This window comes from Daphnia magna, linkage group LG4 (assembly GCF_020631705.1).
Source record: "Daphnia magna isolate NIES linkage group LG4, ASM2063170v1.1, whole genome shotgun sequence".
Taxonomy (NCBI): domain Eukaryota; kingdom Metazoa; phylum Arthropoda; class Branchiopoda; order Diplostraca; family Daphniidae; genus Daphnia; species Daphnia magna.
The window spans coordinates 7,422,897-7,483,628 of NC_059185.1; the positions used below are offsets into that span (position 1 = coordinate 7,422,897).

At 42.2% G+C, this 60,732-nt stretch overlaps 2 protein-coding genes, 24 non-coding genes and 1 pseudogene across 28 annotated transcripts; 20 read left to right on the plus strand and 7 right to left on the minus strand.

The window, feature by feature from the left end:
- Nucleotides 1-2,805: 2,805 nt before the first annotated feature.
- On the minus strand, nucleotides 2,806-4,512 carry LOC116922121. Its single transcript, XM_032928549.2, has 3 exons — nucleotides 4,201-4,512; nucleotides 3,644-4,133; nucleotides 2,806-2,807 (listed from the first exon to the last, which is right to left on the minus strand). Coding segments are annotated over exons 1-3 (804 nt in total).
- A 176-nt stretch (nucleotides 4,513-4,688) lies between these two features.
- Nucleotides 4,689-5,958, plus strand: LOC116920638 (annotated as a pseudogene).
- An 18,439-nt stretch (nucleotides 5,959-24,397) lies between these two features.
- Nucleotides 24,398-24,503, plus strand: Trnay-gua. The gene is made up of 2 exons: nucleotides 24,398-24,434; nucleotides 24,468-24,503. It is a non-coding gene; the product is annotated as a tRNA-Tyr (tRNA).
- A 544-nt stretch (nucleotides 24,504-25,047) lies between these two features.
- On the plus strand, nucleotides 25,048-25,129 carry Trnal-aag. Its single transcript has one exon. It is a non-coding gene; the product is annotated as a tRNA-Leu (tRNA).
- Nucleotides 25,130-25,853: 724 nt separating this feature from the next.
- Trnaq-uug lies at nucleotides 25,854-25,925 on the minus strand. The gene has a single exon. It is a non-coding gene; the product is annotated as a tRNA-Gln (tRNA).
- Nucleotides 25,926-26,693: 768 nt separating this feature from the next.
- Trnay-gua lies at nucleotides 26,694-26,799 on the plus strand. Its single transcript has 2 exons — nucleotides 26,694-26,730; nucleotides 26,764-26,799. It is a non-coding gene; the product is annotated as a tRNA-Tyr (tRNA).
- Nucleotides 26,800-26,936: 137 nt separating this feature from the next.
- Trnap-ugg lies at nucleotides 26,937-27,008 on the plus strand. Its single transcript has one exon. It is a non-coding gene; the product is annotated as a tRNA-Pro (tRNA).
- Nucleotides 27,009-27,342: 334 nt separating this feature from the next.
- On the plus strand, nucleotides 27,343-27,424 carry Trnal-aag. The gene has a single exon. It is a non-coding gene; the product is annotated as a tRNA-Leu (tRNA).
- Nucleotides 27,425-27,746: 322 nt separating this feature from the next.
- On the minus strand, nucleotides 27,747-27,818 carry Trnaq-uug. Its single transcript has one exon. It is a non-coding gene; the product is annotated as a tRNA-Gln (tRNA).
- Nucleotides 27,819-28,584: 766 nt separating this feature from the next.
- Trnay-gua lies at nucleotides 28,585-28,690 on the plus strand. The gene is made up of 2 exons: nucleotides 28,585-28,621; nucleotides 28,655-28,690. It is a non-coding gene; the product is annotated as a tRNA-Tyr (tRNA).
- Nucleotides 28,691-28,827: 137 nt separating this feature from the next.
- On the plus strand, nucleotides 28,828-28,899 carry Trnap-ugg. The gene has a single exon. It is a non-coding gene; the product is annotated as a tRNA-Pro (tRNA).
- A 334-nt stretch (nucleotides 28,900-29,233) lies between these two features.
- On the plus strand, nucleotides 29,234-29,315 carry Trnal-aag. Its single transcript has one exon. It is a non-coding gene; the product is annotated as a tRNA-Leu (tRNA).
- Nucleotides 29,316-30,039: 724 nt separating this feature from the next.
- On the minus strand, nucleotides 30,040-30,111 carry Trnaq-uug. Its single transcript has one exon. It is a non-coding gene; the product is annotated as a tRNA-Gln (tRNA).
- A 768-nt stretch (nucleotides 30,112-30,879) lies between these two features.
- On the plus strand, nucleotides 30,880-30,985 carry Trnay-gua. Its single transcript has 2 exons — nucleotides 30,880-30,916; nucleotides 30,950-30,985. It is a non-coding gene; the product is annotated as a tRNA-Tyr (tRNA).
- A 137-nt stretch (nucleotides 30,986-31,122) lies between these two features.
- Trnap-ugg lies at nucleotides 31,123-31,194 on the plus strand. The gene has a single exon. It is a non-coding gene; the product is annotated as a tRNA-Pro (tRNA).
- Nucleotides 31,195-31,528: 334 nt separating this feature from the next.
- Trnal-aag lies at nucleotides 31,529-31,610 on the plus strand. Its single transcript has one exon. It is a non-coding gene; the product is annotated as a tRNA-Leu (tRNA).
- A 724-nt stretch (nucleotides 31,611-32,334) lies between these two features.
- Nucleotides 32,335-32,406, minus strand: Trnaq-uug. Its single transcript has one exon. It is a non-coding gene; the product is annotated as a tRNA-Gln (tRNA).
- Nucleotides 32,407-33,173: 767 nt separating this feature from the next.
- Nucleotides 33,174-33,279, plus strand: Trnay-gua. Its single transcript has 2 exons — nucleotides 33,174-33,210; nucleotides 33,244-33,279. It is a non-coding gene; the product is annotated as a tRNA-Tyr (tRNA).
- Nucleotides 33,280-33,416: 137 nt separating this feature from the next.
- On the plus strand, nucleotides 33,417-33,488 carry Trnap-ugg. Its single transcript has one exon. It is a non-coding gene; the product is annotated as a tRNA-Pro (tRNA).
- A 334-nt stretch (nucleotides 33,489-33,822) lies between these two features.
- Trnal-aag lies at nucleotides 33,823-33,904 on the plus strand. The gene has a single exon. It is a non-coding gene; the product is annotated as a tRNA-Leu (tRNA).
- A 101-nt stretch (nucleotides 33,905-34,005) lies between these two features.
- Nucleotides 34,006-34,078, plus strand: Trnar-ucg. Its single transcript has one exon. It is a non-coding gene; the product is annotated as a tRNA-Arg (tRNA).
- Nucleotides 34,079-34,627: 549 nt separating this feature from the next.
- Nucleotides 34,628-34,699, minus strand: Trnaq-uug. Its single transcript has one exon. It is a non-coding gene; the product is annotated as a tRNA-Gln (tRNA).
- A 769-nt stretch (nucleotides 34,700-35,468) lies between these two features.
- Trnay-gua lies at nucleotides 35,469-35,574 on the plus strand. Its single transcript has 2 exons — nucleotides 35,469-35,505; nucleotides 35,539-35,574. It is a non-coding gene; the product is annotated as a tRNA-Tyr (tRNA).
- A 544-nt stretch (nucleotides 35,575-36,118) lies between these two features.
- Nucleotides 36,119-36,200, plus strand: Trnal-aag. Its single transcript has one exon. It is a non-coding gene; the product is annotated as a tRNA-Leu (tRNA).
- A 724-nt stretch (nucleotides 36,201-36,924) lies between these two features.
- On the minus strand, nucleotides 36,925-36,996 carry Trnaq-uug. Its single transcript has one exon. It is a non-coding gene; the product is annotated as a tRNA-Gln (tRNA).
- Nucleotides 36,997-37,763: 767 nt separating this feature from the next.
- On the plus strand, nucleotides 37,764-37,869 carry Trnay-gua. Its single transcript has 2 exons — nucleotides 37,764-37,800; nucleotides 37,834-37,869. It is a non-coding gene; the product is annotated as a tRNA-Tyr (tRNA).
- A 10,874-nt stretch (nucleotides 37,870-48,743) lies between these two features.
- Nucleotides 48,744-50,982, plus strand: LOC123471235 (E3 ubiquitin-protein ligase MIB2-like). Of its 3 annotated transcripts, none has more exons than XM_045172283.1 (8): nucleotides 48,744-48,924; nucleotides 48,997-49,265; nucleotides 49,345-49,501; nucleotides 49,589-49,743; nucleotides 49,815-49,917; nucleotides 49,987-50,220; nucleotides 50,301-50,449; nucleotides 50,510-50,982. In XM_045172283.1, exons 2-6 carry the CDS (start codon nucleotides 49,213-49,215, stop codon nucleotides 50,008-50,010), a joined length of 492 nt encoding a protein of 163 aa, XP_045028218.1. In that variant the 5' UTR covers nucleotides 48,744-48,924; nucleotides 48,997-49,212; the 3' UTR covers nucleotides 50,011-50,220; nucleotides 50,301-50,449; nucleotides 50,510-50,982. The 3 variants fall into 3 exon arrangements, with proteins under 3 accessions (XP_045028218.1, XP_045028217.1, XP_045028219.1); XM_045172282.1 differs by having other exon boundaries at nucleotides 48,744-48,916; XM_045172284.1 differs by having other exon boundaries at nucleotides 48,744-48,916; nucleotides 50,319-50,449.
- The last annotated feature ends 9,750 nt before the right edge of the window (nucleotides 50,983-60,732 follow it).

Here is a 60,732-nt window from a genome sequence, read left to right on the forward strand (position 1 = left end):
TGTTTCCAAAACTATAAAAAAATACTTCAAAACATTCTTAAATTAATTTTTTTATGCCGAACGACGTGTTTTTCTTTACTCTATTAGAATATAGTGCATGTTTTTGAATTATTTGAACTAAAAAATGCTTCTCTATACCCCAAGTGCTGCAGAAATTTATCCCAGCGCCCCTGGTGGCACAAGCACAAATCATAATTTTCTCTGTAAAACATTTCAGTCTAACAACTTTGGGGTATAGGGAAGCATTTTTTTAGTTCGTTCTTAACGCGTCGTTAAGCATAAAAAAATTAATTTAACGATGTTTTGAAGTATTTTATTTATATTTTTGGAATCGCCGGTATTAACATGGCGTTTATGGGGAGAAAAGTGGTGTACCTAATCATGCGAACGATACTTTAGCGCCCTGGGTGTAACTTCTACAATTTTTTCATGTAAAGATAACTTTTAGAGCACTTTCTCTTCTGATAGAGGAAAAAAGGAAAAAAATTTTTGGCTTTATCAGAAAAAAGATATTCAAGTTTTCCTAACACCCGTAGCGCCATAAGAATGCATTTAAAAAACGGAGGTGTACCTTATCGTTTGGTGGGTACTGTAAACTATATTGATATATATCTATGTTTTTACTATTGCAGTCACTAGTAAAGTTGAACATGTAGCTCTGCAGCGCAGAATTTATAATGTAAACTAACAAGACTTGTGTGATCCCTTATTCCTGTTAGTATTAGATGATGGATAAGGTTAATATTAGGGAAAAAGTAAGTGTTTTTCAATCTCTTCTCTGCCACAGGATTCATCTATGCTCAGCTCGAGCATGTTTAAAGCTACTAAATGGGCCAGAGGAAAAAATCCGCAGCCTGTGCTCGAAATTTCATCCATTACCACCGTGACAGACTGACTGCCTTGCCACAGTAAGTTTATTGCCAATGAAATTTGAAAAAATTCCGCCCTAAAAACGAAGTCATATTTTTTTATTTATGTATTTTGTTACTCAAGAACACAAATTGTTAAAGAGAGGTACTGTGCGACCGATTGTTTGAGCAGTTGGCTGCCCTTGATCACTATTTTATGTCTCTTGTCTCTGAGGAACCTACAGCCTCGAATTGCTCTATCTTTAACGTCCTTCAGGATCCACTTACAAAGTCGTACTTGAAATTCCTCTCCTTTACTCTTGGAGTACTCAACGAGTTCAATCCCAAGTAAAAACCCCCAAAAAATTTTTTTTTTCAGCTATCAGGCATAGATGCCTGTTTTACAAGAAGCGCAGAGAAAAGTAAATTCCATCATCCTTACGTTTTCCAGATAAATTGTGAATGCAAATTACATCTGTCAGAACGCAGCGGATCCACGGGAAATTGATCTTAACCTAGAAGCATCATTCAAACCATTTTGGGAAGTTACATTGGTATTTATTGATAAGCTTTAAATTACTTAATTATGTTTATATAATATATGCTTGGTTTTGTTGGAAAGGCAAACAATAATTGGTTGCCCAAACCCATTAGGTTTCTGTTTAGTACCATCTTCTCTCACTTCCTATCTAAGTTACAAGTCTTCTTGGGAGTGAATCTCTGTGACGTCTTTCTCTGTGTGTGTATGAATCCCAAGCTGACAGGTTACATAAAGTGTAAGTAATAAAGACTAATGTTAAAAGGAAAACACTCTGCGGTTTATTCATGCTAACACGTTAAGAGCCCAGAATTCCTAAAAATAATATATTCTTTTGTGTATGTACACCTTTCAGACAAATCATGGTATAAGAGCTTAAGGGTGGGAACACTCCTCTTGGATTCCTCTATACCTGAAGTGTTGTCGTTTTCAGGAATGTAGTTGGCGCTGCTAAACAACGTAGTCGAGATTGTTAGGGAGGTATAGGAAAAAAACATGTTTTTCGATTTATTTTTAGTTGTAAGGTTTTCATAGCTAGCAAAATTTTTATTCCTATAGAAAATAGCTTTATATGTATTGTTCATTTTTGAGAAATGAATTAAAATTTATATGTAAAAGGTTATGAATTTTTAAAAATTGCTCTTTTACCAACGGGGTTTTGAACATTTTTGGCGCGTATATCAGGGAAGCTGGGTTGGGCAATTTTCCCCATAAACCCACCAAATGGTTGCTTATTAGCATTTCTCATAGTTTATTTTCATTTTCATTTGGGGTTTTCTTTATTCCGTAGTTTATTTGTTAAATAATAAGACAAGAAATGTAGCAATAGAGATTGTTTTATTGACTGAAAGATCAAAAACTTTGAAACGAGAATGCTCCTTTCTTCAAAAACCACTTAGTATACGGTATCAAATATTCTTTTCCTCCTACGACAATTTTTTTACCCTTGTCAATGTCTTTATCAGCAAAATGTTTCACACATACATAAGAGTATCTAGTGACTTGGTAGTTCTTTCTTGGAATAAGTTTTGTCCACTTTTGTTGCATTTTTACATCGTTGGTGGAAAACATTTTCACTTTTTCTTCACATCCTGGCTTGTATGTGTATCCCAAATTACAATTGGGTACACAACACCTATGCGGCATTTTCAAAACCTAAACCAATTTATTACAAATATTAATGGAAGAAATGAAACAATGTTATTATTTAAATATATCTTACGTTAATAGCTATGAAAGGAACAACGAAAAATTATAAAACACATCACTTGTCACTTGGAGCTGCGGTAAAACCTCGAAATATGATAAAAGTTAAGTTCTTAAAAAATATTCGAGAAAATTCACGAAATGATACACACTAACACAGCGAGAATTGTATTCAAACAATTAAACGTCGACACAATACAAAGGTTCCCCATTCTCTATCATGAGCTCAATTAAATTGGTTACAGCGTGAAAAAAACGAGGGTGTCAATTTAATGAATGGCGAAACCTTTGACTCATGCAACAAAACCGTTTTATTGACAGTTTCGTACAGCGCTAGGATCTGTAAGCTCTAATGGTCAGCAGCCCGAGCTAATAAGTCAAAGGATCAAGGTTCGATTCTCGGCTAAGTCAAAATAGAATTTTCCAAAAAAATTTAAAATTTAAATTTTAAAAGACAATAGCACCAGTCACTGCAATATCATGCGGTTACATTTTGCATTACAAAAGTCAATGTCCTGGCTAATGGATAGCAAGCAACCCATTGGACCCATTGTTTCACTCGATATCGCTATGGTGTAGTGGACATCAACCTGGGCTGACACTCATGGGAATTTAAATTCGATTCAAATTCGAATCTCGATAAAGTCGACAAGGGAACTGAGATTAATTTTGAAGAAATAAATCGTTAAAAAGCTTCCGGAGTTGATGGAAGACGAAGATTGGTGGTAAGTCTTCACGACCGCGACAAGATCGTGAGGACTTTGGAGAGGACAAGGGAAGAAGATAGAGATCATCCAGAGCTTCAAAATGAGTATAATGTCACATTTTTAAATGTTCCTCGACTTCTTCGTTAATGACTAACTGTTAAAAAAGTAGGTAAGGAAATGTTTCATGGTCAAAACATTGATTAAAAACAAGACAAAAAACACTAAACAAAAAGAAGTAATAATGAAACAAAACTTAATCCGTATTAGGGATCTGCGTTAAAACTTCTAAATATGATAAGAATAAGGTACTTAAAAAAAGATGAGAAATTCACGAAATGATACACACTCTATCATGAGCTCAGTTAAATTGGTTACAGCGTGAAAAAAACGAGGGTGTAAATTTAATGAATGGCGAAACCTTTGACTCATGCAACAAAACTGTTTTATCCGGCGATTGACAGTTTGGTGCCGCGCTAAAATTTTTCTTTTTTGTTCATCATCTTCGCTTCCATTGGGCATGTCGAAAAAAGTTTGGTCTCGGTAACCTCTATCAGCAATAATTCTTTCGCCTGGGTCAAGTACATGTATAATTGCATCTCGGGCGAGACGAAGATCAGGCCATGCTCCGCAAGGTAATCCCCCGTGAGCCCAGACAATTTCCCCAGTGCGGATACACAACCCTAATTCGTATCGCAAACCAGGTCCATGGAATTTGTGCGAATACCATTTTGGAGAAAATTCGCTTGGTTCCATAATTCGAAAGTCTGTCCCATCAAGTGAAATATAAGTTATTGTTCCTCTTCGTGCACGACCATAACGATTGTCCCAGTTAAGCTTGATTTTAAAAATCAAATGATTAATATACGAATCTGACTTTTAGAAAATTAATTATTTTTTTTACCACTGGCATGTCTGCTAGTAAGTCAACAAAAAGGAGAGACCATTTACGAAAGGTTTTCTCTGTAACTTTTACGAGGGCTGCATTGAACGATTCAATGCAATATCGTTTTAAGAGCATCAAGGCCCACAGCAGATGATTTGGTTTCGAGTTATTTGGACGAACATCAGCCAACAGGTCCCAAGCCACAACACACACAGCCGGCGATGTTCCGAAAAACGCTCTGAATTTGCGATGACCAACACTTAAGCTCCCTTCAACGTCATGTCCAGTAATATTATGTCCAATTCTCCAAAAACTTTCCACTGACGCCATAGTATAAAAACACACAAAATCTTGAAAATAAATTTAGCTTTCGTCGTCTGCTCTATTTTACCGCTACAGAAATGTCAGCTTTTAAATTTAGTTTAAATTTTTAATTGTTATGGAAAAAATCAGAAAAAAAAAATTTATAAAAAGAGGAAATTTTAATGGTGTTAAAGAGGCAGTGAATGCTAAAAATTCATATTTTCGAAGACGAAACTTTTGAAAACGAAACTTTCGAAGACGAAACTTTGGAAACTATCAAAAGTTTCGAAACTTTCGAAAGTTTCGTCTACATCGAAATATAGCGAAAATTTCGAAAAAACCAAAACAAAACAAGCGAAAAATTTTTTATTAATGTTTTTATTGTTTTTGTTCATGCGAAACTTTAATTTGTAGATATATTTTCACCAAGTTTTGCATTCTAACTCTAAAAAAAAAGTAAAATCGCATCAAAACCGATCAGCGAAAATCCGAAACTTGCGCAATTTTGGAAAAAATTCGAATTTTCGCTGATCGGTTTCGATGCGATTTTACCATCGAGAATTCTGGAAAACTGATCCCGAATGGGTGAGGTTTAGTCTCACCACCTTCAGGGGATACTTTAATAAGCAAAAAAAAGCTCATGGTCTGACATGTAAGTTTTTCTTAGTAAGATAAAAAAATTGTGCACATCTTGATCAATTGAACATTTATTTTAGTGTCAAATGAAGTTGAAGATGATTCTCTTTGTGCAAGTGGTCCCTCTGGATCGTCAAAGCGACTAAGATCGTCAATTCTTACTGATGACACTCAAGAGAAGGATTTAGAGGGCCGAGACTTGCAAATTGTTCATCACAATCAGCCTGCACTTGTCACCGTGTACAAAGATCCTGAAACACAGCAAGAGAAGGTCTTCATTCTTATATCTCTACCAGGAGGCTCAACCGAGGTAGAATTCTCTTTGGTTGGCAACGGCCCTGGTTCTTCTACCGCCCATATTAAACATAGTTGGCCCCCTGTGATGTTCGACATTGATTCGTTGTTTGCCAAAGTTAGCATAAGAAACGAAAAAATCTCCCAGTTTCACCCCAAAATAGTTGCATTGAAAAATTAATTGGAAAACAACCGTGATTCGGTGGATGCTATTCCTCAAGCAGTGATTGAGATTCCCCTTCCCATCCCAGTCCAGACGGCTAAAGCTTCGTATCAATTTATTGGGGTTAAAACCCCTGACGGGAGTGCGTTTGGGATTGCAGATCTCACTGCGTACCAAAATTCTTACAGTGTTACAAAATCTGACATGAAAGTCACTTTTGTTGAGATTAAAATTTTTTTTTGTTTAATTCAAATTGTAATTATTTACATATTAAATTACAAGAGTTGTACAAGAATTTTTTTTATTCTCTTTTTTTTATTGAGTTGTGTTCTGACAGCTTTATACCGCAGTTTTTCGTCGAGAAGATCATAAACTGCTAATACGGATTAAGTTTTGTTTAATTATTACTTCTTTTTGTTTAGTGTTTTTTGTCTTGTTTTTAATAAATGTTTTGACCATGAAACATTTCCTTACCTCCTTTTTTAACAGTTAGTCATTGTATGTAAAATTGTTCGACACTGACTGTGTGTGACCTTGTATTTTAGCGTATACCCAAGCAAACAAAGAAAAGAGGGGAAAGGTGGGATACGGTCCGAAGTGGGCGTATTTCACACCTGAACTCGTCAGATCTTTTTTCGCTCTCGTCAAGCAAACAACATGTCGGGCGATAGCTCTTCGTCCGACTCTAGTTCTTCAAGTTCAAATTCGGACTCTGATTCCTCGAGCGATGGAGAAGTTAGGAAATTCGAACTTTCTAAAGCTAAATCTACGTGTTTAGCTGGCTGGGTTGTGTCAGGTTTAGGCGAATCGAAAGCTAAGGCGGATCGGGAAGTTTATAGGCCTAAGCTAAAAAAGTGTCCAGGTTTGCTAGTCAACCCCTCGCTGGACGAAGCCTTTTACATTCGTCATAGGTCAATCAAATCCTCGTCGGCGTCAAAAGCCAATATTGACCCGGTCGAGAAGATTTATCGTAACCAGACATACAAGATTTTTGACCTCGTCAAAACTTTGATGTTCCTAGCAAGCCGGGTCCAAAAGAAGAAGAAGACGAAGGCAGACAGCAAGGCAATCCGCACAGCTGTTAAGCTATGGGCTGTTCTGTACCACGACGTTACCAGTGCACGCCGTCGGAACATACTCTCTCAGATATACCCTCAGATCGTCGGGCTCCTGGACGACAAATCTATTCTTCCTACCGGCGGAGATCATCTATTTGGGCCCAAATTCACACAGGCATTGGTAGAACAGGTGAAAACGCTCAACGCACTCGAGAACGCCGGCGGCGGCCAACGCACGTCGGGAGAAGGAAGCTCAAGTCATTTTGGCTGGAACTTCGATCATCCTCCACGTTCAGCGTCTTCAGGAGGCAGCCACCGGAACAACAGCTTTAATCGGTATGTGAAAACCTCTCTCACCTTTTTTGGTTCCTTTGGTGGCCGTATCTCGTTTTTTGCCCATGTGTGGTCTCGCTTGACGCTCGATCCATGGGTTCTTTCTACCGTGTCTGAGGGGTTTCGATTGGAATTTGTTGCCGATCCCATTCAATCTTTCATTCAACCGAACGCACCTATGGACGCGACGCAGCACGAGTGTTGCCAGAAAGAAGTACTCTCTCTTTTAGAGAAGGGAGCGGTAGTAAGGACCGGCCAGGACGATGGCTTTATTAGTGGAATCTTCCTGATTCCCAAGAGATCAGGAGGTTACCGCCCGATCATTAATCTAAAAGGCCTCAACACTTTTTTGGCCACTCATAAGTTTAAGATGGAGGGAATTTCAACTGTCAGACACACTATTCGGGAGGGGGACTGGCTCGCAAAACTGGATTTGAAAGACGCCTACCTTACAGTTCCCATTTTTGCCCATCATCGTAAGTTTCTCCGTTTCAAATGGGGGAGTGATATTTTTGAATTTGTGTCTCTTCATTTCGGACTGAGCTCTGCTCCTTGGGCCTTTACCAAATTGTTGAGGGTTGTAATAGCCCACCTACGCAAGTTGGGCCTTCGCCTAGTTATTTATCTAGACGACATTTTTATCGTGGCCAGCTCCCAGTTAGCAACTAGACTGGCAGTCAATCAAGTTCGTTCGTTGCTTGAATCGTTGGGGTTCGTGATCAGCGTCGAAAAATCGGTGGAGGATCCTGTCCAAGCCCTGGAGTATATTGGCCTTTTTATCGACACATTATCCATGAAATTGCTCTTACCAGAAAGAAAGAGGCTAGACATCTATAGACTTTGCAAGGCCACGCTGAAAGCGTCCTCTCTTTCTCGGAAAGAGCTCGAGAAGATCATTGGTAATTTGAATTGGGCGGCCGTGGCAGTTGATTTCGCCCAGGCGCATTACCGAGGTCTCCAACTTCTTTTAAATTCTCACCAAGACGCTCCTCGTTGTCAGCTGGAAGATGTTTTCCCACTCTCCAAAGAGGCCCGAGCTGACCTCTACTGGTGGATGTCAGAGGCCAATTTTTCAGCCGGCCGTTCGCTGACTTTTCCAGTCCCGGACATGTAAATATCATCGGACGCGTCGCTCTCTGGTTGGGGAGCAGTTTGCATGGATGTTAGAACAGGTGGCCCATGGACTTTGAGTGAAAGTGGGGCTCACATCAACTATCTGGAGCTGCTTGCGGCCCTGAAAGCTCTTCAGTGCTTCACAGAGACTTTGAAGGACTCTGCGGTAGAACTAAGATTGGACAACACCACCGCAGTCAGCTATGTTAATCGTCTGGGGGGGTGCAAGTCCAAAAAACTATGCGAGATCGCCCTGCGCATCTCTGATTGGTGCGAGCAAAGACGCTTGTTACTAAGCGCCATTTTTATTCCGGGAGTAACGAATGTTATGGCCGACGCAGAGTCGAGGCGGCCACTCTCGACGGGCGATTGAAAATTAGCTCCCCAGACCTTCAGGAGCCTTCAGTTGATTTGGAAAACGGAGCTGGACCTTTTCGCCAGCTCCTGGAACGCTCAATTGCCAGCCTTTGTCAGCCGCTTCCCCCAGCCGGGGGTCTGGAAGACGGACGCCTTCTCGTTCAACTGGAAGGGCCTGTTGGGGTTCTGCTTCCCCCCATTCAACCTGATCCCATTTTGTCTCACCAAGATCCGACAAGAGCAAGCAGAAATAGTCCTCGTGGCTCCGTACTGGCCCAGCCAATTCTGGTTCCCATCCCTAATGGAACTGGCGACGGACATTCCGGTTCTGCTGTTTCCGTCCAAGTCACTGCTGACATTCCCGTTGGGGGAGTGTTATCCGTTGACCGTGAGCGAAGTGATTCGGCTGATCGCCTGGCGGCTCTCCGGAGATGTCTTGGAGAGCGCGGCCTTTCGCCAAAAGTTATCGAGCTCGTTCTCGGAGCCGCTCGGAACAATACACACGCTACATACCAGTCCGCTTGGGTGTCTTGGAGTAGCTGGTGTCTTGAACGGGCTATCGATCCCCTGTCGGCTGGTGTCAACGACGTCTTGATTTTTCTCTCCGATGATTTTGATTCCGGAAGGAGCTACAGCACCGTAAACATAGCCCGCTCCATGCTATCCACTACTCTTTCTATGACAGGAGAGGGGACAGAAGTTGGAAAAGACCCGCTGGTCACTAAACTTATGAAGGAAATTTACAATAAAAAAACCTCCTTTGCCTAAATACGGATCCACTTGGGACCCTTCAATTGCCCTGTCTCATTTTAACTCTAAAGCAAATGGCCCAGGTGAGCTGTCTATTTTAGAACTAGCTCGTAAGTCGACTACTCTCCTAGCGATGACATCTTTATCGAGATGTGCCGATCTCGCCTCAATTCGTCTGCAGTCCATCAGCTTTTCGGGACGGGGGCAGCCTTTTCTCTAGACCGTCCGAGAAAGGCCCAGCATGCAGGCCCTTTGCATTCCCTATCTATCGGAGCCTGGAGCCAAAACCCCGCAATCTGCCCAGTGTTCACGTCAATATATCGACAGGACGGCATCACTTCGTAACGAGTCAAATAACAATTCGTTGTTTATTGGCTCGACGAAACCACACAAGCCGGTATCCAGTTCTACAATCGGACGCTGGATCAAGGATCAGCTCAAAGAAGCCGGAATAGACACAACTGTTTACTCGGCCCATTCAGTTAGAGGAGCAGCGGCCTCCAAGGCGGTCAGTAATGGGGTCCCTATTCAGTCTATACTGAACCAGGGCCACTGGGCAAGCCAATCCACATTCGCACGATTCTATAAGAGAGTCATTCCATCTAGCGATAAAACAGTTGGCAGCTCTATCCTGCGGACTATTAGCGACTCCGAAGAAGCCTAAGTTGTCCCTTATGTCTGCTGTTGTTATGTTGATTCCCCCCTGATTGTCATTTGCTTCGAAGACACAGTCAGTGTCGAACAATTTTACATACAATTGTAGAATTGTTCGAGCGAGCGAAGCTCGTGAAGAACAATTTAGATGGTTTGGAAAATGAAGGTGAAGACACTGACTGTCTTTAATCCCGCCATCCCGCCCCGCTTCATTTTCGTCTGTTTTGTTTTTGTATGTTCGTTTGTTGTAAAACCTTAATATGTTTCTTTATTTTGGCTACAGTGGCAACAGGAGCAATTTTAGCCGCAGACCCAATTATTTCAACAACAACAACAACAACGGAGGCAATAGCAAGAAGGGCCGGGATCACGCTAACAACAACAATCCCGAAAAATAATGTTAAATCTCGTTAAGATGACCGAAATTCTTTTGTGCTACCAACTTCTGACGAGTTCAGGTGTGAAATACGCTTACCTCGGACCGTATCCCACCTTTTCCCTCTTTTCTTCGCTCGCTCGAACAATTCTACAATTAACGAAGAAGTCGAGAAACATTTAAAAATGTGACATTATACTCATTTTGAAGCTCTGGATGATCTCTATCTTCTTCCCTTGTCCTCTCCACAGTCCTCACGATCTTGTCGTGGTCGTGAAGACCTACCACCGATCTTCGTCTTCCATCAACTCCGGAAGCTTTTTAACGATTTATTTCTTCAAAATTAATCTCAGTTCCCTTGTCGACTTTATCGAGATTCGAATTTGAATCGAATTTAAATTCCCATGAGTGTCATCCCAGGTTGATGTCCACTACACCATAGCGATATCGAGTGAAACAATGGGTCCAATGGGTTGCTTGCTATCCATTAGCCAGGACATTGACTTTTGTAATGCAACATGTAACCGCATGTTATTGCAGTGACTGGTGCTATTGTCTTTTAAAATTTCAATTTTCAATTTTTTTGGAAAATTCTATTTTGACTTAGCCGAGAATCGAACCTCGATCCTTTGACTTATCAGCCCGGGCTGCTGACCATTAAAGCTTACAGATCATAGCGCTGTACGAAACTGTCAATAAAACAGTTTTGTTGCATGAGTCAAAGGTTTCGCCATTCATTAAATTGACACCCTTGTTTTTTTTTCACGCTGTAACCAATTTAATTGAGCTCATGATAGAGAATGGGGAACCTTTGTATTGTGTCGACGTTTAATTGTTTGAATACAATTCTCGCTGTGTTAGTGTGTATCATTTCGTGAATTTCTTATCTTTTTTTAAGAACTTAACTTTTATCATATTTCGAGGTTTTACCGCAGCTCCCTTGAAAAAATTGATAAACACACTTAGAAATGCTAATCAGCAACCATTTGTTGGGCTTATGGGGAAAATTGCCCAACCCAGCTTCCCCTAAAACGCGCCAAAAATGTTCAAAATCCCGTTGGTAATAGTAGCGATTTTTCAAAATTCATAACTTTTTACATATTAATTTTAATTCATTTCTGAAAAATAAACAATACATATAAAGCTATTTTCTATAGGAATAAAAATTTTGGTAGCTATGAAAACATTACAAAAAAAAAATCGAAAAACATGTTTTTTTCCTATACCTCCCTAACAATCTCGACTATGTTGTTTAGCAGCGCCAACTACATTCCTGAAAACGACGTCACTTTTCAGGGATAGGAGTGTCCCTACCATTAAGCTCTTATACCATGGACTAATTGCCCTGTGTCTCGTCAGAATGGCCAGCTCAACACTCAAAGACATTAGTCACTTGGTGAAATTTGATGGAAATAATTTTCATGAATTGAAATTTGGATGCAGACTACTTCTTGAGACAAATGGCTTACTTGACGTCATTGATGGTGTTGAAAAGATCCCTAGTGAAGTAAGTCACATGTCTGGAAGTTTACGAGTAAAATATTTTCTTACTCATGTCCTTTTTTCTTGACTATACAGGTTATAGTCGAGAGAGCTGTTACCAATCAGAAAGTGATTGATGAGTGGAAGTCGAAAGATTTAAATGCCATAAATTATTTATTTTCCTTCATCGAGAGGAAGCAACAGAGTACACTGTTTGGATGCAAAACCTCTCATGACATCCCACACAGCACACTGACGTCTTTTAAAGGATATTTATTCATCCTAACGGCACTACTATGATATTTTTATTCTGTCTTGAAATCCTACAATGACGACTTAAAGACAATTTTAGTAGGTGTTGATGACAGGCAAAAACTGCTCTAATACACGTATTTTTATGGTCACCAAAGCTCTCATTTTGGCGTTCACTGGGACGACTTTTTGCTCTATTAAAAAAATGGAAAAAGTAGTTTTCTACCATTTTTTTTAAATATTAAAATTATCTTTTATCGGCTTATGGTATCAGCTATTTAGGGCATTAAAACAAAATAAAGCAAAATAATTAGGATGTCGGATGCAGACGTTGGCAAGGGGAAATAATCGAAATCTTGCAATGGTGGGGATCATAATATTAACAAACAAAACAAAAACAAACAAATGCAATTTACGGTGGTGGGATAATTCAAGAAAAATTAACAAAAGAAAAACAAAGCAGAAGACAATGGTGGTGTGAAATATAAACAACAACAATAAAACATAAACAAAGGCCATTAAAACTGGGAATGGGAAATTCAAAATAAACAAAAAAAACAAAATGTACTAAAATTTATGATTAAAATTAAACAGGGAATTGGGATCTAGATTTACGAAGGACTTTCCAGAGGCTCTCTACTTTTTCTTGACATGGTGTGCGTAGGTTATTCCTTGCCCTCCAGTTGATGTAGAGATAAGCAGCCAGAAGAGTGAATGAAAGCTGGAGATTTCCTACTGGACCAAAAGAGCCACGTATCAAATCTTCGTTTGACGAACTGCAGCACGAATGCTGCAGAACGATGCTTGAACATCTGACGCATAGTTCCTTCCAACCAGCTCCAAACGGTGAGTCATTCAGGACACTGGTACATCAGATGCTAATCGGTTTCCGGGTCTTGATTGCAGATTAGACATGTTGCGTCCTTGGTGGGGTCCAACCGATGGCATCTGGTCCTGGTAGGGAGAAGTCGCTGGTTGAACAGGAACATGGTCTCTCTGATGTTAGTTGGAAGGACTGCAGTCTCCTTCAAGATTCGTGGTCAATCGAGATTAGGCCTCAGGATCTCCAGCTTTCCCATTGTCGTTACCTCCAGGATCCAATGTTTATATGTTTTCCGATGTACAGTATCCTGCCCAAAAATCCGAACACCGATTTAATTTTTTAAAGCCACCTATTGGCGGGGTAAAGGGTTTTTTGTTTGTTTTTCTTTAAGAGGGAGGGTAGACGGGGTGATGGACACATAGGGCAGGGTTGGGTAAGTCTAGACATTTTAAAAAAGTGCCTTAAGGTATTATGCTTTAAGGCAAGTTACAGGTCGGGACATTTTTGCAACCCCCAGGGTGGTTTTTTTTTAACGACAGTTGGAAATGTTGGACTTAAGCTGTGTAATATTCCTTACCCAAATAAAATAGATAGCTGCATATGCACAGTTATGTCGATACCGATGGCACATGTGATCTAAATGCATCATTCCAAACCCTACTAGCTGTCTCTACTATGGAATGGGAAAATTTAATTCCTAACAGGGACAATGTTGGCGCTGACACAAGCCACTCAAGAGGCCAAATTGATCTAGAGCTCCAAGTCCCGAGTCCCAGGGTTTTTTTTTCTCCTTATTCACCCTTGCCTTTGTCCACTGACAGAACATATCAAGGATTTGTCCTGCCCTGGTAAAATCTTCGTCACAAGAAACGAAAATGGTGACGTCATCAACAAAGGCTCTGACAGTGAGTTTTTCATTAAACAATGATATACCCTTGAGAACTAGAGATAAACGAGGCTCAGGCAACTTAAGCAAAGGCTCAATGTATAGAACGAATAGATGGACAGATAGGGGGCATCCCTGGCGAATCGACTGAATATCACTAATCAACCCAGCCACCTCCGATCCGTTGAGGATTGACATTCCTGTTACAGAATACATAGTCTGTAACAAACGGACGAAAGTGGTGAGGTAACCCATGACATCTAGAATCCTCCAGAGGACTTCCCTGTTAACCAGGTCGTAGGCCTTTTCAAAGTCAACTCCAACAATGGCAGCGCCCATACCCCGAATCAAAGAGTTGGAAGAGTCATGGCATCCCCGGTCATCAACAAATTAAATGACATCTCTGTAAAGACTTAAATTATAAAAAATCAATCTACCAGGTACCCCACCTTTTTTATTAGGCCCTATGGTAGAGGATAGGGTCTGCCTCAATCGTCTCGCTAAGACAGATGCCATGACTTTGTAGTCACAATTCAAAAGAGAAATTGGCCGAAAATTAGAAATTCCACAAAGTCCCGAAGACTTATGAATTAACCTGATCGCCGCTTGACCCTGCGAAGACGTCAGAGTTTCCCTTTCCATGATATGATTAAACCTATCCAAGAAGTGGGGTGCGATCACGTCCCAAAATTCTACGTAAAACTCGTAAGGAATGCCATCGGTGACAGGGGACTTGTTTTACTTCATTGCTATTAGAACAGCTCTAATCTCAAGAAGGGAAATTGGTGCTGTTAGGTTTGGGGTTGGCTTAAAGCAATCTCTTACTCCTCCAAGGAACTCAGACCCTGCCAGTATGTCAAGAGAAGGTTGAGTCTAAAAAATTGTTGTAAAATGAGCAACAATTTCTGCTTAAATTTCCTCTTTGGTCGATAAGCAAGTGCCATTGGGGGCAATGATCTTATCAATGCAACATTTTCGATAAGTGGTAACAGCTTTCAATAATTGGGCAAGAGTAAAAGGCTACCTCTTGAAGTCCTACGATATCTAGATTACCGTACCTGCAGAAATTTAAAAGAATTTGACGTCGCTCGACTGATCGAATACCTCCAATGTTGATAGAAGCGATTTTTAATTGTGAAGTCATGTGTTAGGTTTTTTTAGTACGGGAATACCTGAAGTTGGTTTCGAATTTTGGGGCGTCAGGGTAGGTTTAAATCGTTTGCTTCGTGGTACCGTGGGAATTTTCAGGGGGTCCTTAGTTTTGTCTGGATCAGTGGTATCAATTTCCCCCGTGTCGGGTTCCATTGATTCCATGATAATTGTCACTGTTTCCTGGCCTTCTGTCTCTGTGTCAGGTGCTGCTATTTTGGATTTCGTAATTGATTTCAAAGGGTTCTCTTTGGGAGGTACAGATGCGGAAGTGATAGCGGTGTCACATTCCATGGTTTCAGTTTCCAAATTATTAGTACTTCCTGAGAGTGAATCTTGCCATTTACTCCCCAGAGGTACCTGGGAAAGCATGGAATTTGCCACCACGGGAATTACTATGGGTGTCTGTTTAATAGTCTCTGTCTTTTTAGTCTTTTTGGCAACAGGTTTTTGGACAATGGTGGGTTCCTGGTTTCGTTTTAAAGTTAGGCAGTCGTAGCTAAAGTGTGTCTCTTCTTCGCAAAGTCTGCAAGTGGGCTTTTGTCCCTCATACTTTACCATGGCACGATAACTGCCAATGGTAATGTATGAGGGAATGTTTTTCGTCGCCGTCATTCGTACAATCATCCAAGTGCCTAGGACAGGGTATAAAACTTCATCCTCTGCCACCCGATAGCGCTCCCACCGAGCTTTAATTACATTTCCAAATTCCTTAAGACGTGTCTGAACTACTCCCAAGTCTAGGTTCTGTGGAATCCCTGCAATTCAAACTAATTTCTCTTGGATATTGCTATCCCTTATGACTACGCTAACTTCTTTCCCCTCCAATTCGGTCCCGACGATACCACTGTGTTGGGACAAAAAACTTGAGGTATATGTGATGACTTGCGATATTGCAACATTGTATTGCCCGTCGGCTACTTGACAGCCTCCCATCCTCCCCTTGAGAGTACCCTTTGTCTAATCGACACAGTAGTTACACGACTGAGGCCTAGTGCATGCCCGCTACTTAGGCCCCTCCATTACTTGACACATCTCAAATACAGTCAGTTAAATCAATCACCGACGTCTAGCTTATTTCGCTGAGTGACGTCATTACAGTATATGCCTCTGACGTAAACGTAATTCTAGCGACCTGGTTTCTCGTATCTAGCACAGCAACTGGGCCTAAGAGATTCTACGCATCAACCTTCAAACTACGCACAAAACCATGAACCGTACGCATACTCAATCTCGGGAATTGAACCCCAAAATCAATATCTACACTATTGAGCCACTTGGCAGCTATTGTCCCCTAGACAATGTAAACAAACTGCCGAAAAAAGGGGGGGGGGAGGTCCCCACACGTAAACGAACACGATAAATAAAACAATTGGCAACAAAACCCTAAAAAAACAGCTAAACTATACAAAATAAATACTCAAAAACACGAATATAACAACAAAAAGTAATAAAAAATAACAAAAACTCACAAAATGATGGAAAAACGGGAGAACACAAAAACACGTCTGCATCCGACGCAGCTTAACTTCTGGGAGCTGACGACACCAGGTTTTTTCTGTCGGATTCGAACACGGGTCTCCCGCATGAAAGTCGAATGTTCTACCAGACACACAACATTCAATTATATTTAAATGTTTTTAGACACATATTACAGTGAAATAGTTTTGGCTTCGATCATTAAGAAATGAATTTCCGAATAAAATTTTGCATTTAATAAATCTACACCTTGCGCTCTTTGACCAAAAATACCAGAAGAGAAACATAACTATTATGATTTTTGATCATTAGACTCCCGCATCATAGACTGAGCTTCTTCTCGTTAACCAACCACTACTTATTGAAAAAGAAATTCTGGATTATTATTTGATATGGTGTACGTAATTCTTACAAAATTGATCCCCAATGCTAAACACTGTTAATTGCAGAAACGTGGCATTTAAAGAAATGGATCAAAATAAGACATCTTCAGAGGGAAATGATTAATTATTTAAAAGGACCGATGCTTAAGCGCGTCCTTATAACATCCTTTTGTGGTCCAGTACTGCACGTCCTAGTAAGATAGATTTAGGATGAGTTCCTGCATTAAATTGTTATGTGGGATGTGGCAACGGTTGACAATTCAACATGTACAGAGTGCAGCAGAAAACAAGCATCTCTTGATGCGGAAGTTTTTTTAGTACAAATACCAACCAGGACATGATGTTATGACACACATATCAACCATTGAACAACTGGCTTCACAACTCGATGATCTCAAAGAACCTATATCCGAGTCCCAACTTATAACCAAAATCCTTATCACTCTTCCGTCTACCTTCAGATATTTTCTGTCAGTTTGGGACAATGTACCGGCAGACGAAGAGACCATTTAACTTTTGACTCAACATCTTTTGAAAGAAGAGAATTTTAGCAAGCTTTATCTAGATACCAAATCTAGTTCAACTGATGATCAAGCCTTCTCAAGTCAACCTCATACGCCTTTAAGAGGACAACGCGAACGAAGAAGAGGAGGTTTTGGAGCCAGAAGAGGTGGACATCCGTACCAGACCAACAGAATTGCCATTTTTGTGGAGAGACGAGCCACTTCATCGCAACGTGTCGTGGGCGAATCAAAGCCGAAAGGGAAGTAGCCAAGAACATAGAAATCTCAAACATCACTATCGACATACAACAACCTTGTCCAGAGAAAAACAGCAACCAAGACCTTGCTGACTTCAGTTACCAGTCTTTTTTCCCATCAACAGCTCAAATTCACGACGAAGACAAGCTATGGTTCGCTGACTCCGGAACGACACGACATATGACTCATCTGAAATCATTACTCAAGAATTTCATTCTCGTTGAACCTGAGTCATGGTTTGTCACTGGAATCGGTAACACACGTTTACCTGTGAGAGGAAAAGGAGACATAGAAGCAAAGTCAACCATCAATAGTATTACAACTGTGATACCCATTGTAAAAGTACTCTATATCCCCAAACTAGGAACCAATCTATTTTCAATTGGCACTGCAACCTCACAAGTCGTAAAAGGCTATTTTTACGAACGACGAAGTACACTTCTACAAAGATGGAAAACTTCAGCTGTTTGGAAAACGGACAAGAAACACCCTCTACTGCCTCAACATCTCAATAGATTTGGAGGAGACCGATGTAGCTATGGCTGCAAAACACACCTGTCCATCATCAACCTGGCACGAGAGGTTCGCTCATACATCCAACAACACCATCTTAAGAATGTCGGCTCTAGGTCTTATAGACGGACTGAATCTCAAGAACACTCCCCTGTCTCGTAGTCTTTGTGTTGGCTGTAAACTCGGAAAAATGACTCGTCTACCCTTCCCCATTGGTAGATTAAGAGTAATCACGGTAGGCAACTTAGTCCACTCCGACGTCTGCGGTCCCATGGAACACCTATCGCCACCTGGAGCAAGATACTTTGTTACATTTAAGGACGACCACAGAGGATGGTGTTCAGTGCATTTAATGAAAAACAAAGACGAAGTCCCAATGCTCTTTCTCAACTTTGCTGCCTCCTTCAAAACTCAAACTGGAAACAATGTTGTCGTCCTACGCTCTGACAATGGAGGAGAGTATACTGGAAAAGAATTTCGAAACAAACTCCTGCAGCTTGGAATAAGACACGAAACGTCAGCCCCCTACACTCCAGCCCAAAATGGTATAGCTGAAAGATCAAATCGGACAATCCTTAATGCAGCTCGCAGCATAATCTATTCAAGTCGGGTTCCTATTCAACTCTGGGCTGAAGCAATAGCCTATTCAGTTTACACACTCAACAGAGTCCTCTCAAGCACAGCTGAAGTAACTCCATACGAATCATGGTACAAGAAAAGACCAGGGGTCGAATTTTGAACACCGTACTTTTGCTTAGCCAAAAGTCGACTTAAGCCAACTTTTGCCAAGCCGACATAAGCCAAGTTCGGCTCGATAAGTGAAACTTATCGTTCTTCACTTAAGACGTGATATTGAAAAAAAAAATGTTGATACTTATGCCGGCTTAGCATTTTTTCGCTTAACTTGTCAAAAGTAAGGCGGGGCAAATTTTGGCCAATGACGTTAAAGCTTGCAAACGTTTTCTGAAAACAAAGCAGACGAATTTACACGAAACAAGCATGACATAAGTATTTAAAAATTATTTTGATGTGTTTGCAGTGTTGTTTTTAAACAGGTGCTATTTGGATGAAATGGGGCCGAAAACTGACGGAATGAAGGAGAAAGTGAAACGCAATATTTGATAAGATCGCGAGATGGATTATTTGTTGGATTTATACAATGAAGAAAAGTTAAGTAATATATACGATATTAATATCTTAGTCGTCAGTAGCAATTTTTACTAGATTTGCTCAATAAATCATACAATTAGTTCCACAGGAGGTGACGGAAGGAGACTTCAATACCCTAATTACTAAGGAATTGAAGAATGAAACATGGAAGAAGATAACTATGTCGATGAACGTGGAATTTCCAGATTCCATTTTATGCATTTTTGTAACTTTTTTAAAACTTATTTATTTGCTGAGCTGTCAATTTTAAAACAAATAGTCTATCAGACGCGTTTTAAATTTTTTCTTATAGCACAACCACAAATATTTTGCTAAATTTAGTGATGAAATGGGTCTAAAGTACAAACTTACAGAGATAAGGTACCTCCGGAGGTACCTTGGACTTATCTTCATTTTCTTGCTTAACTTAACTCTTTTTTGGCTCAAGTATTTTACTAAACTTTTTCATTTTTGTTCAAAATTGCGACTTATCGATAAGTCAGACTTATCTCTAAGTTAAGTATTGGCTAAGCAAAAGTACGGTGTTCAAAATTCGACCCCAGATGTATTTCATCTATGCATATTTGGCTCACGGACTTTTGTACACATTCCAGAATCACATCGCAAGAAGTTAAGAAGAAGTCTGGTCCCTAACATCGCTACGGACGTCCCAGCAGTCGTTCAAGAAGAAGAAGAAGAAGAAGAAGAAGAAGAAGAAGAAGAAGAAGAAGAAGAAGAAGAAGAAGAAGAAGAAGAAGAAGAAGAAGAAGAAGAAGAAGAAGAAGAAGAAGAAGAAGAAGAAGAAGAAGAAGAAGAAGAAGAAGAAGAAGAAGAAGAAGAAGAAGAAGAAGAAGAAGAAGAAGAAGAAGAAGAAGAAGAAGAAGAAGAAGAAGAAGAAGAAGAAGAAGAAGAAGAAGAAGAAGAAGAAGAAGAAGAAGAAGAAGAAGAAGAAGAAGAAGAAGAAGAAGAAGAAGAAGAAGAAGAAGAAGAAGAAGAAGAAGAAGAAGAAGAAGAAGAAGAAGAAGAAGAAGAAGAAGAAGAAGAAGAAGAAGAAGAAGAAGAAGAAGAAGAAGAAGAAGAAGAAGAAGAAGAAGAAGAAGAAGAAGAAGAAGAAGAAGAAGAAGAAGAAGAAGAAGAAGAAGAAGAAGAAGAAGAAGAAGAAGAAGAAGAAGAAGAAGAAGAAGAAGAAGAAGAAGAAGAAGAAGAAGAAGAAGAAGAAGAAGAAGAAGAAGAAGAAGAAGAAGAAGAAGAAGAAGAAGAAGAAGAAGAAGAAGAAGAAGAAGAAGAAGAAGAAGAAGAAGAAGAAGAAGAAGAAGAAGAAGAAGAAGAAGAAGAAGAAGAAGAAGAAGAAGAAGAAGAAGAAGAAGAAGAAGAAGAAGAAGAAGAAGAAGAAGAAGAAGAAGAAGAAGAAGAAGAAGAAGAAGAAGAAGAAGAAGAAGAAGAAGAAGAAGAAGAAGAAGAAGAAGAAGAAGAAGAAGAAGAAGAAGAAGAAGAAGAAGAAAGAAGAAGAAGAAGAAGAAGAAGAAGAAGAAGAAGAAGAAGAAGAAGAAGAAGAAGAAGAAGAAGAAGAAGAAGAAGAAGAAGAAGAAGAAGAAGAAGAAGAAGAAGAAGAAGAAGAAGAAGAAGAAGAAGAAGAAGAAGAAGAAGAAGAAGAAGAAGAAGAAGAAGAAGAAGAAGAAGAAGAAGAAGAAGAAGAAGAAGAAGAAGAAGAAGAAGAAGAAGAAGAAGAAGAAGAAGAAGAAGAAGAAGAAGAAGAAGAAGAAGAAGAAGAAGAAGAAGAAGAAGAAGAAGAAGAAGAAGAAGAAGAAGAAGAAGAAGAAGAAGAAGAAGAAGAAGAAGAAGAAGAAGAAGAAGAAGAAGAAGAAGAAGAAGAAGAAGAAGAAGAAGAAGAAGAAGAAGAAGAAGAAGAAGAAGAAGAAGAAGAAGAAGAAGAAGAAGAAGAAGAAGAAGAAGAAGAAGAAGAAGAAGAAGAAGAAGAAGAAGAAGAAGAAGAAGAAGAAGAAGAAGAAGAAGAAGAAGAAGAAGAAGAAGAAGAAGAAGAAGAAGAAGAAGAAGAAGAAGAAGAAGAAGAAGAAGAAGAAGAAGAAGAAGAAGAAGAAGAAGAAGAAGAAGAAGAAGAAGAAGAAGAAGAAGAAGAAGAAGAAGAAGAAGAAGAAGAAGAAGAAGAAGAAGAAGAAGAAGAAGAAGAAGAAGAAGAAGAAGAAGAAGAAGAAGAAGAAGAAGAAGAAGAAGAAGAAGAAGAAGAAGAAGAAGAAGAAGAAGAAGAAGAAGAAGAAGAAGAAGAAGAAGAAGAAGAAGAAGAAGAAGAAGAAGAAGAAGAAGAAGAAGAAGAAGAAGAAGAAGAAGAAGAAGAAGAAGAAGAAGAAGAAGAAGAAGAAGAAGAAGAAGAAGAAGAAGAAGGAAGAAGAAGAAGAAGAAGAAGAAGAAGAAGAAGAAGAAGAAGAAGAAGAATAAGAAGAAGAAGAAGAAGAAGAAGAAGAAGAAGAAGAAGAAGAAGAAGAAGAAGAAGAAGAAGAAGAAGAAGAAGAAGAAGAAGAAGAAGAAGAAGAAGAAGAAGAAGAAGAAGAAGAAGAAGAAGAAGAAGAAGAATAAGAAGAAGAAGAAGAAGAAGAAGAAGAAGAAGAAGAAGAAGAAGAAGAAGAAGAAGAAGAAGAAGAAGAAGAAGAAGAAGAAGAAGAAGAAGAAGAAGAAGAAGAAGAAGAAGAAGAAGAAGAAGAAGAAGAAGAAGAAGAAGAAGAAGAAGAAGAAGAAGAAGAAGAAGAAGAAGAAGAAGAAGAAGAAGAAGAAGAAGAAGAAGAAGAAGAAGAAGAAGAAGAAGAAGAAGAAGAAGAAGAAGAAGAAGAAGAAGAAGAAGAAGAAGAAGAAGAAGAAGAAGAAGAAGAAGAAGAAGAAGAAGAAGAAGAAGAAGAAGAAGAAGAAGAAGAAGAAGAAGAAGAAGAAGAAGAAGAAGAAGAAGAAGAAGAAGAAGAAGAAGAAGAAGAAGAAGAAGAAGAAGAAGAAGAAGAAGAAGAAGAAGAAGAAGAAGAAGAAGAAGAAGAAGAAGAAGAAGAAGAAGAAGAAGAAGAAGAAGAAGAAGAAGAAGAAGAAGAAGAAGAAGAAGAAGAAGAAGAAGAAGAAGAAGAAGAAGAAGAAGAAGAAGAAGAAGAAGAAGAAGAAGAAGAAGAAGAAGAAGAAGAAGAAGAAGAAGAAGAAGAAGAAGAAGAAGAAGAAGAAGAAGAAGAAGAAGAAGAAGAAGAAGAAGAAGAAGAAGAAGAAGAAGAAGAAGAAGAAGAAGAAGAAGAAGAAGAAGAAGAAGAAGAAGAAGAAGAAGAAGAAGAAGAAGAAGAAGAAGAAGAAGAAGAAGAAGAAGAAGAAGAAGAAGAAGAAGAAGAAGAAGAAGAAGAAGAAGAAGAAGAAGAAGAAGAAGAAGAAGAAGAAGAAGAAGAAGAAGAAGAAGAAGAAGAAGAAGAAGAAGAAGAAGAAGAAGAAGAAGAAGAAGAAGAAGAAGAAGAAGAAGAAGAAGAAGAAGAAGAAGAAGAAGAAGAAGAAGAAGAAGAAGAAGAAGAAGAAGAAGAAGAAGAAGAAGAAGAAGAAGAAGAAGAAGAAGAAGAAGAAGAAGAAGAAGAAGAAGAAGAAGAAGAAGAAGAAGAAGAAGAAGAAGAAGAAGAAGAAGAAGAAGAAGAAGAAGAAGAAGAAGAAGAAGAAGAAGAAGAAGACGTCCACGGAACGCCCCAGGAACGCTGCAGACGTACAAATGGAATAGACTACCATTTGGGCTAACATGCAGCCCGGCAGTGCTCAGGACCGTCCTAAAGAAACACCTCGAGTCATACAAAGGCGAACTAGCAGTAAGCAGTCGCCAAATGTTACGGCATCTATATGTAGACGACTACTTGTCAAATGCGCCTACATTAGAAGCAGCAAAGACCGTAATCGGTACGGTACTCAAACTTTTTTCAGAGGCAAAGATGGAATTGAGAAAATGGGTAACAAACGACCAACAGCAACGAACTATTTCCGACCCATTCCCTGCCTTTACTCCTAGTTGTGTGCGATGCCTCAAGGACGTACCAAGGTATGGGGTAAAGAAGTACATCGGAGAGCGAGAATTACGCATACTTTACCATTCCATGTAAACTTTGCACCTCACGACGATGATTTCTAAACGCAACGACTAAGCACATCCTAATCCTGCTGAAACAAGAACAGGTAGGTCTTAAGTATTTTCTGTGATCTCGGTTGGCTATAGTAACTTTAGAGAAACAGCCAAAATATCACTTGTAAATCCACCAGTTTAAAGAAATGATTGTGGGCCCATCCGGGAATTGAACCCGGGATCACTCACACCCGAAGCAAGTATCATACTACTAGACCAATGAGCCAATCACGTTTCATATAAAACATCAAAGGCTTTAAAAATCTTAGTCGTGACTTATTGCCAACTATGAATAGTCTTTTTAAGGGCAATAAGGTCAAAAGTTAAGGTTCCACTGAGAATCGAACTCAGATTATCAGAGTCAAAGTCTGTTGTGATAACCATTACACCATGGAACCGCTGTTGCACACATATCCGCAAGGGGGACTCTTCTTACGCCTTACGACCTTACGGAAGGTGCTTAAGGTGTAAGGCGTAAGCTCTGATCCATCCAATAGGCGAAAATTAGTCATTAAGAAAGTAAGGTGTTAGGCGTGTATATCATACTGCTTCGGTTTTTACGCCTTAACGACAGTGGATGGCGTCGTATGAACCAACCAGTAAACATGGGCGGACACAATGCGATAAATAGTTAGTTAGTAGCAACTGCTAGAAAGTTGTTGATTTGAATCATCAAATTTTGAATACAAACAGTAATGCATACTGGCACATTGATTTTCATTTCTTCAATGGAGCCCGAAAAGAATTTAGTTTTCCGTGAATTGTTAAAACAGTTTTTTTTTCAAGTTAATTCTGGTTTGCTTCAATAATAAAATACAAGAATAATCAACTACCAGGACTAACAGTTTTTAACTCCAACCCACACTCACGGCCTCGCTGTTTTACCTCTAAGTTTTAGACGTAACCAAATGCCATCCGGATGCAGTTCCTCAAGGCGTAATCGGCAAGCAAGAGGGCGTACGGCTTTAGAAAAAGGTTCTTGTGAACATAGCTGATAACATAGAAAAGCATTTTATGAGATATTCATACTTAGCATTAAAAAAACAGCCAAATACGGGTAAGATGGATTGCGACCCAACATATCAAGTTCATTACCATACTACGCAATGCTGAACGGAGTTTATGTGTAGTAATATGAAGTTTACGTTGCTCTTGTTCTATGCCATCCTTCGATAGCTCAGTTGGTAGAGCGGTGGACTGTAGAGATAAAAATATATTAGAAATAAATTGTTAGTTATCCATAGGTCGCTGGTTCAACTCCGGCTCGAAGGAAATAGATTGAAAATAGATGTTATTAACAATAAGTGAAATTGAATGTAAGGAATGATTACTTTCACTTAAACATAGCCAATATTACGTCAAAATCTACAATAGAAAATAATCTAAAAAATATGCGTGTCATTACATATGGCTCATTGGTCTAGTGGTATGATTCCTGCTTTGGGTGTAGGAGGCCCCGGGTTCCAAATCCCGGATGAGCCCTAAATGTTTAAAGAATTGGTTCTTAAATGAGCTTGCTTTCGGAAATTTGTCGTATTATAATATCGATTACAGCTCGTGAACTATCTTATCGCACGAGTTGAATTCTTCTCAACTTATTCTAAATTAACTTTCGAGTGTCTGTGTTCGTCATAATATGAAAATCAATACATTTCAAATTTAGATAATCCTTCTGACATTAGATAAGACGAAAAATTTCAGGTCATACGATAATACTAAACAAAGTTGCTAAGCAATCTACTACATCGATTCTCATTTTCTAATGGTAAACTTGCTATTTCCGCCTGAGGGAACATCTGCTCCCCATAACATATAGGGTAGCGTGGCCGAGCGGTCTAAGGCGCTGGTTTAAGGCACCAGTCTCTTCGGAGGCATGGGTTCGAATCCCATCGCTGCCATTCGTTACATTTTGATTTTACATTTTTCTTGAAAAATTATCTTTTACCCAACACAGGGATGATCATTTTTATATCAACATTCAATGTCTCGAGTTTAACATGGTCGTGTGGCCTAATGGATAAGGCGTCGGACTTCGGATCCGAAGATTTCAGGTTCGAGTCCTGCTACGATCAGTTGTGTTTCAAAGTCTATTTTACCACACCGAAGATACAGCTCTAATGGCAAAACAGAAATACATTTCACAGCAACGAACTATTTCCGACCCATTCCCTGCCTTTACTCCTAGTTGTGTGCGATGCCTCAAGGACGTACCAAGGTATGGGGTAAAGAAGTACATCGGAGAGCGAGAATTACGCATACTTTACCATTCCATGTAAACTTTGCACCTCACGACGATGATTTCTAAACGCAACGACTAAGCACATCCTAATCCTGCTGAAACAAGAACAGGTAGGTCTTAAGTATTTTCTGTGATCTCGGTTGGCTATAGTAACTTTAGAGAAACAGCCAAAATATCACTTGTAAATCCACCAGTTTAAAGAAATGATTGTGGGCCCATCCGGGAATTGAACCCGGGATCACTCACACCCGAAGCAAGTATCATACTACTAGACCAATGAGCCAATCACGTTTCATATAAAACATCAAAGGCTTTAAAAAATCTTAGTCGTGACTTATTGCCAACTATGAATAGTCTTTTAAGGGCAATAAGGTCAAAAGTTAAGGTTCCACTGAGAATCGAACTCAGATTATCAGAGTCAAAGTCTGATGTGATAACCATTACACCATGGAACCGCTGTTGCACACATATCCGCAAGGGGGACTCTTCTTACGCCTTACGACCTTACGGAAGGTGCTTAAGGTGTAAGGCGTAAGCTCTGATCCATCCAATAGGCGAAAATTAGTCATTAAGAAAGTAAGGTGTTAGGCGTGTATATCATACTGCTTCGGTTTTTACGCCTTAACGACAGTGGATGGCGTCGTATGAACCAACCAGTAAACATGGGCGGACACAATGCGATAAATAGTTAGTTAGTAGCAACTGCTAGAAAGTTGTTGATTTGAATCATCAAATTTTGAATACAAACAGTAATGCATACTGGCACATTGATTTTCATTTCTTCAATGGAGCCCGAAAAGAATTTAGTTTTCCGTGAATTGTTAAAACAGTTTTTTTTTCAAGTTAATTCTGGTTTGCTTCAATAATAAAATACAAGAATAATCAACTACCAGGACTAACAGTTTTTAACTCCAACCCACACTCACGGCCTCGCTGTTTTACCTCTAAGTTTTAGACGTAACCAAATGCCATCCGGATGCAGTTCCTCAAGGCGTAATCGGCAAGCAAGAGGGCGTAAGGCTTTAGAAAAAGGTTCTTGTGAACATAGCTGATAACATAGAAAAGCATTTTATGAGATATTCATACTTAGCATTAAAAAAACAGCCAAATACGGGTAAGATGGATTGCGACCCAACATATCAAGTTCATTACCATACTACGCAATGCTGAACGGAGTTTATGTGTAGTAATATGAAGTTTACGTTGCTCTTGTTCTATGCCATCCTTCGATAGCTCAGTTGGTAGAGCGGTGGACTGTAGAGATAAAAATATATTAGAAATAAATTGTTAGTTATCCATAGGTCGCTGGTTCAACTCCGGCTCGAAGGAAATAGATTGAAAATAGATGTTATTAACAATAAGTGAAATTTAATGTAAGGAATGATTACTTTCACTTAAACATAGCCAATATTACGTCAAAATCTACAATAGAAAATAATCTAAAAAATATGCGTGTCATTACATATGGCTCATTGGTCTAGTGGTATGATTCCTGCTTTGGGTGTAGGAGGCCCCGGGTTCAAATCCCGGATGAGCCCTAAATGTTTAAAGAATTGGTTCTTAAATGAGCTTGCTTTCGGAAATTTGTCGTATTATAATATCGATTACAGCTCGTGAACTATCTTATCGCACGAGTTGAATTCTTCTCAACTTATTCTAAATTAACTTTCGAGTGTCTGTGTTCGTCATAATATGAAAATCAATACATTTCAAATTTAGATAATCCTTCTGACATTAGATAAGACGAAAAATTTCAGGTCATACGATAATACCAAACAAAGTTGCTAAGCAATCTACTACATCGATTCTCATTTTCTAATGGTAAACTGGCTATTTCCGCCTGAGGGAACATCTGCTCCCCATAACATATAGGGTAGCGTGGCCGAGCGGTCTAAGGCGCTGGTTTAAGGCACCAGTCTCTTCGGAGGCATGGGTTCGAATCCCATCGCTGCCATTCGTTACATTGTGATTTTACATTTTTCTTGAAAAATTATCTTTTACCCAACACAGGGATGATCATTTTTATATCAACATTCAATGTCTCGAGTTTAACATGGTCGTGTGGCCTAATGGATAAGATTGGAAGATGGGCCCCCATGATTGTGGGCCCATCCGGGAATTGAACCCGGGATCACTCACACCCGAAGCAAGTATCATACTACTAGACCAATGAGCTAATCACGTTTCATATAAAACATCAAAGGCTTTAAAAAATCTTAGTCGTGACTTATTGCCAACTATGAATAGTCTTTTAAGGGCAATAAGGTCAAAAGTTAAGGTTCCACTGAGAATCGAACTCAGATTATCAGAGTCAAAGTCTGATGTGATAACCATTACACCATGGAACTGCTGTTGCACACATATCCGCAAGGGGACTCTTCTTACGCCTTACGACCTTACGGAAGGTGCTTAAGGTGTAAGGCGTAAGCTCTGATCCATCCAATAGGCGAAAATTAGTCATTAAGAAAGTAAGGTGTTAGGCGTGTATATCATACTGCTTCGGTTTTTACGCCTTAACGACAGTGGATGGCGTCGTATGAACCAACCAGTAAACATGGGCGGACACAATGCGATAAATAGTTAGTTAGTAGCAACTGCTAGAAAGTTGTTGATTTGAATCATCAAATTTTGAATACAAACAGTAATGCATACTGGCACATTGATTTTCATTTCTTCAATGGAGCCCGAAAAGAATTTAGTTTTCCGTGAATTGTTAAAACAGTTTTTTTTTCAAGTTAATTCTGGTTTGCTTCAATAATAAAATACAAGAATAATCAACTACCAGGACTAACAGTTTTTAACTCCAACCCACACTCACGGCCTCGCTGTTTTACCTCTAAGTTTTAGACGTAACCAAATGCCATCCGGATGCAGTTCCTCAAGGCGTAATCGGCAAGCAAGAGGGCGTAAGGCTTTAGAAAAAGGTTCTTGTGAACATAGCTGATAACATAGAAAAGCATTTTATGAGATATTCATACTTAGCATTTAAAAACAGCCAAATACGGGTAAGATGGATTGCGACCCAACATATCAAGTTCATTACCATACTACGCAATGCTGAACGGAGTTTATGTGTAGTAATATGAAGTTTACGTTGCTCTTGTTCTATGCCATCCTTCGATAGCTCAGTTGGTAGAGCGGTGGACTGTAGAGATAAAAATATATTAGAAATAAATTGTTAGTTATCCATAGGTCGCTGGTTCAACTCCGGCTCGAAGGAAATAGATTGAAAATAGATGTTATTAACAATAAGTGAAATTGAATGTAAGGAATGATTACTTTCACTTAAACATAGCCAATATTACGTCAAAATCTACAATAGAAAATAATCTAAAAAATATGCGTGTCATTACATATGGCTCATTGGTCTAGTGGTATGATTCCTGCTTTGGGTGTAGGAGGCCCCGGGTTCAAATCCCGGATGAGCCCTAAATGTTTAAAGAATTGGTTCTTAAATGAGCTTGCTTTCGGAAATTTGTCGTATTATAATATCGATTACAGCTCGTGAACTATCTTATCGCACGAGTTGAATTCTTCTCAACTTATTCTAAATTAACTTTCGAGTGTCTGTGTTCGTCATAATATGAAAATCAATACATTTCAAATTTAGATAATCCTTCTGACATTAGATAAGACGAAAAATTTCAGGTCATACGATAATACCAGACAAATTTGCTAAGCAATCTACTACATCGATTCTCATTTTCTAATGGTAAACTGGCTATTTCCGCCTGAGGGAACAGCTGCTCCCCATAACATATAGGGTAGCGTGGCCGAGCGGTCTAAGGCGCTGGTTTAAGGCACCAGTCTCTTCGGAGGCATGGGTTCGAATCCCATCGCTGCCATTCGTTACATTTTGATTTAACATTTTTCTTGAAAAATTATCTTTTACCCAACACAGGGATGATCATTTTTATATCAACATTCAATGTCTCGAGTTTAACATGGTCGTGTGGCCTAATGGATAAGGCGTCGGACTTCGGATCCGAAGATTGCAGGTTCGAGTGCTGCTACGATCAGTTGTGTTTCAAAGTCTATTTTACCACACCGAAGATACAGCTCTAATGGCAAAACAGAAATACATTTCACAGCAACGAACTATTTCCGACCCATTCCCTGCCTTTACTCCTAGTTGTGTGCGATGCCTCAAGGACGTACCAAGGTATGGGGTAAAGAAGTACATCGGAGAGCGAGAATTACGCATACTTTACCATTCCATGTAAACTTTGCACCTCACGACGATGATTTCTAAACGCAACGACTAAGCACATCCTAATCCTGCTGAAACAAGAACAGGTAGGTCTTAAGTATTTTCTGTGATCTCGGTTGGCTATAGTAACTTTAGAGAAACAGCCAAAATATCACTTGTAAATCCACCAGTTTAAAGAAATGATTGTGGGCCCATCCGGGAATTGAACCCGGGATCACTCACACCCGAAGCAAGTATCATACTACTAGACCAATGAGCCAATCACGTTTCATATAAAACATCAAAGGCTTTAAAAAATCTTAGTCGTGACTTATTGCCAACTATGAATAGTCTTTTAAGGGCAATAAGGTCAAAAGTTAAGGTTCCACTGAGAATCGAACTCAGATTATCAGAGTCAAAGTCTGATGTGATAACCATTACACCATGGAACCGCTGTTGCATACATATCCGCAAGGGGACTCTTCTTACGCCTTACGACCTTACGGAAGGTGCTTAAGGTGTAAGGCGTAAGCTCTGATCCATCCAATAGGCGAAAATTAGTCATTAAGAAAGTAAGGTGTTAGGCGTGTATATCATACTGCTTCGGTTTTTACGCCTTAACGACAGTGGATGGCGTCGTATGAACCAACCAGTAAACATGGGCGGACACAATGCGATAAATAGTTAGTTAGTAGCAACTGCTAGAAAGTTGTTGATTTGAATCATCAAATTTTGAATACAAACAGTAATGCATACTGGCACATTGATTTTCATTTCTTCAATGGAGCCCGAAAAGAATTTAGTTTTCCGTGAATTGTTAAAACAGTTTTTTTTTTCAAGTTAATTCTGGTTTGCTTCAATAATAAAATACAAGAATAATCAACTACCAGGACTAACAGTTTTTAACTCCAACCCACACTCACGGCCTCGCTGTTTTACCTCTAAGTTTTAGACGTAACCAAATGCCATCCGGATGCAGTTCCTCAAGGCGTAATCGGCAAGCAAGAGGGCGTAAGGCTTTAGAAAAAGGTTCTTGTGAACATAGCTGATAACATAGAAAAGCATTTTATGAGATATTCATACTTAGCATTTAAAAAACAGCCAAATACGGGTAAGATGGATTGCGACCCAACATATCAAGTTCATTACCATACTACGCAATGCTGAACGGAGTTTATGTGTAGTAATATGAAGTTTACGTTGCTCTTGTTCTATGCCATCCTTCGATAGCTCAGTTGGTAGAGCGGTGGACTGTAGAGATAAAAATATATTAGAAATAAATTGTTAGTTATCCATAGGTCGCTGGTTCAACTCCGGCTCGAAGGAAATAGATTGAAAATAGATGTTATTAACAATAAGTGAAATTGAATGTAAGGAATGATTACTTTCACTTAAACATAGCCAATATTACGTCAAAATCTACAATAGAAAATAATCTAAAAAATATGCGTGTCATTACATATGGCTCATTGGTCTAGTGGTATGATTCCTGCTTTGGGTGTAGGAGGCCCCGGGTTCAAATCCCGGATGAGCCCTAAATGTTTAAAGAATTGGTTCTTAAATGAGCTTGCTTTCGGAAATTTGTCGTATTATAATATCGATTACAGCTCGTGAACTATCTTATCGCACGAGTTGAATTCTTCTCAACTTATTCTAAATTAACTTTCGAGTGTCTGTGTTCGTCATAATATGAAAATCAATACATTTCAAATTTAGATAATCCTTCTGACATTAGATAAGACGAAAAATTTCAGGTCATACGATAATACCAGACAAATTTGCTAAGCAATCTACTACATCGATTCTCATTTTCTAATGGTAAACTGGCTATTTCCGCCTGAGGGAACAGCTGCTCCCCATAACATATAGGGTAGCGTGGCCGAGCGGTCTAAGGCGCTGGTTTAAGGCACCAGTCTCTTCGGAGGCATGGGTTCGAATCCCATCGCTGCCATTCGTTACATTTTGATTTAACATTTTTCTTGAAAAATTATCTTTTACCCAACACAGGGATGATCATTTTTATATCAACATTCAATGTCTCGAGTTTAACATGGTCGTGTGGCCTAATGGATAAGGCGTCGGACTTCGGATCCGAAGATTGCAGGTTCGAGTGCTGCTACGATCAGTTGTGTTTCAAAGTCTATTTTACCACACCGAAGATACAGCTCTAATGGCAAAACAGAAATACATTTCACAGCAAAGAACTATTTCCGACCCATTCCCTGCCTTTACTCCTAGTTGTGTGCGATGCCTCAAGGACGTACCAAGGTATGGGGTAAAGAAGTACATCGGAGAGCGAGAATTACGCATACTTTACCATTCCATGTAAACTTTGCACCTCACGACGATGATTTCTAAACGCAACGACTAAGCACATCCTAATCCTGCTGAAACAAGAACAGGTAGGTCTTAAGTATTTTCTGTGATCTCGGTTGGCTATAGTAACTTTAGAGAAACAGCCAAAATATCACTTGTAAATCCACCAGTTTAAAGAAATGATTGTGGGCCCATCCGGGAATTGAACCCGGGATCACTCACACCCGAAGCAAGTATCATACTACTAGACCAATGAGCCAATCACGTTTCATATAAAACATCAAAGGCTTTAAAAAATCTTAGTCGTGACTTATTGCCAACTATGAATAGTCTTTTAAGGGCAATAAGGTCAAAAGTTAAGGTTCCACTGAGAATCGAACTCAGATTATCAGAGTCAAAGTCTGATGTGATAACCATTACACCATGGAACCGCTGTTGCATACATATCCGCAAGGGGACTCTTCTTACGCCTTACGACCTTACGGAAGGTGCTTAAGGTGTAAGGCGTAAGCTCTGATCCATCCAATAGGCGAAAATTAGTCATTAAGAAAGTAAGGTGTTAGGCGTGTATATCATACTGCTTCGGTTTTTACGCCTTAACGACAGTGGATGGCGTCGTATGAACCAACCAGTAAACATGGGCGGACACAATGCGATAAATAGTTAGTTAGTAGCAACTGCTAGAAAGTTGTTGATTTGAATCATCAAATTTTGAATACAAACAGTAATGCATACTGGCACATTGATTTTCATTTCTTCAATGGAGCCCGAAAAGAATTTAGTTTTCCGTGAATTGTTAAAACAGTTTTTTTTTCAAGTTAATTCTGGTTTGCTTCAATAATAAAATACAAGAATAATCAACTACCAGGACTAACAGTTTTTAACTCCAACCCACACTCACGGCCTCGCTGTTTTACCTCTAAGTTTTAGACGTAACCAAATGCCATCCGGATGCAGTTCCTCAAGGCGTAATCGGCAAGCAAGAGGGCGTAAGGCTTTAGAAAAAGGTTCTTGTGAACATAGCTGATAACATAGAAAAGCATTTTATGAGATATTCATACTTAGCATTTAAAAAACAGCCAAATACGGGTAAGATGGATTGCGACCCAACATATCAAGTTCATTACCATACTACGCAATGCTGAACGGAGTTTATGTGTAGTAATATGAAGTTTACGTTGCTCTTGTTCTATGCCATCCTTCGATAGCTCAGTTGGTAGAGCGGTGGACTGTAGAGATAAAAATATATTAGAAATAAATTGTTAGTTATCCATAGGTCGCTGGTTCAACTCCGGCTCGAAGGAAATAGATTGAAAATAGATGTTATTAACAATAAGTGAAATTGAATGTAAGGAATGATTACTTTCACTTAAACATAGCCAATATTACGTCAAAATCTACAATAGAAAATAATCTAAAAAATATGCGTGTCATTACATATGGCTCATTGGTCTAGTGGTATGATTCCTGCTTTGGGTGTAGGAGGCCCCGGGTTCAAATCCCGGATGAGCCCTAAATGTTTAAAGAATTGGTTCTTAAATGAGCTTGCTTTCGGAAATTTGTCGTATTATAATATCGATTACAGCTCGTGAACTATCTTATCGCACGAGTTGAATTCTTCTCAACTTATTCTAAATTAACTTTCGAGTGTCTGTGTTCGTCATAATATGAAAATCAATACATTTCAAATTTAGATAATCCTTCTGACATTAGATAAGACGAAAAATTTCAGGTCATACGATAATACCAAACAAAGTTGCTAAGCAATCTACAACATCGATTCTCATTTTCTAATGGTAAACTGGCTATTTCCGCCTTAGGAGTCATCTGCTCCCCATAACATATAGGGTAGCGTGGCCGAGCGGTCTAAGGCGCTGGTTTAAGGCACCAGTCTCTTCGGAGGCATGGGTTCGAATCCCATCGCTGCCATTCGTTACATTTTGATTTTACATTTTTCTTGAAAAATTATCTTTTACCCAACACAGGGATGATCATTTTTATATCAACATTCAATGTCTCGAGTTTAACATGGTCGTGTGGCCTAATGGATAAGGCGTCGGACTTCGGATCCGAAGATTGCAGGTTCGAGTCCTGCTACGATCAGTTGTGTTTCAAAGTCTATTTTACCACACCGAAGATACAGCTCTAATGGCAAAACAGAAATACATTTCACAGCAACGAACTATTTCCGACCCATTCCCTGCCTTTACTCCTAGTTGTGTGCGATGCCTCAAGGACGTACCAAGGTATGGGGTAAAGAAGTACATCGGAGAGCGAGAATTACGCATACTTTACCATTCCATGTAAACTTTGCACCTCACGACGATGATTTCTAAACGCAACGACTAAGCACATCCTAATCCTGCTGAAACAAGAACAGGTAGGTCTTAAGTATTTTCTGTGATCTCGGTTGGCTATAGTAACTTTAGAGAAACAGCCAAAATATCACTTGTAAATCCACCAGTTTAAAGAAATGATTGTGGGCCCATCCGGGAATTGAACCCGGGATCACTCACACCCGAAGCAAGTATCATACTACTAGACCAATGAGCCAATCACGTTTCATATAAAACATCAAAGGCTTTAAAAATCTTAGTCGTGACTTATTGCCAACTATGAATAGTCTTTTAAGGGCAATAAGGTCAAAAGTTAAGGTTCCACTGAGAATCGAACTCAGATTATCAGAGTCAAAGTCTGATGTGATAACCATTACACCATGGAACCGCTGTTGCACACATATCCGCAAGGGGGACTCTTCTTACGCCTTACGACCTTACGGAAGGTGCTTAAGGTGTAAGGCGTAAGCTCTGATCCATCCAATAGGCGAAAATTAGTCATTAAGAAAGTAAGGTGTTAGGCGTGTATATCATACTGCTACGGTTTTTACGCCTTAACGACAGTGGATGGCGTCGTATGAACCAACCAGTAAACATGGGCGGACACAATGCGATAAATAGTTAGTTAGTAGCAACTGCTAGAAAGTTGTTGATTTGAATCATCAAATTTTGAATACAAACAGTAATGCATACTGGCACATTGATTTTCATTTCTTCAATGGAGCCCGAAAAGAATTTAGTTTTCCGTGAATTGTTAAAACAGTTTTTTTTTTCAAGTTAATTCTGGTTTGCTTCAATAATAAAATACAAGAATAATCAACTACCAGGACTAACAGTTTTTAACTCCAACCCACACTCACGGCCTCGCTGTTTTACCTCTAAGTTTTAGACGTAACCAAATGCCATCCGGATGCAGTTCCTCAAGGCGTAATCGGCAAGCAAGAGGGCGTAAGGCTTTAGAAAAAGGTTCTTGTGAACATAGCTGATAACATAGAAAAGCATTTTATGAGATATTCATACATAGCATTAAAAAAACAGCCAAATACGGGTAAGATGGATTGCGACCCAACATATCAAGTTCATTACCATACTACGCAATGCTGAACGGAGTTTATGTGTAGTAATATGAAGTTTACGTTGCTCTTGTTCTATGCCATCCTTCGATAGCTCAGTTGGTAGAGCGGTGGACTGTAGAGATAAAAATATATTAGAAATAAATTGTTAGTTATCCATAGGTCGCTGGTTCAACTCCGGCTCGAAGGAAATAGATTGAAAATAGATGTTATTAACAATAAGTGAAATTGAATGTAAGGAATGATTACTTTCACTTAAACATAGCCAATATTACGTCAAAATCTACAATAGAAAATAATCTAAAAAATATGCGTGTCATTACATATGGCTCATTGGTCTAGTGGTATGATTCCTGCTTTGGGTGTAGGAGGCCCCGGGTTCCAAATCCCGGATGAGCCCTAAATGTTTAAAGAATTGGTTCTTAAATGAGCTTGCTTTCGGAAATTTGTCGTATTATAATATCGATTACAGCTCGTGAACTATCTTATCGCACGAGTTGAATTCTTCTCAACTTATTCTAAATTAACTTTCGAGTGTCTGTGTTCGTCATAATATGAAAATCAATACATTTCAAATTTAGATAATCCTTCTGACATTAGATAAGACGAAAAATTTCAGGTCATACGATAATACCAAACAAAGTTGCTAAGCAATCTACTACATCGATTCTCATTTTCTAATGGTAAACTGGCTATTTCCGCCTGAGGGAACATCTGCTCCCCATAACATATAGGGTAGCGTGGCCGAGCGGTCTAAGGCGCTGGTTTAAGGCACCAGTCTCTTCGGTGGCATGGGTTCGAATCCCATCGCTGCCATTCGTTACATTTTGATTTTACATTTTTCTTGAAAAATTATCTTTTACCCAACACAGGGATGATCATTTTTATATCAACATTCAATGTCTCGAGTTTAACATGGTCGTGTGGCCTAATGGATAAGGCGTCGGACTTCGGATCCGAAGACTGCAGGTTCGAGTGCTGCTACGATCAGTTGTGTTTCAAAGTCTATTTTACCACACCGAAGATACAGCTCTAATGGCAAAACAGAAATACATTTCACAGCAACGAACTATTTCCGACCCATTCCCTGCCTTTACTCCTAGTTGTGTGCGATGCCTCAAGGACGTACCAAGGTATGGGGTAAAGAAGTACATCGGAGAGCGAGAATTACGCATACTTTACCATTCCATGTAAACTTTGCACCTCACGACGATGATTTCTAAACGCAACGACTAAGCACATCCTAATCCTGCTGAAACAAGAACAGGTAGGTCTTAAGTATTTTCTGTGATCTCGGTTGGCTATAGTAACTTTAGAGAAACAGCCAAAATATCACTTGTAAATCCACCAGTTTAAAGAAATGATTGTGGGCCCATCCGGGAATTGAACCCGGGATCACTCACACCCGAAGCAAGTATCATACTACTAGACCAATGAGCCAATCACGTTTCATATAAAACATCAAAGGCTTTAAAAAATCTTAGTCGTTACTTATTGCCAACTATGAATAGTCTTTTAAGGGCAATAAGGTCAAAAGTTAAGGTTCCACTGAGAATCGAACTCAGATTATCAGAGTCAAAGTCTGATGTGATAACCATTACACCATGGAACCACTGTTGCACACATATCCGCAAGGGGACTCTTCTTACGCCTTACGACCTTACGGAAGGTGCTTAAGGTGTAAGGCGTAAGCTCTGATCCATCCAATAGGCGAAAATTAGTCATTAAGAAAGTAAGGTGTTAGGCGTGTATATCATACTGCTTCGGTTTTTACGCCTTAACGACAGTGGATGGCGTCGTATGAACCAACCAGTAAACATGGGCGGACACAATGCGATAAATAGTTAGTTAGTAGCAACTGCTAGAAAGTTGTTGATTTGAATCATCAAATTTTGAATACAAACAGTAATGCATACTGGCACATTGATTTTCATTTCTTCAATGGAGCCCGAAAAGAATTTAGTTTTCCGTGAATTGTTAAAACAGTTTTTTTTTCAAGTTAATTCTGGTTTGCTTCAATAATAAAATACAAGAATAATCAACTACCAGGACTAACAGTTTTTAACTCCAACCCACACTCACGGCCTCGCTGTTTTACCTCTAAGTTTTAGACGTAACCAAATGCCATCCGGATGCAGTTCCTCAAGGCGTAATCGGCAAGCAAGAGGGCGTAAGGCTTTAGAAAAAGGTTCTTGTGAACATAGCTGATAACATAGAAAAGCATTTTATGAGATATTCATACATAGCATTAAAAAAACAGCCAAATACGGGTAAGATGGATTGCGACCCAACATATCAAGTTCATTACCATACTACGCAATGCTGAACGGAGTTTATGTGTAGTAATATGAAGTTTACGTTGCTCTTGTTCTATGCCATCCTTCGATAGCTCAGTTGGTAGAGCGGTGGACTGTAGAGATAAAAATATATTAGAAATAAATTGTTAGTTATCCATAGGTCGCTGGTTCAACTCCGGCTCGAAGGAAATAGATTGAAAATAGATGTTATTAACAATAAGTGAAATTGAATGTAAGGAATGATTACTTTCACTTAAACATAGCCAATATTACGTCAAAATCTACAATAGAAAATAATCTACCCGGAAGCCGGATCAAGGGAAGAAGAAGGGGCTGATGGAGATAACGCAGGTGGGGGGACCCTTCGAGCGTATCGGCATTGATGTCCTTGGCCCTTTCCCGCGATCACGAAACGGGAACACAAACATCGTTGTTGCTGTGGACTACCTTACGAAATGGGTAGAAGCCAGGGCTTTGCCGGATGCCACGGCCCGACAAATCGCAAAATTCTTTGTCGAGGACGTGGTGGTACGACATGGATTTCCACGGGAATTGACCTCGAAGTGTTTTACGGCTGAAGTCACCCGTGAGGTGTTGGCCCTGTTGCGATTGTCACATCGCTTGACAGTGCCTTACCATCAACAAGCGAACGACCTGGTTGAAGGACAGAACAAAACGCTAGCAACAATGTTAGCGATGTACGTGGATGAGAGCCACGAAGACTGGGATGAATTCCTGGGATTTGTGACTTTTGCCTACATCACCGCGCGACAGGAGAGTACCAACCACACACCTTTCATGATGGTGTATGGAAGGGAAGCGGTGATTCCAGCGGATCTGCTGGCGGCGACGGGGCCAAGCCAGACGAAGCTCGTCGGTGCAGAAGATCTAATGAAGGCGATGATGGAGCTTAGAGAAGACGTAAAGGACCGGCTGGCCATGGTACAGCAACGTCAGAAGACGCAGTACGATGCCAGAGTCAGTGCAGCACCAGTGTACGAAGCCGGAGACCTAGTGTTAATCTTTCGCCCGCAGCGGAAGAAGGGGCTCGCGGAAAAGTTACTGCATCAATACGTCGGGCCCTACAAAGTGACCAGGCAGGTCACGGAGCCGAACTACGAACTTCGGAAACCAAGTGGAAAAAAAACTCTTGTGGTGCATGTGTCGCAAATGAAGAAGTTTGTTGTGGAATCGGACGAGGAGTCCGATAGTGACGAAGAAGATAAGAGGCTAGAGCATGCTGACACCGACTTGGATGTTGAACTTGCCGACACCAACTCGGGTGTCGCGCGTGCCGACACTGGCTCGGAAGAAGCACGCGCCGAAACTGAAGAGGGTATAGCGTGTGCCGAAACCAACATGGGTGAGACGCCTGAAGTCGACAATGGGGTGTCACCCGACGCCAGCACTGCTGCGACAGCTGTGGAGCCGCCAGCCAGGAGAAAAAAGGGGAGAATGAGGCGCCGGCCATTGGAGCCGATAGCCGAAATGGACGAAGGCCTACAAGAAGGAATAGAGTCCACGGCCCCAGCAGCAAGGGAATCACCAGCGGGTCGTCCGACCAGGATAAAACGGGCACCCGGTTGGATGAAGAACATGCTGTTCTTCACTTTGGTCTGTGTCGTAGGCCAAATGGTTCAAGCAGATGAAATGAGGGGGAAATACGTCGCGACCGAAGGAGCGGTTTTTCATCCCGAAGGTACTTTGGCCCTGGGGGACTCGGAATGGGTAGTCATCTATGATGTGCCCACTAAGCGAGCGGAACAAGTAATTAAACTTGTCATCGTTTGGATAGACGATATGGTGCGGGCGTTTGACAGAGCACTTACGGGGAATTTCCCTATGGAAGTCACTCCGTTTTTGGAAGGTCCAGCACGTGACTTGGCGGAAATCAAGGCAAGAGCGGAGCACCGGAGGCAGGAATTTCGGGAGTTGGAACGAGCTCTGAAAGGTGATGGAACCAGGCAGAAGCGCGGGCTGTTCGACGGAGGGGGCCAGCTGCTTAACTGGCTCTTCGGGACCGCTACGACAAAGGACCTGGAATCAGTGCACTCGAGGCTCGAGTCATTTGACAAGAAAGGTCTTGAGGTGGTGCACCTTCTCCAGGAACAGGCCACCCTGTTAAACGTGACCATGGGGCACCTGGCGGAGCATGAGTCCGAAATCAGTGCTCTCATGGTGGCGGCGGGTCATATGCGGAGAGAGCAGGCGCAGCTGAGAAAAGTCTTCAATGACAGCTGGACCCACCTTGCCAGAGAATTACTTTTCCTACAGAAGGTAACGAGGTCTGTGGAAAAGGAAAATAGGGCACTGGATTGGACGGCTGACGTTTTGCACGGCTGGCAAACCGGCTTAGCAGATGCAGCTATAGGGAGACTGTCACCACTCCTTTGTCCTCCAAATGTACTGGCTAAGGCCCTGAATTCGGTTCGACAGGCCTTGCCGGTTTGTTTGTTTGTTTCCTATGCCGGTAGCCACCAGCAAAGGGGAGTCGGTATCCCACTCGTACGCGGGATTGGCTCCATACCTGGGGGTATCGCCAGATCGGCAGCTGTTCGTTGAGTTCAACGTGGACGAAGTCCGGAAATGCGCTCCATACATTGGCAGTGTGTGCCCATTCTTGAAAACGATTGACCGAAAAGGAAGGATGAAGGGCTGCGCGGCGGCTGTCTTTCTGCAGGAGCAGGAAGGAATCCAGAGGAACTGTCGCCTAGACAGTAAGAAGTGGACCGGCATTGACTTGTTCTACATTGGAGGAAGGAAGTGGGGTTACGCTGGTAAAGACAACGTAACCATAGTGCTCCAGTGCCCTGGGAAAAGGATCGGCGGAATCAGTCTACCGCAAGTGCTGCCAGCAGCGGGAGTCATAAAAATCCCACGGTTGTGTTCGGCAACCTCGGACGAATGGGTTCTGCAAGCGAGCTTCCGACAGATGATGCCAGTGAATGTGACGAGCGTCATCGACGAGGAAGCTGCAGGGATGCTGAGTGGTCTATTGGCACCGGTGGTCGAGCAATCGCAACCAGTGGCAAAGAGCCCCATCATGGAGGAAGCACCAGCCGCCCTAAGAACGCCTACGCGTATAGACCTAACGGGGACGAGTTCACACCTGAAAGCGGTCGAACGCCTACAACGGCAATGGGAAGAAGAAGAGAATGCCAAGCGTTATCCGTTTGAATGGTTGATCGGATGCTTGTTCCCGTTGCCAATGGTGGTGTACCTGTGAATCGAGTATCGGAGGCTGAGTAGTCCCGTGGACACATTACTGTTGACTCGTCTTGTGGAGGTGCGGGAGCCCGGAGAAGAGGATCAAGGCCAGCCCGGGCCGAATGCCGTCGTTTGAATATTGGTGTTTAACCCGTATTAGTTTTACCAAATGGTAAAGTAGAAAACATAGGGGACTCTATTTGTTATGCCTTGTGGGGTTTGTTATCCAGTTTAGCGAACCCATGTCAGTAGGTAGGAGGGGGGATGTAGCGCCAATGTACTTTGTCGCTTAGCACCGGATGCTAGGAGATGCAAATGTGCGATGTCAATGGACTTTGCCACTCTGGCCGGATGTCAGAGGACTCAAAAGCCCGTCTATGACCGGCCAGATGGGCAGTCCAATGTAGTGATTCAGACTAGTTGTTAGTGCTGTCAGTGCTGTTACTGTGTAATGCTGTGTGTGTGTGTCGTGTAAGCTGTCTATGACTGAATACATCCCTTAAACCCAGTGAATCTGTTACATGGTGGAGATGCTACTGCGTTGTTCACTGATCAGGTACACGTTTTAACTCAGGTAGGCGTTCGCTGTGAGGGGTCTCTGGAAATCGAACTCGGCAATTTATTGCCGGGCACGAGACCACAGCAACGGTCTGGGAGAGTGTGTATTTGGAAGTGGGATCGCAGCGGATCCTCGTGTGAATTTCACACGGGAGAGGTGTGATAATAGACGCTGGGGAAAGGAGCCGTAGACGAGCAGCAGAAGAGGCCGCCAAGGAGATTCAGACCTATTACTCGGGTTTGAGGGCGGCAACACCTCTAGCACGATCATCAACAGGATTGCAGGCAGCAAGCGCTGCTTCATCTTGGTCAAAGGGCCGTTCGAGAGGCCCTCCTGGAGAAGTGAGTGACCTCACTTTGGGACAGAAAGGTACGTGGTTGTCCAGGGAAATTTCCCTACCGCAGGAGGTTCCAGATCCGTCACAATTCCAGTCTGATTCCGAGCCACGGGGCGAGGAATTCGAGGACGCACAGAGCTGCCAGGATTTTGGGAATCCGGAAGCAGGGGGTGCTGTGACGGAAGGGGCATACGAGTCCGTAGCTGCACGTAAGCAGCACGAGGGGGCTCGTGAGGTAGGGAACGAAGGAGGGGTACGCACGTACCGGGGCGGGTAACGAGAAGCGACAGGAAGTGCGGGTCGTCGATCGTGATCAGGGATCGCGCACGCGTCAGGCGGATTTCGACGACCGCGAGTCGCTTATCCCGCAGGTGTCAGTCTCCAGTGTCCAGGAAAGGATCAACGAGCAGCGGAGGAAGTCGTACGACCCAAATTCGCTCGGAACGCAGGGGTCGGTGACCGGAAACCGAGAGGTGTGGCAGGGGTCGGCGTGGGCCGAAGCCGCTGTCGACAGAAAACGCATAGTTAGCGTGGAAGCCGATACCTCTGGGGTCATCAACCGATCGTCGGGTAGCGACAGCGGACAGCCGTTGGAAGCGAGGAACGACGAGCAGCGAGGGGTGGGCTTGGAAAGAAGAAGCCTGCGCGAAGGCCTACGGCCTAGGGCGTTTAGTACTCCACAGGAAGCGACGGCGGTGAGACAGGGACGCGGCGGAGTCAGCGTAGGAGGATCGCCAAGTCGACAGTCTCTGGAAGATCCTGAACTCGAGTGGGACCCGTTTTTGGAAGAGGAGGAAGACATGGCGGAACGCCCAATGTTCCACTACAAGGAGCCGGAAAAGTTCCGGGGCACGCCAAAGGAAAACGCAATGGAGTGGATAGACCGGTTCGAAAGGATTGGTCGCCATAATCGTTGGTCGAATAACGATCTTGCAAGGGCTATTGATGTTTCGCTCGAGGGTGCTGCCTACAAATGGATTGTAGGCCTTGAGGCGAGAAACGCACGCCCAGAGCACTGGGAGGACCGGGAGGTCCAAGTGGCCGGAACTGAGGACGAGCCAGCACACTACAGAGAGGTGCGTGGGCTCAAGACGCTTTTCCTGAAGCAGTTCGTGGTTGTAAACCTGAAGCGGCAGACGGAAAGGAAGCTGCGCATGCGGGTCCAAGGAAAGGAGGAAGACATCACGGAATACTACCATGATGTTATGGATATGTGTCGCATGGGTCAGCCAGATATGGCTGAAGAGGTGCGCATAGACCACCTTTTCAGGGGATTGAGCCCGGCTCTCTACGAGAGGCTTTACGTGTTGGGCATTAAATCGTGTGAAGAATTCCTGGAGGAGGCGAGACTTCACGCAGATGCCGTAAAAACTGCCTATGAGAGGGGGTACGAGGATGCGCGTAGAGAGCGCGAGAAGCCGGCAGTCGGGGCAGTAGGCCTTGACAAGGTGCAAGACCTACAGCGCCAGATTCAAGAACTGAGGGACGAGCTAGCCCGGGCAGGAGATCCTTCGAAGAGGAAAGAGAGAGAAGGGGGGAAAAGCGAATGGAACAGAAAGCAGAAAAAGAAAAATCTGTTTCGCTTTTTTAATTGCAATGAAGAAGGACACATTGCTAGAAGCTGCCAGAAAGAAAAGAAGGAGAGGGCGATGAATATTTTGTAGCGTATTGTAAATTAATCGGGCATAAATCCGGTAATACCTTCGGTAATATTAAAATACTAAAGTATTTCAATATTTACACTCAGGGACAAGAAGTGCATAGCACTATACCTTCGTGTAAATTAAATCTAGAATTGTAAAAAAAATGATGGTGAAAACGAGCCGCGTTCATCGGTGGCTATTGCAGGTGCGTGCGACGATCCGCTGCCGAGATTGGCGTGTATGTTTGTAAATTTTTCTTTCGTTTTCTTGGAAAATGGAGCAGTGAGGCGCTGGTTAATTACTTGACCCCCAGCTGACCTTCTTTCCTTCTTGTATTTTTTTATATTTTTTAATCATGACGGGTTTGGCACCGTTCGATGCGTTGGCTCACGCTGATTCCGGCAGTATGAATGTCAGCGCTAGCAACGGTACCGTTCGGGAGTTATGATTTATTTTGCCCGTTTACACCAATTCCCCGACTCCCACATGTGCCTGGCTCGTCTATCCCATTGCGTCCAACCCCCATGGGATTTTTTCAATACAAATATTTTTTCGGACACGAATGATCACAAAACCAGTATCATTGGATGCGGCTCGTCGAGCTTGTTCTGATGGTGAAGGTCCCGCCGTGATCGGATACACCGTTCGGCCGCAAACGATTTTTAAAGCTCGAAAAATGATGATGGGCCTCTACCTGCCAATTCTAGGAATTCGACGTCAAAAGCGCAGCCGCGTTCGGAATTAATTTTCAAAAATTCATAGCAGCTGAATGGTGCGTCGGATAGCGAAAATTTTTCGACAGCTGCGATCGCGTGATTGCGCTCTATCCAGCGGTACCCGATGAGGAGCCGTGCGACCGCTCCTTCCGGTAGCTGACTTGGCCGGTTTCGGCATGTCCGATTTTCACGCGGATTTCACGGTCCAGCTGCTCCTGCCCGGCTTAATATGTCATTTTCCCATTCGTAGGGCGATCCGAGTTCACGTACAAAAGTTATTCACGGTCAAACATGGCGACAGTGCGCTAAAATTTCAGCGGAAAAAGGCCCGTTTCCCGGAATTTTGTAAACAGTTCTTAGGAATTTTGCCGCCTTTTTTCCGCCGAATTTCTCCGGAACCCGGTTTTGGTCTGGCTGCAGCTCCTTTCCCTCCTCGTCCCTCCCAATGGCCCCTCACCCTTGCCTCCCCCTTATCTTTCCTCCTCTTTTTTTTCCCTCATGTATGCTTTTTTTTTTTTTCGGCATAAATCCGGTAATACCTTCGGTAATATTAAAATACTAAAGTATTTCAATATTTACACTCAGGGACAAGAAGTGCATAGCACTATACCTTCGTGTAAATTAAATCTAGAATTGTGAAAAAAAATGACGGTGAAAACGAGCCGCGTTCATCGGTGGCTATTGCAGGTGCGTGCGACGATCCGCTGCCGAGATTGGCGTGTATGTTTGTAAATTTTTCTTTCGTTTTCTTGGAAAATGGAGCAGTTAGGCGCTGGTTAATTACTTAATCCCCAGCTGACCTTCTTTCCTTCTTGAATTTTTTATATTTTTTAATCATGACGGGTTGGGAACCGATCGATGCGTTAGCTCACGCTGATTCCGGCAGTATGAATTTCAGCGCTAGCAACGGTACTGTTCGGGAGTTATGATTTTTTTTGTCCGTTAACACCAATTCCCCGACTCCCACAAGTGCCTGGCTCCTCTATCCCATGGCGTCCAACCCCCATGGGATTTTTTCCTTCCTAATATATTTTCTGTCACGAATGATCACGAAACCGGTATCATTGGATGCGGCTCGTCGAGCTCGTTCCGATGGGGAAGGTCCCGCCCTGATCGGATACACCGTTCGGCCGCAAACGATTTTTAAAGCTCGAAAAATGATGATGGGCCTCTACTTGCCAATTCTAGGAATTCGACGTCAAAAGCGCAGCCGCGTTCGGCATTAATTTTCACAAATTCATAGCGGCTGAACGGTGCGTCGGATAGCGAAAATTTTTCGACAGCTGCGATCGCGTGATTGCGGTCTATCCAGCGGTACCCGATGAGGAGCCGTGCGACCGCTCCTTCCGGTAGCTGACTCGGCCGGTTTCGGCATGTCTGATTTTCATGCGGATTTCACGGTCCAGCTGCTCCTGCCCGGCTTAATGTGTCATTTTCCCATTCGTAGTGCGATCCGAGTTCACGTACATAAGTTATTCACGGTCAAACACGGCGACAGTGCGCTAAAATTTCAGCGGAAAAAGGCCCGTTTCCCGGAATTTTGTAAACGGTTCTTAGGAATTTTGCCGCCATTTTTCCACCGAATTTCTCCGGAACCCGGTTTTGGTCTGGCTGCAGCTCCTTTTCCTCCTCGTTCCTTCCCCTTGTCCCTCCCCCTTGCCTCACCCTTATATTTCCTCCTCTTTTTTTTTGTAGCGTATTGTAAAGAAGAAGTGCATAGCACTATACCTTCGTGTAAACAAGAAGTGCATGGCACTATACCTTCGTGTAAACAAGAAGTGCATAGCACTATACCTTCGTGTAAATTAAATCTAGAATTGTAAAAAAAAATGATGGTGAAAACGAGCCGCGTTCATCGGTGGCTATTGCAGGTAAGTGCGACGATCCGCTGCCGACATTGGCGTGTATGTTTGTAAATTTTTCTTTCGTTTTCTTGGAAAATGGAGCAGTGAGGCGCTGGATAATTACTTGACCCCCAGCTGACCTTCTTTACTTCTTGTATTTTTTATATTTTTTAATCATGACGGGTTTGGCACCGTTCGATGCGTTGGCTCACGCTGATTCCGGCAGTATGAATGTCAGCGCTAGCAACGGTACCGTTCGGGAGTTATGATTTTTTTTGCCCGTTCACTCCAATTCCCCGACTCCCACAAGTGCCTGGCTCGTCTATCCCATTGCGTCCAACCCCCATGGGATTTTTTCTATGCAAATATTTTTTCGGTCACGAATGATCACGAGACCGGTATCATTGGATGCGTCTCGTCGAGCTCGATCCGATGGTGCAGTTCCCTCCGTGATCAGATACACCGTTCGGCCGCAAATGATTTTTAAAGCTCGAAAAATGATGGTGGGCCTCTACCTGCCAATTCTAGGAATTCGACGTCAAAAGCGCAGCCGCGTTCGGAATTAATTTTCAAAAATTTATAGCGGCTGAACGGTGCGTCGGATCGCAAAAATTTTTCGACAGCTGAGATCGCGTGATTGCGCTCTATCCAGCGGTACTCGATGAGAAGCCGTGCGACCGCTCCTTCCGGTAGCTGACTCGGCCGGTTTCGGCATGTCTGATTTTCACGCGGATTTCACGGTCCAGCTGCTCCTGCCCGGCTTAATTTGTCATTTTCCCATTCGTAGGGCGATCCGATTTCACGTACAAAAGTTATTCGCGGTCAAACATGGCGACAGTGCGCTAAAATTTCAGCGGAAAAAGGCCCGTTTCACGAAATTTTGTAAACGGTTCTTAGGAATTTTGCCGCCTTTTTTCCGCCGAATTTCTCCGGAACCCGGTTTTGGTCTGGCTGCAGCTCCTTTTCCTCCTCGTCCCTCCCCCTTGTTCCTCCCCCTTGCCTCCCCCTTATATTTCCTCCTCTTTTTTTTTCCTCATGTATGCTTTTTTTTTTTTTTTGGCATAAATCCGACAAGAAGTGCATAGCACTATACCTTCGTGTAAATTTAATCTAGAATTGTGAAAAAAAATGATGGTGAAAACGAGCCACGTTCATCGGTGGCTATTGCAGGTGCGTGCGACGATCCGCTGCCGAGATTGGCGTGTATGTTTATTAATTTTTTTTTTTTTTCTTGTAAAATGGAGGAGTGAGGCGCTGGTTAATTACTTGACCCCCAGCTGACCTTCTTTCCTTCTTGTATGTTATATATTTTTTAATCATGACGGGTTGGGCACCGTTCGATGCGTTGGCTCACGCTGATTCAGGCAGTATGAATTTCAGCGCTAGCAACGGTACCGTTCGGGAGTTATGATTTTTTTGTCCGTTCAGACCAATTCCCCGACTCCCAAAAGTGCCTGGCTCGTCTATCCCCTTGCGTCCAACCCCCATGGGATTTTTTCTATCAAAATATTTTTTCGGTCACGAATGATCACGAAACCGGTATCATTGGATGCGACTCGTTGAGCTCGTTCCGATGGTAAAGGTCCCGCCGTGATCGGATACACCGTTCGGCCGCAAACGATTTTTAAAGCTCGAAAAATGATGATGGGCCTCTATCTGCCAATTCTAGGAATTCGACGTCAAAAGCGCAGCCGCGTTCGGAATTTATTTTCAAAAATTCATAGCGGCTAAACGGTGCGTCGGATTGCGAAAATTTTTCGACAGCTGAGATCGCGTGACTCCACTACCTAGTACTTACCTTCTTCTTCTTTATTATTATATCATCTTTTTCATTACAGTTAGAATTAAACGTTATAAAACATTCGTATTCGTTTCAACACATTTTATTAAAAAATTTATTTAATAAATTTGAATTCAGGTCAATTATATTAAACAATTGAATTCATTGATTATTAACAACTATTATTATTAACACCTGTGTTGTAGTAGTTTTAATAGCAAATTTTGCAACAGGCAAGCGTTAGCGAATCCTGAAGTGAAGTAGACGTCACCACTACATCGCCGTCGTCATCATATCAGCTTCACCTTCACCATCACAACAGTCAGTATTCAGCAGTCACCAGTGTTTCCAGAACGTAAGTAATACTTTTCTAACGCAATTTTGTTACAGTAATCTTTGACTTTGTTTCTCTTTGACTCATATTTTCAATTTAGCAATGTAACTGGATGGCAAACAGATGCCGGTTATCATATGGGCATTCATTTCATTTTTATACGCCTGATTCGTCTATGCAGGGCAGTATGGATTTATTTTCTCTCTCTTTTTTCTTTTTATTCAAGACTGTTTAAACGTACATGCACAACCATGATTGTTTCAATCAGTCTGATTTTCCTTTTTCTCTTCTGAAATGAAACGAACATGGGTAACCATGTTTGTTTCAGTCAGATTAGTTTGTTTTACTGTGTAATGAAATGAAACGAACATGGGTAACCATGTTTGTTTCAGTCACTTATATCACATATTGTCTTCTGAAATGAAATGAACATGGGTAACCATGTTTGTTTCAGTCAGTTTTATGTGACATATTCCCTTCTGAAATTAAACGAACATGGGTAACCATGTTTGTTTCAGTCAGATTTGTTTCCCTTATTCACTTGTGAACTAAAACAAATATGGTTTCCCATGTTTGTTTCAGTGAACATAATGTTTAAAATTTCCTATTTTTTGCATAGGACCACTAGGGGGAAATTATTCTCACCTAATCGGACGATGGAAACTTCAGTAGCATGTGCTTCAACGAGAATTGATTGCTACCAACCGCAAAGGATATCGCATTTGATAGAACAAAGTAATGCATTCGATTGGTCAGCCGACGTTTAATCCTTCGCTTTACAATTCATGGTCGGCCCATGACAGTACGAGTAACAGGTAAAAATGTATGACATTTTTACACCTGACGATGTCTCATTTCGATGTTTTAATTTTTGTTGTTGTTGTTGTTCTAAAAGGATGGTGGAGAAGGAAAGATGTTCAGGGTTGTTGATTTGCGTGGTTGGGATAATGAATCTGGCCGCAGCATCCCGATAGAGCGAACGCCAAAAGCAGCGGAAAGACTTGCCTGCAAGTTGCCTTTCATCAGGGCCACACGTTCAGTGTGGCCCTGATGATTGGATGATTGGTTGCCCTGTTGATTGGTTGGATTCTTATTGTCCAAAGGGGCATCTATGGAAATTCCTGACGATGACGGTGATACAGCCTTACATTATGCCGCTTTTGGGTAACATTATTAGGATTTCCCTGCGTTAAAGGAATTCTTTTATTTCCTACTTTTATTGTTGATATAATTTGTGTAACAGAAATCAGCACGAAGTTATGGAACTGCTCATAAAAAAAGGAGCCGTCATTGATAGTACTAATCGCGGACGCTGCACACCTTTGCATGTCGCTGTCAATAAGCAGTTTCCTGCTTGTGTTCAGATGCTCCTCAAATACGGATGGGACGTCAATGTTCAAGTACGAATTTCAAAGTCATGCATGAATCATCGCTGATAATGACACGATAATAGAAGTTATCTTCATACTGCTTTGAAACTGAACTAGGACTCGTACGGAGACACGGCCCTGCACGATGCAATCGGCAAGGAAAATGCGGATATTATAGAAGCTTTAGCTTCGGCATCAGCTGTCGATTGTACACTGAGGAACACGCGGGGTTTCAATGTTCTTCATCACGCCGCTCTCAAAGGGAATTATTTGTAAGCATGGAGTTATGGAACGACATTCGTTTAACACCACCAGTTAAACCAATCTTGTGGTGTTTTCTTAGCGCGGCGGAGCGCATTTTGATGCGCAGTCGACAGCTGGTGGATGTGAAAAAGGATGACGGATTCGCAGCCCTTCATTTAGCTAGTTTGAATGGCCATGTTCAGGTGTGCTTATTTATTATCAGGCATTCCCTCTGAGCTCTTTTAAAGCGTTTACACGTAATCTTTTTTTAGATGGCCTTTCCCCGATTAAAATGAATCGGGGCCGAGACCTACGAGTGAGACAAAAATTACCAGTAAAGGAGGATCGCCCGATCAATCGTTGCCACCTTCCGTCGGCATTGAATGCATTGTCTGCTGTGAAAATCCGCCGGATGTGCGTTTTGAACCTTGTGGCCATGTCGTCACCTGTTCCAAATGTGCCCAACGGATGAAAAAATGTTTACATTGTTCTCAAATCTAATTCCGGTTAGTAAGAATCGTTTCTAATGTTTTCTTCAGACTCAAGTTCACACCTGTAACTCATGTTCAATTGTGTTTCATTTCAGCGTTGTGCTTTCTTGCAGACGGCACCCCGATATCAAGCCAATCGTCTCAACAGCCCAGCCAAGATCGCTTAAAATATTTGGAATCTCGTATCGCTAAAATAGAAGAGGCTTATACATGTTCCATTTGTATGGAACGCCGAAGGAATGTGGTAATATAAAACATGATGTCCAATTTTTTTTTGCATAACTTAAAGTTTATACAATTGTAGGCTTTCCTTTGCGGCCATGGTGCGTGTGACAGCTGTTCGCTCAACTTTCGCCATATGTGCCGAAAGTTGATCGCACGTAAAATCAATCTGTATTGAACAAAAGGAGCATGCGAACAATGTTAAAGAAGGGGTTCGTTCAGCTGTTTGTTCCAAGCGAAAGGAAGTAAGCAGCGCTTTGCTGCTACCGTTTCCAGTTCAAATAGAATATACTTGGAAAGTCATATTTCACAACTGCTAGAACGGGACCTCAGACTATGCATTGTTTGGCCCATCCTATCAGCACCTCATTTTTGTGTAAATTTTATTCTGGTTGAATTCAATGTGAAGTTTTTGTCTGTCTTGGATTTAGCATGATGATTATGTCTAGTTATACTGGATATATTGTTTGTGCCTTTAAAACGTTTGCAAAAAAGAATGTTCTTAGATCTGACACCATGTGTTACTGCATTGATTAAAGATCCTTGAATAACTCACTACAAAAAACTGGTTGAAATTTTAAACCTAATCACGGCCTGGATACAAGTGGTTTAGTTACCGTCATGTCACCTGTCCCTTTGGGCTTTGCATTATGAGGTTGTTAAAAAATTACGCGATTTCCTTCAGTTTCTAACCTTTTAATGGAGAAAATAACCAAAACGGACGTTTTGTGTTGAACACATCCCTCAGTAGAAATGCTTTTGTGTCCGAGATAAAAGAGTGGCGAGTTTGCCTCGCGCTCTAAAAGATGAAGTGTTAAAATAAACACCAGACGATAGAGGACAAGATCCTCTAACTGAAACTGTGTGTGGTTCAAAGGTTTCACATGGAGGTTGGAAAATTAAAATTGGGTAAAATAAGAACCACTACTTAAGGCAAGAAGAGCTTGGAAGTTTCTGTTTATACAACCTATAAACACGGCTACTCGTTGGTATGGTGTTTGAAGATTCGAAAGCATGTTGGCTTGGGATGAGCTTAGACCCATTTTCTGGAGTTTAGAACTGAAATAATGTTTTAAAGAACTACCAGAACTAGAAATCTCACTATGTTACATACTATCACTGTTGGAGGCTTTTTTTTTTTTATTAGTATGTTTCGACAAAGATAGGTCCGTCTATGTGTCCGAGCGCCACAGCTTGATAGTCTTATCGTTTTCCAGTGCAGCAGATGCGATGACATTTTCAGTAGAATGGCATCCAGTACGTAACACGACATCTGGAATGTAGCACAAAACAATTCGTGAGTGCCAACGAGGCCCATTCAAAACTGCAATACATGTACAAAACGGCGGCCACCGGCTAATGAGGAGTCTTACCTCTACGACCTTGAAGTTTTTGAACAATTTCTTTCGTTTGCAAGTTCCAAATCTAAACCGTGTTGTCTCCAGAACCGAACACGAGCCACTATAGAAAGAGTGATACATTAACTTACATCAATTTGTTAAACTATGCCCTACTTTTCCTCCAGTACCTGAAAGGTTGGCGAAGATGCAATATTTTCCTTTCTTATGTCCAGTATTGGTTTTCAAGCATTTGCCATGGATATCATAGGCAAAACAGATCATTAAACTGCCTTTAAAACAGTGTGGGTTGAATGACGACACCTTGGAATAATCCCATAATTACCTATTGTGTCCCGAGTTTTCGTTTTTTGGGATGAAATTTTCCTACACTTACATTCTCCATGCAAAAACCCATTGTTTAAGGTATTTTTCGTGTTGAAAGATGAGTTGGTAAATTTTTAATTTGTGTTTGTTCACAAATGGCGACAGCGGCTGTCGTTTTTCCTTTGTTTTATTAGCATTTTATGAAGCCCGGTTCAGCCATTGACGTCTGCCCATCCAAATCTCGAAGGCGGACAACCTGTGGCCTTAATTAAGTGCTTCTACCTAATGTATAAGTTGCCCCCAAATATTATGAGCAAATGAAACTTTCTCTGTACGCCCTACTGTAGAGCATGTATGCTTTTCAGCTAGAAGACCAATTAAATGACAGTAATAAACGCTTTTCGATATCCGTATGCAATACTTTACCTAAATACGTTACTACTACAGCATCTGTGTTAATTGTTATTAATATGACAAGTGACAACCTATCAAAGTCCCGAATGTCTGAATGACTAAGTGTAACTCAAAATTACCACCAGATGCCGTATTCAGTAAACACGAGCAGCGGGAAAATTTTCCCGTTATTAGTGACCTTTTTTATCCTGTTTCGCAAGGCGTGTCAGCCGTATAGACGTTTCCCGATGCTGAAAACGAGCCGCGTTCATCGGTGGCTATTGCAGGTGCGTGCGACGATCCGCTGCCGAGATTGGCGTGCATGTTTGTAAACTTTTGTTCGGTTTTCTTGGAAAATGGAGCAGTGAGGCCCTGGTTCATTGCTTGGCCCCCCGCTGACCTTCTTCCCTTCTTGTATTTTTTTATGTTTTTTAATCATGACGGGTTGGGCACCGCTCGATGCGTTGGCTCACGCTGATTCCGGCAGTATGAATGTCAGCGCTAGCAGCGGTACCGTTCGGGAGTTATGATTTTTTTTGCACGTTCAGACCAATTCCCCGACTCCCACAAGTGCATGGCTCCTCTATCCCATGGCGTCCAACCCCCATGGGATTTTTTCCATCCAAATATTTTTTCGGTCACGAATGATCACGAAACCGGTATCATGGGATGCGGCTCGTCGAGCTCGTTCCGATGGTGCAGGTCCCGCCGTGATCGGATACACCGTTCTGCCGCAGACGATTTTTAAAGCTCTAAAAATGATGATGGGCCTCTACCTGCCAATTCTAGGAATTCGACGTCAAAGGCGCAGCCGCGTTCGGAATTAATTTTCAAAAATTCATAGCGGCTGAACGGTGCGTCGGATCACGAAAATTTTTCGACAGCTGCGATCGCGTGATTGTGCTTTATCCAGCGGTACCCGATGACGAGCCGTGCGACCGCTCCTTCCGGTAGCTGACTCGGCCGGTTTCGGCATGTCTGATTTTCACGCGGATTTCACGGTCCAGCTGCTCCTGCCCGGCTTAATATGTCATTTTCCTATTCGTAGGGCGATCCGAGTTGACGTACACAAGTTATTCACGGTCAAACATGGCGACAGTGCGCTAAAATTTCAGCGGAAAAAGGCCCGTTTCCCCGAATTTTATAAACGGTTCTTATGAATTTTGCCGCCTTTTTTCCGCCGAATTTCTCCGGAACCCGGTTTTGGTCTGGCTGCAGCTCCTTTCCCTCCTCGTCCCTCCCCCTTGTCCCTCCCCCTTGCCTCCCCCTTATCTTTCCTCCTCTTTTTTTTTGTGCCAGTATTGTAAATTTTCGGGCATAAATCCGGTAATACCTATTTTTTTTCCTCATGTATGCTTATTTTTCGGCATAAATCCTGTAATACCTTCGGTAATATTAAAATACTAAAGTATATCAATATTTACACTCAGGGACAAGACGTGCATAGCACAATACCTTCGTGTAAATTAAATCTGGAATTGTGAAACAAAATGATGGTGAAAACGAGCCGCGTTCATCAGTGGCTATTGCAGGTGCGTTCGACGATCCGCTGCTGAGATTGGCGTGTATGTTTGTAAATTTTTCTTTCGTTTTCTTGGAAAATGGAGCAGTGAGGCGCTGGTTAATTACTTGACCCCAAGCTGACCTTCTTTCCTTCTTGTATTTTTTATATTTTTTAATCATGACGGGTTGGGCACCAATCGATGCGTTGGCTCACGCTGATTCTGGCAGTATGAATGTCAGCGCTAGCAACGGTACCGTTCGGGAGTTATGATTTATTTTGCCCGTTCACACCAATTCCCCGACTCCCACAAGTGCCTGGCTCGTCTGTCCCATTGCGTCCAACCCCCATGGGATTTTTTCTATCAAAATATTTTTTCGGTCACGAATGATCACGAAACCGGTATCATTGGATGCGGCTCGTCGAGCTCGTTCCGATGGTGAAGGTCCCGCCGTGATATGATACACCGTTCGGCCGCAAACGATTTTTAAAGCTCGAAAAATGATGATGGGCCTCTACCTGCCAATTCTAGGAATTCGACGTCAAAAGCGCAGCCGCGTTCGGAATTAATTTTCAAAAATTCATTACGGCTGAACGGTGCGTCGGATCGCGAAAATTTTTCGACAGCTTCCATCGCGTGATTGCGCTCTATCCAGCGGTACCCGATGAGGAGCCGTGCGACCGCTCCTTCCGGTAGCTGACTCGGCCGGTTTCGGCATGTCTGATTTTCACGCGGATTTCACGGTCCAGCTGCTCCTGCCCGGCTTAATATGTCATTTTCCCATTCGTAGGGCGATCCGATTTGACGTACACAAGTTATTCACGGTCAAACATGGCGACAGTGCGCTAAAATTTCAGCGGAAAAAGGCCCGTTTCCCCGAATTTTATAAACGGTTCTTATGAATTTTGCCGCCTTTTTTCCGCCGAATTTCTCCGGAACCCGGTTTTGGTCTGGGTGCAGCTCCTTTCCCTCCTCGTCCCTCCCCCTTGTCCCTCCCCCTTGCCTCCCCCTTATCTTTCCTCCTCTTTTTTTTGTGCCCGTATTGTAAATTAATCGGGCATAAATCCGGTAATACCTTCGGTAATATTAAAATACTAAAGTATTTCAATATTTACACTCAGGGACAAGACGTGCATAGCACAATACCTTCGTGTAAATTAAATCTGGAATTGTGAAACAAAATGATGGTGAAAACGAGCCGCGTTCATCGGTGGCTATGGCAGGTGCGTGCGACGATCCGCTGCCGAGATTGGCGTGTATGTTTGTCAACTTTTCTTTGGTTTTCTTGGAAAATGGAGCAGTTAGGCCCTTGTTAATTGCTTGACCCCCCACTGACCTTCTTTCCTCTTTGAATTTTTTTATTTTTTTAATCATGACGGGTTGGACACCGTTCGATGCGTTGGCTCACGTTGATTCCGTCAGTATGAATGTCAGCGCTAGCAACGGTACCGTTCGGGAGTTATGATTTATTTTGCTCGTTCACACCAATTCCCCGACTCCCACAAGTGCCTGGCTCGTCTATCCCATTGCGTCCAACCCCCATGTGATTTTTTCTATCAAAATATTTTTTCGGTCACGAATGATCACGAAACCGGTATCATTGGATGCGGCTCGTCGAGCTCGTTCCGATGGTGAAGGTCCCGCCGTGATCGGATACACCGTTCGGCAGCAGACGATTTTTAAAGCTCGAAAAATGATGATGGGCCTCTACCTGCCAATTCTAGGAATTCGACGTCAAAAGCGCAGCCGCGTTCGGAATTAATTTTCAAAAATTCATAGCGGCTGAACGGTGCGTCGGATCGCGAAAATTTTTCGACAGCTTCCATCGCGTGATTGCGCTCTATCCAGCGGTACCCGATGAGGAGCCGTGCGACCGCTCCTTCCGGTAGCTGACTCGGCCGGTTTCGGCATGTCCGATTTTCACGCGGATTTCACGATCCAGCTGCTCCTGCCCGGCTTAATATGTCATTTTCCCATTCGTAGGGCGATCCGATTTGACGTACACAAGTTATTCACGGTCAAACATGGCGACAGTGCGCTAAAATTTCAGCGGAAAAAGGCCCGTTTCCCGGAATTTTATAAACGGTTCTTATGAATTTTGCCGCCTTTTTTCCGCCGAATTTCTCCAGAACCCGGTTTTGGTCTGGGTGCAGCTCCTTTCCCTCCTCGTCCCTCCCCCTTGTCCCTCCCCCTTGCCTCCCCCTTATCTTTCCTCCTCTTTTTTTTGTGCCCGTATTGTAAATTAATCGGGCATAAATCCGGTAATACCTTCGGTAATATTAAAATACTAAAGTATTTCAATATTTACACTCAGGGATAAAATACACGCATCAACACCGCATTTCATCGTACATTTTTTGAAACAAGACGTGCATAGCACTATACCTTCGTGTAAATTAAATGTAGAATTGTGAAACAAAATGATGGTGAAAACGAGCCGCGTTCATCAGTGGCTATTGCAGGTGCGTTCGACGATCCGCTGCTGAGATTGGCGTGTATGTTTGTAAATTTTTTTTTCGTTTTCTTGGAAAATGGAGCAGTGAGGCGCTGGTTAATTACTTGACCCCAAGCTGACCTTCTTTCCTTCTTGTATTTTTTATATTTTTTAATCATGACGGGTTGGGCACCATTCGATGCGTTGGCTCACGCTGATTCCGGCAGTATGAATGTCAGCGCTAGCAACGGTACCGTTCGGGAGTTATGATTTATTTTGCCCGTTCACACCAATTCCCCGACTCCCACAAGTGCCTGGCTCGTGTATCCCATTGCGTCCAACCCCCATGGGATTTTTTCTATCAAAATATTTTTTCGGTCACAAATGATCACGAAACCGGTATCATTGGATGTGTCTCGTCGAGCTCGTTCCGATGGTGAAGGTCCCGCCGTGATCGGATACACCGTTCGGCCGCAAACGATTTTTAAAGCTCGAAAAATGATGATGGGCCTCTACCTGCCAATTCTAGGAATTCGACGTCAAAAGCGCAGCCGCGTTCGGAATTGATTTTCAAAAATTCATAGCGGCTGAACGGTTCGTCAGATCGCGAAAATTTTTCGACAGCGGCCATCGCGTGATCGCGCTCTATCCAGCGGTACCCGATGAGGAGCCGTGCGACTGCTCCTTCCGGTAGCTGACTCAGCCGGTTTCGGCATGTCCGATTTTCACGCGGATTTCACGGTCCAGCTGCTCCTGCCCGGCTTAATATGTCATTTTCCCATTCGTAGGGCGATCCGAGTTGACGTACACGAGTTATTCACGGTCAAACATGGCGACAGTGCGCTAAAATTTCAGCGGAAAAAGACCCGTTTCCCCGAATTTTATAAACGGTTCTTATGAATTTTGCCGCCTTTTTTCCGCCGAATTTCTCCGGAACCCGGTTTTGGTCTGGGTGCAGCTCCTTTCCCTCCTCGTCCCTCCCCCTTGTCCCTCCCCCTTGCCTCCCCCTTATCTTTCCTCCTCTTTTTTTTGTGCCCGTATTGTAAATTAATCGGGCATAAATCCGGTAATACCTTAGGTAATGTTAAAATACTAAAGTATTTCAATATTTACACTCAGGGACAAGACGTGCATAGCACTATACCTTCGTGTAAATTAAATCTAGAATTGTGAAAAAAAAATGATGGTGAAAACGAGCCGCGTTCATCGGTGGCTATTACAGGTGAGTGCGACGATCCGCTGCCGACATTGGCGTGCATGTTTGTAAATTTTTCTTTCGTTTTCTTGGAAAATGGAGCAGTGAGGCGCTGGTTAATTACTTGACCCCAAGCTGACCTTCTTTCCTTCTCGTATTTTTCATATTTTTTAATCATGACGGGTTGGGCACCATTCGATGCGTTGGCTCACGCTGATTCTGGCAGTATGAATGTCAGCGCTAGCAACGGTATCGTTCGGGAGTTATGATTTATTTTGCCCGTTCACACCAATTCCCCGACTCCCACAAGTGCCTGGCTCGTCTATCCCCTTGCGTCCAACCCCCATGGGATTTTTTCTATCCAAATATTTTTTCGGTCACGAATGATCACGAAACTGGTATCATTGGATGCGGCTCGTCGAGCTCGTTCCGATGATGAAGGTCCCGCCGTGATCGGATACACCGTTCGGCCGCAAACGATTTTTAAAGCTCGAAAAATGATGATGGGCCTCTACCTGCCAATTCTAGGAATTCGACGTCAAAAGCGCAGCCGCGTTCGGAATTAGTTTTCAAAAATTCATAGCGGCTGAACGGTGCGTCGGATCGCGAAAATTTTTCGACAGCTTCCATCGCGTGATTGCGCTCTATCCAGCGGTACCCGATGAGGAGCCGTGCGACCGCTCCTTCCGGTAGCTGACTCGGCCGGTTTCGGCATGTCCGATTTTCACGCGGATTTCACGGTCCAGCTGCTCCTGCCCGGCTTAATATGTCATTTTCCCATTCGTAGGGCGATCCTAGTTGACGTACACAAGTTATTCACGGTCAAACATGGCGACAGTGCGCTAAAATTTCAGCGGAAAAAGACCCGTTTCCCCGAATTTTATAAACGGTTCTTATGAATTTTGCCGCCTTTTTCCCGCCGAATTTCTCCGGAACCCGGTTTTGGTCTGGGTGCAGCTCCTTTCCCTCCTCGTCCCTCCCCCTTGTCCCTCCCCCTTGCCTCCCCCTTATCTTTCCTCCTCTTTTTTTTGTGCCCGTATTGTAAATTAATCGGGCATAAATCCGGTAATACCTTAGGTAATATTAAAATACTAAAGTATTTCAATATTTACACTCAGGGATTATTATTATTTAGTTTACCCAGTGGCCTTAATATATTATATTATGTATACAATATAAAATGAAAACGAAACCATTGGAGAACACAATTTCTTTGTATTATGCAGACCATAATAAATGCACAGTTTTCAAGGATTTTGGGTATTTTGCATCTTCCAGTAGTGGCGCAATTTACGCTTGTCTGCTGCCGTTGGACGCACCTGATTAAATTTCTGGGAAATAGCCAACTCCAGTTTCGGTGGCAAACGATGTCTAGTTAGTTACACCTTCAGCATGGAGCAAATGGCATCTAAGCAGACAAGACGTGCATAGCACAATACCTTCGTGTAAATTAAATCTGGAATTGTGAAACAAAATGATGGTGAAAACGAGCCGCGTTCATTGGTGGCTGTTGAAGGTGCGTGCGACGATCCGCTGCCGAGATTGGCGTGCATGTTTGTAAACTTTTGTTTGGTTTTCTTGGAAAATGGAGCAGTTAGGCCCTGGTTCATTGCTTGACCCCCCGCTGACCTTCTTCCCTTCTTGTATTTTTAGATGTTTTTTAATCATGACGGGTTGGGCACCATTCGATGCGTTGGCTCACGCTGATTCCGGCAGTATGAATGTCAGCGCTAGCAACGGTACCGTTCGGGAGTTATGATTTTTTTTGCCCGTTCAGACCTATTCCCCGACTCCCAAAAGTGCCTGGCTCGTCTATCCCCTTGCGTCCAACCCCCATGGGATTTTTTCTATCCAAATATTTTTTCGGTCACGAATGATCACGAAACCGGTATCATTGGATGCGGCTCGTCGAGCTCGTTCCGATGGTGAAGGTCCCGCCGTGATCGGATACACCGTTCGGCCGCAAACGATTTTTAAAGCTCGAAAAATGATGATGGGCCTCTACCTGCCAATTCTAGGAATTCGACGTCAAAAGCGCAGCCGCGTTCGGAATTAATTTTCAAAAATTCATAGCGGCTGAACGGTGCGTCGGATCGCGAAAATTTTTCGACTGCTGAGATCGCGTGATTGCGCTCTATCCAGCGGTACCAGATGAGGAGCCGTGCGACCGCTCCTTCCGGTAGCTGACTCGGCCGGTTTCGGCATGTCCGATTTTCACGCGGATTTCACGGTCCAGCTGCTCCTGCCCGGCTTAATTTGTCATTTTCCCATTCGTAGGGCGATCCGAGTTCACGTACAAAAGTTATTCACGGTCAAACATGGCGACAGTGCGCTAAAATTTCAGCGGAAAAAAGCCCGTTTCCCGGAATTTTGTAAACGGTTCTTAGGAATTTTGCCGCCTTTTTTTCCGCCGAATTTCTCCGGAACCCGGTTTTGGTCTGGCTGCAGCTCCTTTCCCTCCTCGTCCCTCCCCCTTGTCCCTCCCCCTTGCCTCCCCCTTATCTTTCCTCCTCTTTTTTTTCCTCATGTATGCTTATTTTTCGGCATAAATCCGGTAATATTAAAATACTAAAGTATTTCAATATTTACACTCAGGGACAAGACGTGCATAGCACAATACCTTCGTGTAAATTAAATCTGGAATTGTGAAACAAAATGATGGTGAAAACGAGCCGCGTTCATTGGTGGCTGTTGAAGGTGCGTGCGACGATCCGCTGCCGAGATTGGCGTGCATGTTTGTAAACTTTTGTTTGGTTTTCTTGGAAAATGGAGCAGTTAGGCCCTGGTTCATTGCTTGACCCCCCGCTGACCTTCTTCCCTTCTTGTATTTTTAGATGTTTTTTAATCATGACGGGTTGGGCACCGTTCGATGCGTTGGCTCACGCTGATTCCGGCAGTATGAATGTCAGCGCTAGCAACGGTACCGTTCGGGAGTTATGATTTTTTTTGCCCGTTCACACCAATTCCCCGACTCCCACAAGTGCCTGGCTCGTCTATCCCATTGCGTCCAACCCCCATGGGATTTTTTCTATCCAAATATTTTTTCGGTCACGAATGATCACGAAACCGGTATCATTGGATGCGGCTCGTCGAGCTCGTTCCGATGGTGAAGGTCCC

Coding starts and splice junctions, on each gene's coding strand:
- LOC123471235 (XM_045172283.1), top strand. CDS start 49,213: ATGGAAATTCCTGACGATGACGGTGATACAGCCTTACATTATGCCGCT. Junction 49,502..49,588: donor GATGGGACGTCAATGTTCAA/GTACGAATTTCA, acceptor AAACTGAACTAG/GACTCGTACGGAGACACGGC. Junction 49,744..49,814: donor GCTCTCAAAGGGAATTATTT/GTAAGCATGGAG, acceptor GTGTTTTCTTAG/CGCGGCGGAGCGCATTTTGA.
- LOC116922121 (XM_032928549.2), bottom strand. CDS start 4,512: ATGGCGTCAGTGGAAAGTTTTTGGAGAATTGGACATAATATTACTGGA. Junction 4,134..4,200: donor TACTAGCAGACATGCCAGTG/GTAAAAAAAATA, acceptor TTTAAAATCAAG/CTTAACTGGGACAATCGTTA.